The sequence below is a fragment of the Dryobates pubescens genome, chromosome 1 (assembly GCF_014839835.1).
Source record: "Dryobates pubescens isolate bDryPub1 chromosome 1, bDryPub1.pri, whole genome shotgun sequence".
In the NCBI taxonomy this organism is placed as follows: domain Eukaryota; kingdom Metazoa; phylum Chordata; class Aves; order Piciformes; family Picidae; genus Dryobates; species Dryobates pubescens.
In genome coordinates, this window is record NC_071612.1 from 45,987,632 (window position 1) to 46,055,288 (window position 67,657).

The 67,657-nt window shown below is 49.1% G+C and overlaps 6 protein-coding genes across 9 annotated transcripts in view; 2 read left to right on the forward strand and 4 right to left on the reverse strand.

Annotated features, from left to right (window-relative positions):
• Nucleotides 1-23, forward strand: part of YTHDC1 (YTH N6-methyladenosine RNA binding protein C1) — a 21,224-nt gene extending 21,201 nt beyond the window's left edge. The window contains exon 17 of one of the 2 annotated variants that reach the window (XM_009898010.2): nucleotides 1-22. This exon is cut by the window's left edge and continues 713 nt beyond it. The gene's annotated coding sequence lies outside the window, so the exon portion shown is untranslated. The other variant, XM_009898017.2, reaches the window with a different exon arrangement.
• Nucleotides 24-4,969: 4,946 nt separating this feature from the next.
• Nucleotides 4,970-20,306, reverse strand: LOC104298572 (UDP-glucuronosyltransferase 2A2). 2 transcript variants are annotated; one of them, XM_054167333.1, is made up of 6 exons: nucleotides 19,571-20,306; nucleotides 11,559-11,707; nucleotides 9,527-9,658; nucleotides 8,300-8,387; nucleotides 7,271-7,490; nucleotides 4,970-5,276 (listed from the first exon to the last, which is right to left on the reverse strand). In XM_054167333.1, the coding sequence occupies exons 1-6, from the start codon at nucleotides 20,304-20,306 to the stop codon at nucleotides 5,000-5,002; spliced, it is 1,602 nt and encodes a 533-aa protein (XP_054023308.1). In that variant the 3' UTR covers nucleotides 4,970-4,999. The 2 variants fall into 2 exon arrangements, with proteins under 2 accessions (XP_054023308.1, XP_054023224.1); XM_054167249.1 differs by lacking the exon at nucleotides 19,571-20,306 and adding an exon at nucleotides 13,595-14,318.
• A 7,814-nt stretch (nucleotides 20,307-28,120) lies between these two features.
• Nucleotides 28,121-29,828, reverse strand: LOC104297999 (sulfotransferase 1B1). The gene is made up of 7 exons (XM_009898028.2): nucleotides 29,681-29,828; nucleotides 29,328-29,456; nucleotides 29,142-29,239; nucleotides 28,836-28,962; nucleotides 28,653-28,747; nucleotides 28,397-28,577; nucleotides 28,121-28,322 (listed from the first exon to the last, which is right to left on the reverse strand). Exons 1-7 carry the CDS (start codon nucleotides 29,826-29,828, stop codon nucleotides 28,210-28,212), a joined length of 891 nt encoding a protein of 296 aa, XP_009896330.2. The 3' UTR covers nucleotides 28,121-28,209.
• Nucleotides 29,829-30,753: 925 nt separating this feature from the next.
• Nucleotides 30,754-33,322, reverse strand: LOC104298010 (sulfotransferase 1B1). 2 transcript variants are annotated; one of them, XM_009898039.2, is made up of 8 exons: nucleotides 33,153-33,322; nucleotides 32,199-32,347; nucleotides 31,908-32,036; nucleotides 31,692-31,789; nucleotides 31,485-31,611; nucleotides 31,302-31,396; nucleotides 31,046-31,226; nucleotides 30,754-30,971 (listed from the first exon to the last, which is right to left on the reverse strand). In XM_009898039.2, exons 1-8 carry the CDS (start codon nucleotides 33,305-33,307, stop codon nucleotides 30,859-30,861), a joined length of 1,047 nt encoding a protein of 348 aa, XP_009896341.2. In that variant the 5' UTR covers nucleotides 33,308-33,322; the 3' UTR covers nucleotides 30,754-30,858. The 2 variants fall into 2 exon arrangements, with proteins under 2 accessions (XP_009896341.2, XP_054020874.1); XM_054164899.1 differs by having other exon boundaries at nucleotides 32,199-32,350.
• Nucleotides 33,323-34,865: 1,543 nt separating this feature from the next.
• Nucleotides 34,866-38,400, reverse strand: LOC104298021 (sulfotransferase 1 family member D1). The gene is made up of 7 exons (XM_009898050.2): nucleotides 38,173-38,400; nucleotides 37,972-38,097; nucleotides 37,761-37,858; nucleotides 37,537-37,663; nucleotides 37,343-37,437; nucleotides 35,213-35,393; nucleotides 34,866-35,091 (listed from the first exon to the last, which is right to left on the reverse strand). Exons 1-7 carry the CDS (start codon nucleotides 38,315-38,317, stop codon nucleotides 34,979-34,981), a joined length of 885 nt encoding a protein of 294 aa, XP_009896352.1. The 5' UTR covers nucleotides 38,318-38,400; the 3' UTR covers nucleotides 34,866-34,978.
• Nucleotides 38,401-44,061: 5,661 nt separating this feature from the next.
• SH2D4A (SH2 domain containing 4A) lies at nucleotides 44,062-54,415 on the forward strand. Its single transcript, XM_009898061.2, has 9 exons — nucleotides 44,062-44,533; nucleotides 45,294-45,453; nucleotides 46,539-46,698; nucleotides 49,134-49,199; nucleotides 49,606-49,741; nucleotides 50,466-50,682; nucleotides 51,046-51,176; nucleotides 51,651-51,871; nucleotides 53,413-54,415. The coding sequence occupies exons 1-9, from the start codon at nucleotides 44,359-44,361 to the stop codon at nucleotides 53,503-53,505; spliced, it is 1,359 nt and encodes a 452-aa protein (XP_009896363.1). The 5' UTR covers nucleotides 44,062-44,358; the 3' UTR covers nucleotides 53,506-54,415.
• Nucleotides 54,416-67,657: the final 13,242 nt, after the last annotated feature.

Genomic DNA, 67,657 nt, shown 5'->3' on the forward strand with positions numbered 1-67,657 from the left:
TTGTTGTTGTTGTTGTTGTTGTTCCCTTCCGCCCTTCCCCCTGCCTCCCCCCCCGCCGTTTTTTTAACCCTCTCTGTAAAGTCCAGTGTTTTGTTTTGGGTTTTTTTTTTTTTCAGTCTTCAGTAATGAAAGCAATATTAAGAAGACACTCTTGATAGCTAATTTTTAACCTTTTTTTAAAAAAGAAAAAAAAAATTCCTGCCATGTTCAGTAACATTTTTTTGGTCAGTTCTTTTTGTCTGGTCTCCTTCCCAAATGTACACATAGCTTGGAGCGTTCCCGGCCTGCGTGCGTGGAACCAGAGAATCTTGCTGTATTCTACACTGCTACCCTTTTTTTTTTTTTCCTTTTTTTTTTTATTTTTTTTCCTTTTTTTTTTATTTTATTTTTTTTTTTTTTTTTTTTTTTACAAAAATAAATTGGTAATTATTGAAATCATCAAAACTTCAGGTTGGATTTCTTGGTCTTCTGAACTTGCCAGCTGGGACAGATTCTATCTGATAGATCTGTTCTGACGAAGTCAGGATGGCTGAAGCGGGGCTGGAGCTGAACTTGGCAAGGGATGCAGAGAATAACAAGAAATGTTTCTGCAGGAGTCAGCCGGAAAAGGAAGGCCAAAGAAAGGGCATCCCCTGACTGAGCATAATGAGCAAGCTGCTAACAGCAGACCAGCAGGTGGCTGAGGTGCTCAACAGTCCTCACAGGCAGCCTTTCTCACACCTCCCGTATTGATGAACCACAAGACGAGGACCAGGGGAGCAGAGTCCCACTGTAAGAGAACATGTTTGTGACCACCTGAGGAACCTGTACATACGCAAGTCCGTGGGACATGATGGTCCCAGAGTCCTGAGGGAACTGGCTGATAGATTTGCCAAGCCACTCTCTGTGGCTGTTGGAAAGCCCTGGCAGTGAGGTGAAGTCCTTGGAGACTGGAAGAAGGGGAATGTTGCACACATTTTTAGAAAGGGTCAAAAGGAGGATTCTGGGAACTGCCAACCTGCCAGCCTCACCTCTGTGCCTGAGAAGATCGTGGAACAAATCCTAGAAGCTCTGCTAAGGCATGTATAGGACAGGGAGGTGATTCACCAAGGGCAAGTCCTGCTTGACCAACCTAGAGGCCTTCTGTGAAGGAGCAACTTCATCAGTGGTCAAGGGAAGAGCTACAGATGTCATCTATCTGAAGTTCTGTAAGGCCTTTTGGCATGGTTCTTTGACATCTTTCTCTCTACATGGGAGAGATGGGGATTTGATGGGTGGACTGTTTGGTGGATGAGGAATTGGCAGGATGGTCCCATCCAGAGGGTAGTGGTCACTGGCTCAATGTACAGATGGAGACAGGTGACGAGTGGTGTCCTTCAGGGATTCATACTGGGACCAGTGCTGTTTAATATCTTCATTAATGACATAATGGGATTGAGTGTACCCTCAGCAAGTTTGATGACTCCAAGCTGAGTGGTGTGGTCAACAGCCTGCAGGGACAGGGTGTCATTCAGAGGGACCTGGACAGGCTTGAGAAGCGGCTTTGTGTGAACCTTAAGAGGTTCAGCAAGGCCCGGTGTAAGGCTCCTCTGATCTGATGAGACCCCCACTGCAGAACTGTTTGCAGCTTTGGAGTCCTCCACACAGGAAAAAGACAATGGACTTGGAGCAGGTCCACAGAAAGGCCATGGAGATAGAGTGCTGGAGAAGCTTCCAGGGAGATCTTAGTGCAGCCTTTCAGTTCTTAAAGGAAGCCTATGAGAAAGATGGGGACAGACTTCTTAGGGCATGTTGTGAAGGACAAGGGGTGATGTTTTGAAACTAAAGGAGGGAGATTTGGGCTAGATGGAAGGAAGACTTTCTATGTTTAGGGTAGTGGAACACAGGCCCAGGTTACCCAGAGAGGTGGTAGAAGCTTCATCCCTGGAACCATTTCAGGTCGGGTTGGACAGGGCTCTGAGCAACCTGCTCTATTTGGAGATGTCCTTCATGAGTGCATGAGGGTTGGAGCCATAAAAGTCCCTTCCACCCCAAACCAGTCTGCAATTCTGGCAGTTCTAGGTGTTTGTGTTCCACACTAGTTTAAAAATTCTGGTGCTAGGTGAAATTGATCCAAAGCCTGAATTCGGGTAAAGGACTGCTGAAATCACAGGGAATTGCTATTCTGTTTCCACTTAAGAGTTCTGGCAGCTAATCAGAGTTACTCAGGCCTTGCATGTTCAGCTTGGTCAAACCATACTTGAGCTGTTGGTCTACAGCCATGATCATACCTGTCTGCCAGGACTGTGCTAGCCCTTCAAGATCCGGGCTCTCCTCTTGTCTTCTTTGTAGTGGCAGAACTTTGCTTGTTGCTTCTTATCAGTTGGAAATAGTTGAATCTAAACTGTGAAAAAAGTCAGCCTTGCAGTGGAAGCTGTTACATTTGTACAGCAACTGTTCTAGTTCTCAGCACTTGCTTGGGGAGTGCAGCCTCCAGGAATTTCACCACCTTTATTCAGTTTCTTCTCCTACAAGAAATCCAGATGGTAGGTCATGCTTGAAAGACCTCCGTAAGTGCTGTAGCTGTAAGCTGCACTCTAGGCCTGGACATGGTTGAGCAGACACTTGTTTAGATCTGACAATCATCTGGACTCTGGACCTTTTGGTCCACACAGCTGCAGGAAGCATATACACATAGTAAGTGAGGCACTGAACCTTCAGCATGGAAGTGTGGTGGGATTTCTTAAACACTGCAAGATGCTGACAGTGTGTTTGGGTCACTCAGAGCAGCAGGAGTGTTGGATCAGTCTGTCATGTTCCATACACATACTGTGTCTGCTTGGAGAAGTCCCTCACAGGCCCCCTTTCCTCTTTGATAGCCTTCTCTGCTTTATACACAGGGGCTAGAAAAAAGAGGGGGGGTTGCTTGCTTTTTCTTTGTCTTACCAGATAAGACAAAGTAGTCTCCAAGTTACAGAAAGTTGCAGTCGCCTTCTTAAGGGGACTGCACAGCACTTTCTCTGTCTGCCTTTGCTCAGCTGTCCTGTTTCTGTGTCCTTTGTTAGCCCTGTCTGACCAGTGTCTACCTGGTATGCTAGGAAGCCTGCTGACCTTCTGGGAGCCAGACTGGCATCTCAGCAAATCTTGCAGAAACTGGCTGATTTGGGCAATTACAATCATAGCACCATTGTGGTTGGAAAAGCCCTTTAAGATCATCCAGTCCAACCATTCTTGAACTCTCCCAAGACTGGTGCTAAACCATGTCTCTCAGCACCACATCTCTGCCTCTTGGAAACCTCTCCAGGGACAGGAATTCAACTACCCCCCTGTGCAGCCTATGCCAGTCTTTGGAAACCCTCTCAGTCAACAAGCTGCTTCTCATATGCAACGTAAACCTCCCCTAGTGCAACCTGAGGCCATATCCTCTCCTTGTTCCTAGGGAGAATAAACAGCCCCTCAACTCACTCCAGCCTCCTTTCAGGGAGTTGTAGAGAGCAATGAGGTCTCCCCTCAGCCTCGTTTTCTTCAGGCTGAGCATTCCCAGGTCCCTCAGCCACTCCTTAGAGATCCAGCTTGGTAGAGCTGTGCCTGGGGACCCAGCTCTCTGAATAATCACAGCAAAATAGATCAAATGAGATCAAATCTAAATCTCCTACTGCTCTACTTTTTGTTCAATATGAAGATTTAAATATGCATGGGATCCCATTGTGACCACAAGAACAGGGTGCCAGAAGTTACCACAAAAAGAATAGTCTTGTTCTAACCCTTGCTTATTTTGGAAACACTCCACTTGCTAATGTTCTGTTGTGAAGAGAGTTAAGCAGACACTGAGAAACTGAACACCAGTAAGACAATTACTGTAGGACAGGGCATTTTATTGTGTAAACAAGTACAACTCAGCCTGTTCTGTTTGAAAACAGTCCTGCAGCACCCTGAATAGGGCAAGTAGCAGTTAAAACTGGGGCAGGCTCTTTCCTGAATAAGCCAGCACAGCAGAGGAACAACCTTTCCTAGAAGAGGAGGCCTGAAGTAGCATTGTTTTGTGGGCTTTCAGCAGTGGGCGCACCTTGGGCTGTCTCAGGATTGCTGCATTTACCATCACTCTCACCAGAGCCATGAGCAGCATTGTTTTCTCTCCCTATTCAGGCAAGGCAAGTGACTGTTTCTCTATTCCCACATGGAATGCTGCTTTGCAAGGTCCCTCTCTAGATATTTCCTGCCTTCATCAGTGTGGCTTAGAGGAGCAAGTTCCCAACAGAGTTGGTTTTCACACCTCTGCAGGTCTTGCAATTAGAATGGTGGCCTGCACAGGAGGACTTGAGACTGAGGGGGAAAGAAATGCTTCTCAGGAAAGTAATTTCTCTGCATTCTTTAGGACTCAGCTCTCCCCTCAGCCCCCAGACAGTCAGTGCATTTGACAGATGTGATGATACAGGCCTCACCAGCCACCTGCAGCTCTGAGTATTTCATGATCTTGGCCATTCAGATGGACTGTCCAGTGGGGAGAGAACTCTGTCTTACAGGAGAGGCATTTTGGTTAGGAATCATCAAGCCCAGGTGGCATTACAGGAGAGGAGGGAGCCAGGGCGAGGAGACTAGTTGCAGATTCCCACCCACGGGAAGGTTGAATTTATGAAATAATCTCAATGTGAATTTGATAAATTAAAGCAGCAATTACCATTCTAGGGACTGTGTGTGATCAGCTCACAGGTTCCCAAGGGATCAAGAAACTATAATTCTATCTTACTGAGGCCAGAATGAATTTTCTGGCTAAGCCAGCATCTCTGCCCGCCAGCAGCTTTGGAGCATGACCAATTCAACAAGGTGCCTCATGATATGCTCAGCTTTAAAGCATATCATGATGCTGCTCAGCAAGGATGCATTCCTGTGTGGACTACCTGAGGTGATCCTGCTTTTGGCAAGGGGGTTGGACTTGCTGATCTCTGGAGGTCCCTTCCAACCTCTAACATGCTGTGAATGTGTGTAAATGCCTTTCTGAATCAGCCTGGGAAAAGGAAACCTGCTGATGGGCCCAGGATATCTAGTCTGTCTTCCTCTTTGCAACCCTGCCACATTTCCTACAGCAAAACAAGCAGCACTTGGTAAGTAGGAAGACAGTAGTGGCTGTACAGGCAAACAAGAATGCCAGGACATCCAGGCAGTGGTACTGGTACCAGGTGAGGTCGTGAGCAGCTGGTCTCAAGTGCTTTGCTCCTTTGTGGCGCATGACAAATTCAATCCAGAAGACAGCTCTGTCCAGAGGCTTAAGGGGCTGGTCATGGTGTATCTTGGATAACCTCAGGGCGTTTTCCTTATAGCTGGGGGGGAAGAAAGGAACCATGGAGATTTGTCACAGATTCCTGAGACAACCTGCTCAGCCCCTGCCAGTCTTCTTGAGCCAGAAGCAGCCTTGCTTTTATTCACATCAGTGCTATTTAAATACATTTTAAAATGCCTCCCTTTAGTCCCATCTGGATCAAAAGAAATTGTGAATGGTAATAAAGAGAGTCTTTTGCAAAGGAAAAGGACTCCAAATTACTCCAGATACACCTTTTATAAAAAGCCACAGGGAAGCACTTGCAGGGTTTCCTGTTCCACTGTAGTCCAGAGTGATACTTTTGACTGGGAGAGAGTTCATTTTCTTCATGGGAACGTGCATGGGGCTACACTTTGGATGTGTGCTGAGAACAGCGTGGATAGCACGGGGATGTTTTCCTTATTGCTGAGCAGCCCTTACACAGAGGCAAGGCCTTTTCTGTTCCTCAGACCACCCCACCAGCAAGTAGCCTGGAGGGGCACAAGCAGTTTTGAGTGGACAAAGGTGGGACAGCTGACCTCAACTGATCAAAGGGGTATCCCATACCAATAAAACTAAAGCCAGTAAAACTACATTAATGGTTGGGGGCCAAATGCACCAGATTTCACCCAGGTCTTTGGTTGTCTTTCTGTCTGACTGGTTGTCATCCAGTTTGTTATACATTACTTCCCTGACACCTAATTCCCATGGGTATCTCCAGCAACATCAGTCCATTTGTTTCAGGAATTTGCAAGTTCTTCCTTGAACCATAGAATCACAGAAGGGCTCAGGTTGGTAAGGACCTTGGAGATCATCTACTCCAACCCCCCTGCCATGGGCAGGGACTCCTCTCAACTAGACTCAGCTGCTCAAGGCCTTATCCAGCCGGACTTAAACACCCCCAGGGAGTAGGCAGCCACAACCTCCCTGGGCAACCTATTCCAGAGTCTCACCACCCTCCTACTGAAGAACTTCTTCCTAAAATCCAGTCTAACCCTGTTCTCTCTCAGCTTCAAACCATTCCCCCTTGTCCTGTCTCTAGACAGCCTTAAGGAAAGTCCCTCTGCAGCCTTCCTGTAGGATCACAGTATCACAGTATAGATCCCTTCAGGTATTGGAAGGCAGCTCTAAGGCCCCCCAGAGTCTTGTCCTCTCCAGGCTGAACAACCCCAGCCCTCTCAGCCTGTCCTCGCAGCAGAAGTACTCCAGCCCTTAGATCATCTTTGTGGCCTCCTCTGGACTCACTCCAACAACTCTGTCCTTTTTCTGCTGGGGACACCAGAACTGGATGCAGTATTGTGGGTGAGGTCTCAGCAGAGCAGAGGAAAGGGGCAGAATCCCCTCATTTGCCCTGCTGGCCACACTCCTCTTGCTGCAGCCCGGCCCACAGCTGCCTTCTGGGCTGCATGAGGACACTGCTGGCTCGTGGTGACCTTCTCAGCACCCAACACCCCCAGTCTCTTTCTTCAGGTCTGCTCTCAACTCACTGCACCCAGTCTGGGTTTGTGCCTGGGAATACCTGACCTTCACTCTTGACAAGAATCAGTGTTGAAGACTGAGGACTGCTTTACTTCTAGTCCTCCAGTGGTCTTAGCAAGGACTTTCAGCTGCTGGCCTTCCTTACCCTCTGATTCTTGACTGTGAGATAGGGTAGCCTAAGGATACTGGTAACTCAAGGGCAGAGAAAGAATTGTGGCTACAAATGCAGTTAGACATGTGACAATGTCACTCAGAGCCTCCAAAGGATTTATACGAGCAGGAAATTGTCCCAGGAGCTGCCCTGAGTTTTCTGAGAACTACTTTTCTCTGGGATCATGAAATGAAGTGCAAGGAATAGCAGGTGGCTGATCTTCCTGAGAAATTCAGATTCTCAGAAACAAAAGATGGGTTTAATCTGAGCCCCAGACTCCAGCTGGTCAGTATTTTTGGTTTCCAGAAGAGCCAGCAGAATTCCTTGCCTCAGTAGCCCAAGGTTTTAGTGACCTCATCCTACTGTGAGGCAAGAACAGAACTCACGTGGAGTTTGTGATGACCGTATTCAGTGCATCAACGAGGTCCTGTGTGGTCATTGTGCTGAAATCCAGGGCAGCTGCAGCTCCCTTGGCCTTCATGTGAGCAATGTTGTCATGCTGGTCTGCAAACATGGGAATCCCAACCATTGGGACCCCATGGTAGATGGCTTCGTAGATCCCGTTGGTCCCCCCATGAGTAATGAAGGCCTTTGTCAAGGGGTGGCCTGGATCAGGGAAGGAGAGGCAGGTGTAACAGCAGCTGCAGCAGGCTGGTCTCCCTGGAACATGAGCATTGCAAACTACGCAGCCAGGTGAACTGCTAGGGAAGGGAACAGCCCTGACCTCGGGATCAGCGCCAGAGCTTGCATACTTGGCTTTCTCGCACGTTTCTCGTGATGCAATGTGTGAATCACAATGTTACTTGAGGCTACCCCAGAGTTACTTCAGCCCTTGGGATGTTGTGCAGTTCTAGTTTCACCATGGTGTCAGGAAAGACCTCTAAGACCATTGACTCCAACCTTCACCCTAAGACCAGTGTAGCTGTTAAACCATGTCCTGAAGTGCTTCAGCCCTGCTTAGGTGAAGTATTTGGAGGAATGAGCCCTGGAGATTAACTGCAGAGGGCAACTCTAGTTCCAGAGTACACGTCTACTTTCACATTTACAGGGAGGTTCTTAGCCCTTCCAGACAATTGACCAGCCAGCTCTGTAAGACAGAGGCTTTTGCTTCAGAGATCCCTCTTCATAAACTAAGCTCAAGTTCCTGCCTTTCTAAGCCACTGCTCCCCTACTCCCTTCACAGCATGGCTGTGTCTTCTGTGGTTCTTGTACAGTTACTCATTTTAAAATGAAAAGCAGACCAGGAAATTAAGGCTCCAGGAGCAAACCTCAGCTGCCTAAACTGCAAAACTCATTGTAGCCATGAGTGCAAAGTGGTTCTTTTTGCCTGAATTTAGTGGAATTCTGTTTTAGTGGAAAAACAAGGAAATTACTTCTTCAAGGGTGCAATGCATCCCAGATAGAATCAGTCTTACCAAGCAGGTCATTTTGGGGTATCCAGTCATAAATCCTAGTGTTGGAGCCCAGAGCTTCTGGTTTCTTTCCTTTGTACCGCCAGAGGACCTTGAACAAAGGGGGAATAAGATAAGCACAGTACAGGTGAAGTGCCCTTCTCTATTGTGTAGTGCAGAGCTTTATCTTAAACCTACAGCCCTGTGTGCTGTAATTCAAATAGATTTGGCTCCAGTTCAGGTCTTTGATTAGTTGTTACGTGCTTAGCACAAAACCAGTCAGTGAGTTTTGTACTTGGACACTTCCAGCTCCCTTGGCTCAGAGGAGGGGAAATGGCAGCACTGCCCATGAGGTGACTCAGCAGTCTGCCTCTGCAGAGCCCAGCTTTCCAGCTGTGGCACAGCCAGCAGAGATGCAGATAAAAACCAGGCCAGTACAAGTGCAAAAGGCATGCTGAAGGCAAGAGGAGAGACAAAAAACAGAAGCAAGTTAATAATAATAATAAACAACCAGGTTGGAAGAGACCTCCAAGATCATCGTGTCCAACCCCTCAACCAATCCATCCCACCTAAACAACTAACCCACGGCACCAAGCACCCCATCAAGTCTCCTCCTCAACACCTCCAATGATGGCGACTCCACCACCTCCCCAGGCAGCCCATTCCAATGGGCAATCACTCTCTCTGTATAGAACTTTTTCCTAACATCCAACCTAAACCTCCCCTGGTGCAGCCTGGGACTGTGTCCTCTTGTTCTGGTACTGGCTGCCTGGGAGAAGAGACCAACATCCGTCTGTCTACAACTTCCCTTTAGGTAGTTGTAGAGAGCAATAAGGTCACCCCTGAGTCTCCTTTTCTCCAGGCTAAGCAACCCCAGCTCCCTCAGTCTCTCCTCATAGGGCTTGTGTTCCAAACCCTTCACCAACTTTGTTGCCTTCCTCTGGACTCATTCCAGCAAGTCAACATCCTTTCTAAACTGAGGGGCCCAGAACTGGACACAGTACTCAAGGTGTGGCCTAACCAGTGCAGTGTACAGGGGCAGAATGACCGCTCTGCTCCTACTGGTCACACTGTTCCTGATGCAGGCCAGGATGCCATTGGCCCTCTTGGCCACCTGGGCACACTGCAGGCTCACGTTCAGCCTACCATCAACCAGTACCCCCCAGGTCCCTCTCTACCTGGCTGCTCTCCAGCCACTCTGACCCCAGCCTGTAGTGCTGCAAGTTGATTTAGACTTGAAAGGAACTTCACCTTTTGTGGAAGCTGGCTGAGGGCTCTGGCAATCATGTTACTTTTCTCATCAGTTAGGTTGTAGACCATCGACCCCAGAGAGAATACGATGATGCCATGTTCCCCTGAGCTCTGAACAAAGGCTTCCATTTCCTAGGAGGGGCAGAAAACACACCAAGATTAATTACCCAGATTTTTGTGAGCAGGGCACATAACCTTTTTAGCTTATCGGGGAGACGGTCATGGTAGTGTCTGAGCACCCCCCATTGACAGAAGGGCATTACAGAGACAAACCTGGACCCATGTAAAACAAACAGGTTCTCCCCAGGAGGAGCAGGACAGGTTGAGACAGGTGAGAGAAGCTTTCCCTGTCTGAAAGCAAGTCAGGCAGCAGCAATGGATCCTGGCACCAGCATGACAGGGCCAGACCCTGTGACACTTCCCAGCAGTCAGTTGTGGGTTTGGATGTTCCCAGAACATGTACTTTGCTTTTCATAGCTCTGCAGGAAGGGGAAGTGATGAAAACTAACAGGAATTTTCAGCATCCTGATCAGAGACTCATCAAGTCCTTGCTTGTCAGTCAGAGAGTAAGTCACTGTTGGGCAGTCAGTTCTCTGTTTCTTGCAACACATGTTGCTGAACAGAATTTCTGCACATCAGGCCAACAGGTCTTCCTGTTCCTTTTTTCAGTCAGTACCATGTGAAATGGAGCAACATCATCCAAAAGAGAACAGTTATCACCTTCCCCAGCCAGCTGCTGTGAGTGGGAAGAAGGTTCTTTTGGTGGACCAGTGGCAGTGAAGTTATCCTACATCCTCTGAGGCTCTTGCAGGAGCAATAGTCTAGACCAGAGCTTCTCCTGTTGCTATCATCAGTATCTGGGGGTTTCAAATTCCAGCTGAACATTGCCAGTCACAGCAGAGTGTGAGCTGGAGGTGCCAAGTATTTTAATCCCTCTAAGATGCCTTAAACAATGCAGCAACAGCAGAGTTGTTTCTCACTTGTCTCTTTCTGCAAACCTTGAGTCCATTTTGTCTACAGAATTTGCCCTGTCATGGTGCCTTTTGGCAGGAAGTATTTCAGTGTTACCATGGGCTGCAAGACTGTGTCTTAGTGTCAAGTGACAGAAGGAAAGGAAATGGCCTGAAATTGTGCCAGGGGAGGGTTAGGTTGAAGATCAGAAAAAATTTCATTGCTGTAAGTGTGGTCAGGCACTGGAACAGGCTGCCCCAGGAAGCGGTGGAGTCACCATCCCTAGAGGTATTCGATAAATCTGTGAGCATGGCACTTGGGGACATGGTTTAATGGCCATGGTGGTGTAAGGTTGAAGGCTGGGCGTGGTAATCTTGGCGGTCTCTCCTAACTGCAAGAATTTTAGAAGTTAAATGTTACATTTAAGTACCTTGAGGTAGCACCTACTATTTCCCCAACAAGAACTGTATTTGCTCCTGCTGATCTCAGCTCTGCTCTTCTAAGAGAGCAGGCTGTACACGGAGCCCTATACTGAGCCCTCAGATTGCACAAGTACAGACAGCTTGCCAAAGATCCCTGCTGGCAGCAGAGCAGCTACTTTAAGGATGAGCCTTCTCTGAATGTGGCTTGCAGGGTGGAGCAGTGAGAGAAACAGTTTTGAGTTATAGTCTGGGAAGAGAGAAAAAAAAAAACAACTGAGAGAGGATCTTACCAATGTCTATAAATACCTGAAGGGTAGGTGTCAAGAAAGGACCAGGCTCTTTTCAGTGGTGTCCTGTGATAGGACAAGGGACAATGGATACAAACTGGAACCCAGGAAGTTCCGCTTCATCATGAGGAGAAACTTCTTTGATGTGAGGGTGCTGGAGCCCTGGAGCAGGCTTCCTAGAGAGATTGTGGGGTCTCCTTCCCTGGAGACTTTCAAGACCTGTCTGGATGTGTTCCTGTGTGACCTGTTCTCGGTGATCCTGCTCTGGCAGGGGGGTTGGACTGGATGATGTTCAGAGGTCCCTTCCAACCCCTACCATTCTGTGATTCTGCTGGGCACCAGTTGACCAACAGCAGAACAAAGTTGGGGTACCTTTGGTAACGGCTTTGCAGGCTGGCAATGAAGTCCTCCAACGAACTCAAAGTTGGGCAGGAAAGGGCGTGGAAATTCAAAATCCCAGTATGTTCTGATTAACCAGATCTCTGCTTTCCCCATCGTCTCACACAGGGTTGTGGGCCTCCCTAGGGATAAGGTACAAGGGGTTTACAGCATACACAGGAGTGGCCTGCTTCACTGTAGTTTGCAAAGCAGCAGCCTTACCTTTGTCTTCTGCCACTCCCAACCAGTGCAATCTATCAAACCACACACACAATGAATGTGTGGGCCAATCCAGACCCATTCCTTGCCCTGTTCCCTCTTTGGCCATGGCACTTCGCCATGAGCAAAGCGATGCCATCTTTAGAAGGCTTTTGAACCTTCAGGATTAATTTAGAGCAGCACAAGAGTAAATGGGAAGCCTTTAGTTCCCATGATATAGGAGTGCAGTTCTCATATGGCTGGAAGGCTTTGTCACCTGTGCTTGTAATAAAAACTGTGCTTTGGGGAAGAGAATAGAAAATATAGTTCCAAATTAAACACACACACACACACACACACAAAACCCCAACACACACACACAAACCAACCAACCAACAAACCCCCACATTAATGGCAGAGTGGTAATCAGCAGTCGGGGAGCAGGAAAGTTTTAAAACAGTTATGTGACTCGGTTAGTGGCTGCTCAGACTGCAATAACAAACAGGCAAAGTCACTTTGAGTTCTCTTGGGGACCGGCTCAGCTCCTTCTGACACATATTGGAGAAATGTGGCCAAATCCTTAGATGCTTTGAATGTCATTTGCTGCAAAATCCAATGCCTCTAGAAATCCATCTGTAGAAAAAAAAATTCCAGTGCATGAAACTGTTTTATAGCATCCCATCTGGAGCAAAACAAAATTGTATTCTCAAGTACAGGTTGCAAGTTATCTTTGCAGAGTCGAACTGGGGAGTAAAAAGGTTAGAAGTGTTTGGTAAATGGTTGTCCATAGCCAGCTTAATGCAAGCAGGAGCCAAGCAATTAATTAAGCAGTAAGATAAAAATTGTCTGTAGGACACCTTCTTATGTTCCTTGATCAGCATTATAATTGACATCAGATTTGATTTAAGTAAAGAGTAATGACTCTGGCAGGAAGCTACTGGAGTGAAAATAAAGCCTGTTTGACAAGCAGAGTCATGCAAGGTGTGTCTGATGTGACACTGACAAAGAACCAAAGTCCAGGGGAAAGGGAGTGGTTTGCGGAGCACAAAAGCATTCTGAGGAAGTGCTGCCAGAGGTTGAAGGGCAGCAGAGCACGTACCCCTGTGCTTGCTGTTCACTCCTTATCTGCCTAAACTAGCTATTCTGAGATTCAAAGTCCATTGAACTAAAAGGTCTCTTTATGAGACTGTGGTTCAAGCCTGGGTTGTGCTAGCTTGGAACAAAAACCCAATTCCTGTCGTTTAAGGGAGGCTGTTTCAAAGTGAATGGCACCTGAAAGGGAAACCTTCCTAGCGTTGTTGGGGAACTTGAATAGGCAGGGTTGTAAGATGATACCCCCAGGTGATTCATGCAGTGCGAGTAAAGGGTGCTTTCCTGCTCTGCAGTTGTCGAGAGAGGCAGTGTTCCTAGTTACAACAGGGTTAACTCCATCCCCATGCTGTCCATGGAGCTGTCTCCAGTGTCTTACCCTTAGTTAAGGAGTGATTTTGCCCTCCAACTTTATCTGCTACTATCTTAATTGTAGAAATGCCTGTCATCAAGATGAAGAGGCATCGATTGTCCTTTGAAAGCACTACAGGGGGCACAGAGCTCACTGCAAGAGCTCACCAACAGCATCATCAAGGACAAAAATTAGAACTCTGTGCTCTAAAGATGCTCCAGAGGAATGAGAGCAAAACTGCTGTCTGTTACACCAGACCAGACCTAAGAAGGAAAGCACAGCCTCCATGTGACCAGTGTGGAATTACCATCTCTGCAGGCCTTTGGGAAAAGAGTATTTGGAGACAGCAGCACTGAGCACAAGAGGAGGAACCACCCAAGAGCTGCCTTACCTAAGACATTGCTGTAGTACCCATCCCATTCATCTCGCCAAAATGTCAAGAAAAAGAAATCCATGTAAAAGTAAAAGAGGAAGTTCTGTAGCCTTTCCACAAAGGACATCCTGTCTGTCAGCCCCTTTGTGCTAGCAGGCACGTAGGAAGGTGGCGCAGGGAGCCCACCGCACAGCCGCTCCACCACGTTGGCGTCGGAGAAGCGGAAGCTGTAGACAAAAGGGATTGCCAGGAGTTCTGCCACCAGCTCCCCGCCGACAACCAGGGGGTCAGCAATCAGAACATCAAACCTGGCCTGCTGCAGCCTTGCTACCAGCTGCGAGTTCGTCATCAAGGTGTCAAAAGTCTGCTTTGACATATTGGTAAAGACCTCCAGTTCCTCTTTCATCTTCCACATTATCTCCCAGGTGGAGAGATTAGAGGCCTCATTCAACCACAAGTTGAGGAAGTTGTCCATCGCATCATCCAAGTTCTTCTGGGTAAAGGGGACTTGCAGGACCTCAAAGGTGAAAGGGGAAGAGGTATCTTGGTAGTCGATGAGCAGATTGCTTGAGGGCACCAGCACAGTCACTTCATGACCCCTGAGAACAAGCTCTTCCAGCAGCACTTTTATGTTGATCCAGTGACTTCCATCAGTGGGCCAGACCACCACCTTTCCACAAAAGGCAGCACTCCAGCAGCACACCCAGGCCCAGAGCAGCCAGGGAAACCTTGATCCCATCATTTCAGCAGTCAGTGTACAACTCCAATCTGACTGAGCTGGAAACAGGTCACTGCTCCAGTATGCAACACTTTACAGCCAACCAATGAAAGTGAGATCAAGTAGGTGCCAAGGTTGGCAAGAGGGCATGGGTCAGATATAAATCAACTCTCTTGGGGAGACTGGGCAAGCAGTAAATCCCTTTCTGGAGTCTCCTGCAAAGCCACAACTGATCTCAAAATGACAGCAGCTCCTGCTTCTTCTCACCACAAACTGCATTTTGTGGCATGTAAGGACCAGGAGCAGGCAAAACCCCAAAATAAAGCAAAGAAAAATAAGTAATGCAAAAAGAAGAGTTGCCCACCACCAGCCAACCAATGCCCAGCTCAGTCCCTGAGAAACAGTGGTCCTGGCAAACTTGCCTCCCCCAGCTTTTTTTGGCATCATATGGTCTAGAATATGCCATTACTCAGCTGAGGTCAGCTGTCTGGGCTGTGTCCCCTCTTAACTCCTTGTGCACCCTCAGCTTACTGGTGGGGTGGGGTGAGAAGCAGGAAAAGCCTTGTCTGCACAAGGGCTGCTCAGCAGTAACCAAGCATGGTGTGTTCTCCATACTGTTCACAGCTCATAGCCAGTACTTAGCCCCATGCAAGCTACTAGGATAAAGATTAATTCTCTTCCAGTCAAAATCCTCAATTCACACCTCCTTCAGGACTGGGCACACTCCAGACCAGAGCACGTTACCATCTAGGTAGAGACCAACTAAGCTACCACAGCTGACAAAACAGGTATTGCACATGGAGTCTTAAATGCTAAACCTCACATTTAGTATTAAAATAAACAAACTAAGATCAAAGCATCTCTGAGGCTTGCACAACAGATCAGGAAACCACACTTCAGCCATCACAAGGTTTTCTGGTTCCTGCCAAACACAGCAAACAGAAGTAAATACACGGCATGGCACTCTACTTGCAGGATTCCATGTCAGCTGAGCTCTCTTAGCAGAGTGACACCCTGCTAGGCAAACGGAAGCCAAAACACTTAGAATCTCACCTTGAAATAACATCCACTTTATCTGCCCACCAATGCTTTATGTATGTTTCCTCTCTTCACAGAATTACAAAATGTTAGGGATTGGAAGGGACTTGGAAAGATCATCTAATCCAACCCCCCTGCCAGAGCAGAATCACCTATACCAGATCACACAGGAATGCATAATCACTTGGAGGGGAAAAAATGAAGAAAGGAAGAGACAATCAACTTATAAACAAACACAGCTCTCTTCTAACTGGGGCTCAGCTGCTCTCCCAAGTCTTAGAACACCATATATGATGGTGCTGTGTAGCTTCCCAAAAGCCTATTTTCATTTCTGCTTCAAAAGGTTTAACTCTGTACTAGTGTTTGGTGGCTGTAGAATATTATTTTTCTGGTGTTAGTGTTTGCCCTGATTCACAGAGAATGCAGCATCCAGGTGAGACTCCACAACCTCTCTGAGCAGCCTGCTCCAGAACCCTCACAGTAAACCTCAGGAGCATCTTCATTAAGTGAAACTTTCTGGATTCTAGTTTGTGCCTCTTGTCCCCTTGTCCTGTCACTGGGCACTGCTGAAAAGAGCCCAGCCCCTTCCTCTTAACCCCCCCACCCTCTAGATCTTGATAAGCATTGATCAGTTTCCCTCTCAGCCTGCGCTTCTCCAGGCCAAACAGCCCCAGGTGTTTCAGCCCTCCTTCATAAGGTAGATGCTTCAGGCCCTTCAGCATCACTGTAGCCTCCACTCAACTCTTTCCAGCAATTCTCTGTCTCTCTGGAACTGGGGAGCCCAGGACTGGACAGAAGATGTGACTGATGAGCTGTGTCTCAAGTGGCTTCAGCACTGTTTTACCCATACTGGAAGTACCTGGACAGACTTGGCTGTACTAGTGTGGCAGGTCAGGATTAACAGAGAACATCTGTCCTTGCCTGAATTGTTTGCTGTGCCACAGGAATTCTGGCGGAAGGGTGGCGAGTTCAGAGCAGTTGTGCTCCTAATTTGTGCCTTACCCTCTAAGCTCTGGGTATTTACTCCTGTGTGCACAGCAGATGTAATTTCTGGAAGTAAGAGCAACCTTACCTAAAACGTCACTGTAGTACTGATCCCAGCCTCCCCAGAAAAAGCGATGGTACACCACATCCTGTATTGCATAGGTCAAGGTGTTCTTCAGCCTTTCCAGGAAGGACATCCTGTCTGTTAGACAGCTTAGGGTGGCTGGTACATAGGAAGGAGGTGCTGGGAGCATCCCACAGAGCCGCTCCACCGTGTTGCCAATGGAGAACCGGATAGTGTAGATGAAGGGGATGCCCAGCTTCTCAGCAAACAGCTCCCCACTGGGTGCCAGGGGGTCTGCCAAGAGGACATCAAAGTTGGATGCCTTCAGTCTCTCCATCAGTGCCTCATTCTTCACCACTGCATCACAAATCAGTTTGGTTACACTCTCTATCTTGGACATTATTTTACCTATCTCGTAAATACTTCGCCAGACAGGCAGCACTCTCTCCTGGTAAAACCAAAAGTAGAAAGCTTCTTCCAGTATAGTAGCCATCTCCTTCTTGGTCAATGGCACCTCCACCTCTTCAAACTGGAAGGGTGAGGGCTCTGTGGTGTTGAAGATGAGGAAGCATGAAGGCAGCAGCACAGTCACCTCATGGCCCCGGTCCACAAGCTCCTGGAGTATGTACTCCATGTTCAGCCAATGGCTGTTGTCAGCTGGCCAGACCAACACCTTTCCCCCATACCCCCAGCCCAACACAGCCAGCAGCCACAGCACTGTCACCTCCTTCCCAGACATAGTTTCTCTGTGCCAAAGTCCCATGAGTTCACCAAGAGCAGCAGTGCTCCCAGGCTTGGCTGGGCATGCGTGCCCCTGCCTTGCTTCAGAGGGCAGGGAGCTGAGCCAGCTGCCTTGAAATCCTGTCCTGGATAATGGGGAAGAAAGTGACTGGGATCAACTGGCACCATCTGGTGGTAAATAGTTTGCTGCATCTGGAAGATATGCTGCTTCTGGAGCTAAGAGGAGAGCTGTCAGCCTTGAGGTTTCAGTCCAGTGAGGATTGTGTCCTCTTGGTTATCCTGGTCCTGCTGTCTGTCTACCTAGAGTCTATGTGGACACAGTACTTCAGGACATGGTTTAATGGCCATGGTGATATTGGGTTGGTGGTTGGAGTTGATGATCTTAGAGGTCTTTCCCAGCTGAAACAATTCTATGATGATTCTGTGTTCTTCATTTGGTAGGCACCTAGGGTGGTAATCCAGGGCTGCAACTAGAAAGTTGCTTCTCAAAATGTGCGAGACTGCCAGGCAAGAGACTCCCAGTATCCAAGTAAGACTGTCCTCCTGTGAACTTGCCTCTCCCAGCCCATGCATGGCAGGAGGCCAGAGCTGGTCAGTGATGGTGTGGGCTGTCCTGCCTGCCACTAGGTGCCAATTAGGCACTGGAAGTTGAACCAGGAAAATATGTTGAAGGGTTTTATGTATGGTCACCCTTCTGATGTACAGTTAAGAAATAATGCGGATCCTCTTCACTGTGCTAACCCCATCATTGCTGGGCTTCTGCCCAGCAATCTTACACATTTGCTGTGTGGTTTTTTTCCTTCTGTTGCTTTGCAAGGCAAAAGCTCTGAATTTTGTGCTGTTGAGAGCATTCTTTCTAGGACGACAATGAGGGTGACAGAAGCAGCTGGGCTGTGATAAGCTGAAATACCTCATTTGCTGTCCATGTGACAACAGTTTGATGTACTTGTGGAGTCCTGAGGGTATTTGCAGGCTGTGGTATCCTAAGATACTGTTCCAGCCCTGTAAGTGTTCAAGGCCAGGTTGGATGGGGTCTTGAGCAACCTGATCTGTCAGGAGATATCCTTGCCCATGCCAGATGGCTGGAATGAGATGATCTTTAAGGTCCCTTCCAACCCAAACCATTCTATGACTCTGTTATTTGCAAGTGCTCTTTTTCATGTGCTGAAGGTGAGGTTAGTAGAAATGCCATGTTGGTCACAGGTGATTAATACTATGGACTGAGGTGTTGGAGCATGTCCAGAGAAGGACAACAAAGGTGGTGAAGAGTCTGGAGAACAGAGCTGGTGAGGAGCAGCTGAGGGAAGTGGGGGTGTTTAATGTGGAGAAAAAGAGGTTGAGGGGATGCCTCATTGCTCTCTACAGGAGGTTGGAGTGAGGTGGACATTGGTCTCTTTTCCCTAGTATCAGGTGATAGAAGGAGAGGAAATGGCCTGAAATTGTGCCAGGAAAGGTTTAGGGTGGAGATTAGGAACTACTTCTTTGCTGCAAGAGTGGTCAGGGATTGGAACAGTCTGCCCAGGAAGGTGGTGGAGTCACCGTCCCTGGAGGTGTTCAAGAAATGTGTGGACATGGCACCTGGGGACGTGGTTTAATGGTCATGGTAGCCTGAGGTTGAAGGTTGGACTTAATGGTCCTAAAGGGGTTTTCCAACCCAAACAATTCTATGGTTCTATGATTCTATATTTATCTACATATTCACTCAAAACAATCCGGAAGACAAGCCTGCAGAGGCAAGCCTGCTGCTTTCCCTGTTTGCTTATGAGTGGAGGGTATGCTCTAAATAGCACTCATCTGGTGTGGAAGGGGTTGGGTGTGTATGACCACTAGCGTAAATTATGTCTGTAGCACAAAGCCACAATGCACTTCAGCAGTGTTACTGAGGGTGGCAGAGCTGGCTCGTAACTCACCGTCTCACCTCGCCCTGTGATACCCTGCATTAGAACACCTCTGTTCCTGACTGCTTCCTGTGCAAGCAGTCACTGGAGGGGAAAAGGTGCAAGCTGAGCTGCCTTGCTGAGGGCCCTACCTAGTGTGGAAGTTGTTTCAACTTCCATGTTAATGACAGCAAAAGTCAGATCCATCCATTGGGATGGCCTCTGATCCCTGTCCCAAGGCAATGGCATAGCAGCACAGCACCCTGACAGGGAGGGGTGTGTGGAACTGGTGATTTGTTCCCTTTTCCACACAGACATCCAGGTTGGATGATGCCTGGAGCAACCTGGTCTAGCAGGAGGTGTCCCTGCCCATGGCAGGGAGTTGGAACTGGATGATCTTTAAGGTCCCTTCCAACCCAAACCATCCCATGATGCTCTTATGATTCTGTGAATTCTGTGACAGGCCTTCTTGCTGGCCTCTCTCAGGCCTTGGCTTTGCAACCCTGCCAGGTCCCTAGCTCTGCAGGTCATAAGGTGAGAGGCTGCGTAAAGGGAAGTAGCAGAAGGCTTACCTAAGATCTTGCTGTAGTAGCTGTCCCATTGTCCCCAGTAGCTCTGGAAGACATAGTCCTGCAGGTGGTAAGACACCAGGTTTTTCATTCTCTCGCTGAAGGACATGCAGTCTGTGAGCTCGGAGAGCGCTGCAGGCGCGTAGGACGGTGGGGCTGGGATCTTGCCGCAGTGCCTCTCCACGGTGGAGGCTGGGGAGAAGCGCAGTGAGTAGATGAAGGGGATGACCAGCTTGAGAGCCAGGAGGTCCCCACAGAGGGTCACAGGGTCTGACAGCAGCAGGTCATAGCTAGAGCTCTGCAGGTGGGCCATCAGCTCTCGGTTGGCTAGCACTGCATCGCACATCAGCCTGTTCATCTGGTGCCAGTTTTTGGAGAGTTTTCCCAGCTCTTTGTAAAACTGCCAGAAGGTCCAGGTGGTTGGTCTGTTATTCAGCCACAGTGCCACTATGTCCTCAATCAGGTTCTCAATGGTGTCTTTCTTGAAGGGCACATTATAGACCTCAAAGTTTTCTGTGGCTTCAGCCTTGGGTTTAATAAAGAGGGAAGCATTGGAGACCAGGATGGTAACGCTGTGCCCACGGCGGATGAGCTCCTCTATAACTATCTTCACATTCAGCCAGTGGCTGCCTTCTGTTGGCCAGATCAGCACCTTCCCACAGAAGACAGGCCCTAGAAGAGCAACCTGAAAAAGGAGCAGCTGGAGGTATTTCTTAGAGTGGCTAGTTTTTGTGGCCATGGCAGTGTTAAGGGACAGAGAGCCTGGGAATTTTCCCTTCCAGCTGGGAGTGCTGCAACTCTGTCTTGTTTGATGACTCTTTACTAGCATTCAGCAAAAGCAAGAGTTTACTGTTGCACAAACGGGACCTTTAAAACCCACATTTGGTCTCAGGTCTGAAAAGATAGGAAAGAATGTCTGGTGACTTATTTTTCCCTTTCTGCCTTCTACTCTGCTAGCTTCCACCTGAGAAAGCTCCTTTCCCTGGTTAGCAGGGTGGCAACAATCATAGAATCATAGAATCAATAAGGTTGGAAAAGACCTCAAAGATCGTCAAGTCCAACCTGTCACCCAACACCTCATAACTGCTAAACCATGGCACCAAGTGCCACATCCAGTCCCTGCTTGAACACCTCCAAGGATGGTGACTCCACCACCTCCCTGGGCAGCCCATTCCAATGGCAAACAACTCTCTCTGTGAAGAACTTTCTCCTCACCTCAAGCCTAAACTTCCCCTGGCACAGCTTGAGACTGTGTCCTCTTGTTCTGGTGCTAGTTGCCTGGGAGAAGAGACCAACCCCCTCCTGGCTACAACCACCCTTCAGGTAGTTGTAGACAGCAATAAGGTCTCCCCTGAGCCTCCTCTTCTCCAGGCTAAACAATCCCAGCTCTCTCAGCCTCTCCTCGTACGACTTGTGCTCGAGGCCTCTCCCAGTGTCGTTGCCCTTCTCTGGATATATTCAAGTGTCTCAATGTCCTTCTTAAATTGAGAGGCCCAGAACTGGACACAGTACTCAAGGTGTGGCCTAACCAGTGCTGAGTACAGGGGCACAATGACTTCCCTGCTCCTGCTGGCCACACTATTTCTGATGCAGGCCAGATGTCTGTAAAAAGTCCACCTTCAAACTACTCCCTTTGCACAAGAATTTAGTCCTTTTGCAGTTTTGCCTGAGGAATCCTTACTGTGAAACAACAAGGGGTCTCTTCCAACTGTCTGTGAAATAACAGGGGATCTCTTCCAGCTGTGTCATCACTGTATCAGTAAATGCTGGAAGACTTACTGAAAGTATTATCAAATAAGTGGCACTGCTGCCAACCAGCACTGGAGAAACACTGAGATTTGGTAAAGGAGTGACCACATCTGACTTCAGAATGCCTGTTACTTGTGACAGCAAACCTAGCTGTACTTAGAGATGCATTTCTCTTGTTCTCCACCTTTCTTTTCAGAGCAGCACAGGGGATTGCTTATCTGACAGGCAGCAGTGCCACTGCAAGTGCTTGCCTGAAGATATTGCTGGACTCAAGAAAAAAGCCCTGGGCAACACAAGGTGGAAGAATGCCTGTGACAGAACTCACCATAGGCATCCTTAACCCCCTTCAATCCTTCTACAGCCACATCCCTCCTGGTAAATAATGTGAATTGCTGGCAGTCATGCCCCAGCTCCTGGGGAGAGCTGCTGCATCTTCAGGCTTCACCATTAACTCACCTTGATGCATCTTTACAGAGGAAGAAACTGCAAGTGAGCCATTCCCCTGGATGCCAGCTCTGAGCCTCAAAGAGCTCATTGCCCTGCTCCCACAAACTACCAATGCCAGAGGCAGGGCAAGGAAGGAGAGGCCACAGGGTATGTTTCAGTGGCTAACTTTAAAGCAGCATCCTTTCTCAGGGTGAGGTGTGGCAAGTGCTGTTGCTTCCCTTGCTGAGAAAAGGCAGCCAGTCCTTCATTTAGGTGATAGCAATGCCAATAAGGTCATTTGTTCTGATTTATGACAGGTGGTTTCCAACTGCTCCCAGGGAGCTCTTCACATGGAGCTCATTACTACTCTCTGGGGCACATCACCAGTAGCCTGATTGTGTTGTAGCCTTCATTCAAGAGTCTAAACATGGGGCTTGGGCTCTCTTTGCCCTTAAAGGTTGTTCTCAAATCAAACCCCACATCTTCTGTGGCAGCTCTCACTTGGAAGGTCAGCACTTGAACATAAGGCACTACATCCTGGAAGAAGCTCTTGTCCACCAGGAGCCAGAATAACATCTAAACCTCCTGCACAGGATAGGGTCAATCAAACACAGCCTGGGGGATGGATGCCATGCAGCAGAAAGCTCTTACCTGGTTGAGTCTTCCAATGCACACAAGCAGTGTGCTCAGAGCTGTGAGGTACAGCTCGCTACATCAGTTTGCTTCTGTGCCTTGCTGCTCACCTCCTCAGTGCCTGGGCTGCTCTGGTGGGGCTGGGTGCTGAGCAGAAGGAGCTTAAGTAAGCTACCCTCTGAACTGGGCTTTCCAAAAGGGGCAGGTAATACAACCTGGGATGCTCACCACAAGGCTTGTGTTGAGGGATTACCTGTTGCTTTGTTGTGCTCCAGTCATTTATTTAACAGCTGAGCTGGCCTTCCCAATGGCTGGGGTACATTACAATGTTATTACAGATTTTCTGTAGCTCAGAAACACAGTGTTTGACTGAGGGAAAGATTTTTTTTTCACTCCCTGTAGGGTCCCAGCTGGTTAAACACAATTATTTGTTAAGCAACAGGCTTGTTTATAAACTGCCTGCAAAAGCAAAGAGAAAATATTGTGGTTTATTCACAGTGTCTTTCAAATATTGGTGTGTTACCTGTGCTGGGTGTGTGGCCCTTGATGCTGGAGATCTAGGCAGTTATTTGTGACCTGGCAATACAGGAATCTCAAATAAGTACCTCCATAGTTTTTAAATATTGCCCATAACGTTCAGCACAACTTTTCCTAAACCTTCAGAATTGAAGGCAATTTTGACAGCATCTTTCAACACCAATTTGTCCTTACAGCTCCTATGATCTCTCCATAGACCTTGGTGCTCAGGATAGTATGTTTTTCCAAGCTAATTTGGCTTATTTGGGCAAGTGCTGTAAGAAAAATCTAAAGCAGCTATTGAAAGGCCATATTCACGAGGGCTAGGGCAGATGGGAACTTGAGTTTCATTTCTAGCCCCTCCATAATTTCTCCATAAGCAAATGAGAGCTATGCCAGGGAAACCAGAGGGTTACATAGGTCTGGTTTCCATGGCCAGCCTCGAAAGACACTACTCAGATTCCTTGTAATGCAGAGAAAACAAACACTTTGAGAGGATTAAAAGACAAAATCCAGAAAATGAGAGAAGAGTAGGGCTGAAGAGAATAGCTGGTGTTAAGTGTCCGTGTTTCACACGTCTAGCATTACTAAGTAGCAGGGCTGCAGACACTGATGCAATCTCCAGCCTTGTTAAATAACAGCAGGCTTTGTGGGGTGAAGGCCAGTTATGCAAGAGTTATGCAACACAAAGCAGTGTTTTCCACATACGGGTCCCTTCAGCGCTTTGCCGAAGGGGGGTTATGCCAGACAGGCCGCCTTTATTTCTGCAAAACACTGCTGCCAGCCAGCACCTCACAAATCCAGTGCTCGGGGGAGAAAAAGAAGGCTTGTGCCCAGAGCAGCACTAAATGAACTCCTTTCTCTTATTGCAACAAAACAGCTTCTCGATGAAAAGCAGACTTGAAAGTCCTGACCATAATTTTTCTGCAGGAGTTGGGAGGGGAAGGCTGGATGGGGAAAATGTCAAGGCTGGCTTGTCCCTGAGCACAGAGAAAGGTGAGGGGATTGATCAGTAAAGGCTCTGCCCCCTTGGAGTCCCCAGGGGTAGTAAGAGAACTCCAGCAAAACTTCATGTGCTGAAACAGCCTTACCACTGATTACCTTTCTCAGCTGAATTCTACCTTTCACAGAGTCACAGAATGGTAGGGATTGGAACAGACCTCCAGAGATCATCAAGTCCAACCTCCCTGCTACAGTAGGATCACCCAGGGCAGGCCACACAGGAATACATGCAGGCAGGTTCTGAAAGTCTCAAGAGAAGATTCCACAACCTCTCTGGGCAGTCTGCTCCAGGGCTCTGGCACCATCACACCAAAGACGTTTGTTGAGGTGGAACTTCCTCAGTTCCACTGTGAGCCCATTGCCCCTTGTCCTATCACAGGACACCACTGAGAAGAGCCAGGCCCCTTGTTCTTGACACCCACCCTTCAGATATTTCTAGACATTGGTAAGATCCTCTGTCAGTCTTATTGTCTCCAGGCTAAACAGCCCCAGGTCTCTCAGCCTTTCCTCATCAGTCAGACGTTCCAGTCCCTCATCCTTGTAGCCTGCCTCGGACTCTCTCCAGTATATCTCTGTCCCTCTTGAACTGGAGAGCCCAGAACTGGACACAGTACTCAAGATTAGGTCTCACTAGGACAGAGTAGAGGGGGAGGAGAGCCTCCTTGTATGACTTTACACAGCTACCTTGCAGCTGTGGGACAAAACCCCCACAGACTACCTTTATAACCTTTAACTTATAATCCTAGAATCACATAATTGTTTTGGCTGGAAAGGCCCTTTCAGATTATTCAGTCCAACCATTCTCCTCTTGTGCTGCAGCTTGCAGGGAAGGCAGGGGTTGCTGTTCCTCTGCTGCTGCAGGTTTGGAGCTGATCCTTTGCAGCTCAGTTTGGGATGCAGAGGGGAGCACCTCACCTGCTGCTGCCTGGAGTGTGGAGGATTGCCTCTGCAGCCCTGCTGGGATGCAAATAGAGGCACTCCCTCTTCTCCCAGGAAATCATATCAGGAAGATTGGGCTTGGCCTTTACTTTGTGACTGGAAGTCATGACAATTTATCCCCAGGGCTATTTCACCAGGATAGGGTTGTCTTCCCTCCTCTTTGCTCTGCAGGCAGGAGTGGAGTTTTAGCTGGGGCTGCTATATCCTGCATCTGAGATGTTTTGAGGCTGGAGGAGTGGTAGGGAGGAATGTTCTCTGCTTTGGATGTCATCATCTTGGGTGTCCAGATTTATGCAGGGAGTGTGCCACTTACTGTAAGCATCAAGGACTTAGAGCTCCTTCCTCTAAGCCAGCAGGGAAACCCTTCTGTGGGGTTCACTCCCTGTCTCCTCCTCTAGGTGTCTGCATTTGGCTGAGAGGAGGAAGGCTTCTCCATCCTCACTGAGGCTTTCATCTGCCATGGGTCCACCTTGGCATTGACAAGCAGTAGGAAGAGATGCACTGCCTTCATATCAAGTGATTCAAAGTCCTGGTTTTACAAGAGTGTTTACAAGGGAGCTGCACCCAGCCTGCCCTGATTTGCTAGATAGTGCTTTTGAGGGCAAAGTTACTTCTGCAACCTCTTTTCTGGCCTCCAAAACAGATGCTTCTTTCTTTTCAGGGGTCTTAGCGATTTGGGTGTACACAAAACTTCTACAGTACAGCATCATAGCCTCCCCTAGCTGCTTGTATTGCATCTCTCCACAGAGAATCACAGAATGGTAGGGGCTAGAAGGCACCTCTGAAGGTCATGAAGTTCATCCCCCCCTGCTAAAGCAGGGTCACCTAGGGCAAGTCACACAGGAACACATCCAGGCAATAAGCACTGTATCTACAGCAGTGAGGGCAGGTGCTCTCAGGCTTGCTCTTTGACTCCAGGGACTAAAAAGGTAAACACAAAAAAAGCTGCTTCTTATGGAGTGCAGTCAAAGAAAGCACTTCTTGGAGTGTTTGATGGGCAGTGAAGGAAAGCGCCTCTTGACGTGTTTGATGCCCCTGTACATATCACAGGAGCTGCTATCTGAATTATGGAGAGGAAAGAGGCATTGTTAGAGAGTCATAAGACCAGATGTCCTTTGTGGAAACAGAAAACAAAGCTGTATGCTTCCACACAAATGGGAACATCTAAGGAGCAAAGCAGGAGCAATTGGAAGGCCTGGCTATGTACTCAAGCAGCAACAAACAGGCATGTGAGTGATCTAGGGAGGGAAGAAAATGCCTGAATCAAACTGCAGCAGAACAAATTGTTGACTTTAACAGAGGAGCAGTCTTTGGCAAGAGCAGCAGGGACAAAACACATGCTGGTGCTGCTGGGTCACAACAGCAGGAGTCAGAATAAAAGGAAATCCCTATAGCAAGATGTCAGGATGTCAAGGGGCTGAGAGATAAAGCAGCAGAGGAAATACAGCACCTGAATAGACTCAGATGCCTTCAGCCTGAAAATACAGAGCTGGGGAAGGCTGTTATGAGGAAAACCTGTAGAGTCCCAAAGGATGGGTTAGATCAGTGTGGATGAATTGCCAGTAGGCTCTCAGTGCAGGAAGTGAGGGACTTCAAAAAACCCAACAAAACAACACCAAAGCCTAACAACAAGAAAAAACAACCCACATGCAAAATACAAAGACAAAGAAAAGAAAAAAAGGCAAGTTATGGGGCTATGGGATTTGGTGGGTATCACTGAAGTCAAAGTTTCAAAGGCAGGTTTCCCCCCAGACAGGGGAAAGCACACCTGGATCAGGAGCTACTTTCCTACACAGCATCTTCTCTGTCTGACCGAAGTGTCTGAAGCCACTGGTCACCTATTCCTGCCTGTTCTGGCATTTCTGGCTTGATTTGGAGTGTACTGGGAGTGCAGTGTGAGGGGACAATGAGATTCAGAGCCTGCCACATTGTTCTGTAACAAATCACCATGACCATGCGATAGACAAACTGCATCACACAACACAGAGAAGCTCCCAGCACCTGAGAGAACCAAAAACCATCTGCAATTATTTTTTATGACTTCAAGTAACACTTCTTTTCTAATGAGGGATCACAGTTCTGGCTCTTCTCTCTTTCTCCTCATCTTCTCCTCACTCATCCAGGTAGGTAAGACCTATCTCTGATGTGGCACCTGCTCCACTTTGCTTGGATTTGTGGTGCCTGATTGCCAGATTCCAAGGATTTTGCTGAACAATGGTGTTTAACTCCATTTTACTGCCTGTGTTCCTGGACAGGTCCCATCTGACCATGTCTCATCCCTGGAGCACAGCAGACTTGGCTTATACCCCATAGCTCCTGTATCAGCCCTGGGTTGTGCCTGGCTGCATCCCTGTCACTTTCCCTGTCTCCCAGGTCCTCAGATGTTTTTTAACCTCTTGGTCTATTTCACCCATTCCTGAGAAAAAATAAATAAATCACACCTTCTGAGATGCTCCAGGTTGCAGGCAAGATTTTCTTGTACCAAACAGCATGGGCAGGAGAGGACAGCATCTGAGGGACCAGGATCCAATAACCATCTACCTCAAAATTTCCTTTCCTTGGATGAGTGCAACACAAACCCAGCTGTTTTAAATGCACCAACATCGTGCAGGTCAGGCACTGGAATAGGCTGCCTAGGGAGGTGTTGGAGTCACCATCTCTGGAAGCATTCAAAACCCATATGGCCATGGCACTTTGGGGCATGGTTTAGTGGGCATGGTGGGGTTGGGTTGACTTAGTGATCTTACAGGTCCTTTCCTTAATGATTTTATGTGCCATGGAGTTGCAGTCTGTCCTTTAACTGTGGATTTCCTGACCATGATGGGAGGGAGATGAGCCATGGAAACTCTTTCCTCTGCCCTATTGGGGCCCAGCCATACCTGACAGGCAATGTGGTTGTGCGCAGACTGGCACAGCCTAACAGCATCCTGCCTCGGGGGAAGAACAGCACAAAAACTACCAGAATTATCTATCAGCAAGGGAATTTCTGAGGCAGGAGGTGGAGGGTGCAGGGTGAGGCCTGGCCATGGTAGCTATGTGCATCTGGAGGCTGCTAACAATTTTTATTCATACTGCACCACATGCTGGCATTTTTATTTCCCAAAAAGTGAGCTGCAGAGGCATCTCCTGCACCTGTCCTGGGCAGACAGTGTGGAACTGGGACAACACAGGGTGGGAGGAAACTCTGCAGTGCCTTGTAGCAAAGCAGGACCCTTCACATGAGTGTGCATTGAGGAATAAGATGCAGAAATAAAACTTCATTTTCACAAAAGTCCTTCCAGCATAGGGAGACCAGTGAGATACAGGAAAGCTGTGACAGTGCTGGGGCTGGAGGGGACTGGTGGGGGTGTGCTGGGGGGACACGCCACACCACAGACTCAGATCTGGGTGCGGAAGCGCAGGTCGGTGCCTGACATCTTCTGTGCGTAGTCCTGGTCGAAGCGCTCGCTCTGGGCCACTGTGAAGTGGTTCTTCCAGTCTCCAGTGGTGCCTGGGGCCAAGCAAGATGGGGCTCAGCAGGGGGCAGGGCGGTTGATGCTCTGGGAGCCCCCCAGAGCTACTCACCTTTGCGCATGAAGGGGGAGACACGCTGGTCCATGATGTGGGAGGGCACCATGGTGTAGTTGGTGGTGGGGTTGTCCCGCATGGCCTCGAAGGAGGTGTGCCGCGTGATGGCATCCAGCACTGCCTCTGGCAGGTGCTGCCCCAGGAACTGGGCCACCTTGGCAACCTCCCGGCGGAGGTCCTGTGGGACATAAGCTGCTGTTCACCCCTCCTGCTATCCCCCAATCCCTCACCACCCTCCACCTTGCTCCCTCACCTCCTTCAAGTCCTCATAGAAGAGGTAAAGGATAGGATGATCCTTCCTCCGCTCCCAGTAGTCCTTGACATGGTCATACCAGGAGCCATATGCCACTGCATGGAGAAGGTGGACAAGAGTGTCAGTGCAGGGGCTGGAGGAGGGTTAAAGTGTGGCCCCCCATGCAGGGGTGCCCTATCCCACCTCTGCCAGCCATGAACTTCTCCAGGTACTCAGCCCATGTTCCAGGGTGCTGCTGGAACTTGTTCATCAGGTCAAAGTGGTAGAAGGAGACAGCCACATCCTTGGCATTGCGCCCCACGTAGATCATCTGCAGAGGAGCCATGTGGTATGAGGGACACCCCAAGGGCCCCCAGAGAGGGGAGACACTCCAGCTCCTAGGGCTCCCAACACCAGGCAGGATGCTGGAAAAAGCAGTGGGGGATCCTGCCTCAGGGGAACAGGGGGGCTGCAATGCCCCCTGAGCTAGAGGTGGGGGTTGAGGGTTACCTTGCAGCGGTTTTCCCAGAAGGATTTGGGCAGGATGTGTGCAGGCAGGTGAGTCTTCACCACACGGGGAGAGGGCATGGTGGCCAGCAAGTCTGTCCCTGGGTGACCCCAAAGCACGTCCCTAGCGGGTCCTCAGCAGAGTCACCCCCATGGGGTGCCCATAGCCAAGGCCTCACACCCCACTACCTGCCGGCATCTCCCCAGGTGCAGCGAACTCCAGCATGGGCACTCTCTTGGTGATAGCATCCCGCTTGCACTTGTCAGGGTCACCGCCTTGCAGGATCATGTCCACAATCTCACAGACCCAGGTGGTGCCTGAGGAAAGCAATCCACCATAGGGTGGTCAGGGTGGTGCTGGGGAACTCAGCACCGACAATCCCCTGGACCTTGACTAGGCCCATGGGGGTGAAAGGAAATCCCACACAGCTCTGTCCCAACTACCCTAAATGTGCTGTGACTCCCCCAGGCAGCTGGTCCCAGCTGTACATTCTGCTGGCCCACCCAGCAGCACCATGTCTGGTGGGCTCAGGGATGCTCACCAGATTTGGGGAAGGTGACGACCACGATGTCCTCAGGGCGGCTCTGGAAGGTGTCAATCCGCTCCCAGCCATGGGCGAAGGCATTGACTATGGGGACACCGTGCACCATGTGACACGGCTGCCGCAGGTAGGTTTCTGCATCGGCCATCCTGCTGTGGACAAGGACACCTGCAGGGGTCTGGTCTGTGCAGGGGGAGCCCCCTCAACCTCTCATGGCCCCTGCCGGCCCTGGCACTGTTCCTGTCCAAGGAGCACCAGTGCCACTGCCAGCAGCGGGATCACAGGTCACTACAGCCCTGCCGCTGTGCCTGCTGTCGGGAATGGGGGTGCCCTCTGTGGGAGTGGGAGTGCACCCTGCACTTTAGTGAGGGCTGGGGGTGCCTGCAGGGTCCCACATCACCTAGGTCACTCACCTCTTCCCCTGCCTCAGCAACCGAGGGGAGCGGGGAACCAAGTCCTTGGGTTTATCAGAGACATCCCCAGCCCAGGGGAAGGCTTAGGGGTGCTGGCTGCAACCCCGAAGTATTCTAACCCCACCGTCCTGGACCCCGCAGCCCCGAGGGGTGAGGGTGAGGCACCCGCCGAGCACCCCGCAGCACCCAGCTCACCTAACGCCCTGCTGCTCTGTGCCAGGAGGGTGTTCCAGAGGGTGACCACACCGGAGAGTGTCAGAGGCAGAAAAGCGGCAGCTGTGGGGCCCCGCGGCCGTTCTTCAAGGGAGGAGAAGAGGCAGGGCGATAGCAGCGATGTTTGCCAGCGCTGCAGCTGCCGGGAGGGAGGAGCAAGTGCAGGGAGAAGTCGGTGCCCGTTGACCTCCCCGCTCCCCACCCACAGGTCCCAGCCCCTGTCACCTCACGTGGGAACAGGGAGGCCACCTCCTCGTACCCCCAACTGGCACCTTCCCTGCACACAGCTTTGCAGAAATCTTCTGCAGTCCCCCAAGCTGCCAGAGACAATCTCTGTGCCGAGCAGCCAAGGGGATGTGGGGTGGTGCCAGCTTGTCCCCAAGCCAAGGAGGGACCAGTAGCCCCAAGGGATGGTGGGATTGGGCTCAGAGCAGGTGCAGGGCAGTAAGCATCCAAGGGCAGGGGATCAGCAAAAACATTTTATTTCTCTCCAGAGTGGTGGTAGTGCCATTGTCACAGGTTGGATTTGGGGGGGTGTCCTGTAGAGCTTCCTCAGATCTGGGTGCGGAAGCGCAGGTCGGTGCCTGACATCTTCTGTGCGTAGTCCTGGTCGAAGCGCTCGCTCTGGGCCACTGTGAAGTGGTTCTTCCAGTCTCCAGTGGTGCCTGGGGCCAAGCAAGATGGGGCTCAGCAGGGGGCAGGGCGGTTGATGCTCTGGGAGCCCCCCAGAGCTACTCACCTTTGCGCATGAAGGGGGAGACACGCTGGTCCATGATGTGGGAGGGCACCATGGTGTAGTTGGTGGTGGGGTTGTCCCGCATGGCCTCGAAGGAGGTGTGCCGCGTGATGGCATCCAGCACTGCCTCTGGCAGGTGCTGCCCCAGGAACTGGGCCACCTTGGCAACCTCCCGGCGGAGGTCCTGTGGGACATAAGCTGCTGTTCACCCCTCCTGCTATCCCCCAATCCCTCACCACCCTCCACCTTGCTCCCTCACCTCCTTCAAGTCCTCATAGAAGAGGTAAAGGATAGGATGATCCTTCCTCCGCTCCCAGTAGTCCTTGACATGGTCATACCAGGAGCCATATGCCACTGCATGGAGAAGGTGGACAAGAGTGTCAGTGCAGGGGCTGGAGGAGGGTTAAAGTGTGGCCCCCCATGCAGGGGTGCCCTATCCCACCTCTGCCAGCCATGAACTCCTCCAGGTACTCAGCCCACGTCCCAGGGTGTGGGTGAAGTTGGTTCATCAGGTCAAAGTGGTAGAAGGAGACAGCCACATCCTTGGCATTGCGCCCCACGTAGATCATCTGTGGAGAGCTGAGTGACATAAAGTCCTGGTGGGGCAAGTCCCTGCCTTGTCTCTGCTGGGTCCCTTCAGGCCTGTTACCTTACAGCGGTTTTCCCAGAAGGACTTGGGCAAGATGCAAGCTGGGATGTGGGTCTTGATGATGCGAGGAGATGCCATGGCCTTCAGCTGCTCTGTGCCTTTAAGCAGATTTCCTCCAGGAGTGCTCCCACTGCCAGATGGATGCCCCTCCCCCAAACCACGCCTGCCCCCCACCCAGCACCTGCCGCCCCTTGCCACCCCTTGCCACCCTGCTACCTGCTGGCAGCTTCCCAGGGGCAGCAAACTCCAACATGGGCACCCGGTTGACGATGGCATCCTGCTTGCATTTTTCACAGTCGCCGCCTTTCAGGATCATGTCCACGATCTCGCTAACCCAGGTGGTGCCTGATGAGAGGCTGGGTGTCCAGCTGACACCATCCAGACTGCAGCTCCATCGTGAGCACCAAAGGTGCACCCTCCACCATGTCCTGGGTGCCAGACCAGAGGCAGCAGGCTGCTGCCTCCCTTCCTGAGCATGGCTCCTCTCCAGTGCTCAGGGATACTCACCAGATTTGGGGAAGGTGACCACCACAATGTCCTCAGGGCGGCTCTGGAAGGTGTCAATCCGCTCCCAGTCACGGGCAAAGGCGCTGACCATGGGGATGCCATGCACCGTGTGCCAGGGCTGCCGCAGGTAGGTGTCCGGATCAGCCATCCTGCTGGGAATGGGGAGGGACACACTGTGGTGGTAGCTGGCAGCAGGGAGTATCAAGTTGCACCAGGGGAGGTTTAGGTTGAGTATTAGAAGGAACTTCTTGACTGAAAGGGTTCTCAAAGACTGGCACAGGCTGCCCAGAGAGGTGGTTGAACCTCCAACCCTGGAGGTGTTTCAAAGAGGCAGAGACGTGGTGCTGAGGGCCATGGTTCAGTACCAACCTTGGTAGAGTTAGAGAATGGTTAGACTGGATGATCTGAAAGGGCTTTTCCAACTAAAGCTCTGTTCTACGACCATGAGGCCACCTCATTGTCCCCTGGGTTCCCCTAAATCCTTGTTGAGCCCAGCCATCTCGTTCCTGCTGGCATCCCAGGAGATGGCTCCTGCCTCTCACTGGGATTTTGGAGGCTTCCTGGTGGTGCAGGGAACAGGAATGGTCACAGCCAGACCCGAAGGGTCCTCAGGTCAGCACTGTCAGTGGGCAGCTGCCCATACCAAGCTGTCAGCCAGTTCCTGAGGGGCAGAAACCCGGGCGGGCTTTGCAGGCTGGGCTTCAGGCTGTCTGACCCAGCCTGCCTCCCGGCTTTTCTCGCCCTGCTGGCACGGGGCAGCCCTGCTTTGTGGGGAGGCTACCTGAGGGTTTGAAGGCGATGGGTGCAGGGATCTGGGACTCGCACGCTTCTCTGGCCTGCGGGGAACCCGAGCCCCTCCGAGCCCTCCACAACTCACCCCACCCTCCACTCCCCGCCCTACAGCCCCTCCGCAGACGGGTCGGGGGCAGCCCGGGGCCGGGCTCGGACCGTTACCTGCTGCTCGGTCCGGAGCCGTGGCCGGTATCAAAGAGCGCTTCCAGCCTGACCCCGGGACCGGGGCGGGATTTGTTGTGTTCCCTCCCCGCGGAAAAGATGGAGGCACCGGCTGGGGGAAGCCCCTGGGAGTGCAGGGTACCGGGGAGGGGCATCGCTAGGGAAGGGACCAGGAGCCGGCCGGTCCCGGGGCTGCAGAGGGAAGAGACGAGCGGGGATGGGGACGCAGGACATGCTGGGACAGTTCCCAGGCACCTGTCATGAGCTGGGCGGTGTTCAGCACCCCCCCCGGAAAGCACACAGATGGAATAGGGAGGAAATCGCAGCTTCCTCCTCCCGCCCTGAACACGGGGGATATCCCAATCCACATTCCCGGGTGGGGAGGAACATCACCCTGTCCCCACTGAGTGTCACCCCTACACATGTCCCCAGCTCCTTGCAGCAGCGTGAGGCTTGCTAGTGGGATGTGGGGGTCAGGCTTTCGTTGCAGGGTTGCAAAGCATGGGTGCAGCTGGTGACTTTTCAGGGATAATGGTTTGAAGGCGCCACTGGTGATAATGCTCCTCCCCACCCACCCCAACAGATGAACAGGAGCCAGGAGGGCAGGAGAGGTGGCAGCCAGCCTGGGAGAGCTATGTTACAGAATTATAGTTATTTTGGCTGGAAAAGACTTCTAGCATCTTTGAGCATGACCGTCAACCTAACATCAACATGGCCATTAGAACATGTCCCCAGGTGCTGTGTCCACATGTTTTTTTTAACACCTCCAGGGGACTCCACCACCTCCCTGGGCAGCCTGTTCCAATGCCTGACCACTCTTGCAGCAAAGACTTTTTTCCTAATCTCCAACCTAAACCTCCTTGACTTGGCCCCAGGACCAAGGTCTCAGTGATGGGGGACATGGCATGTTAGATACTGGGGTGTTTTGCAGTCAAGGACATGCTCTCCCTGCCTGTCCATCCACCAGCAAAACTGGATGTGTGTGCAAACCCTTCCTCAGGAGCAGGGGAAGTCTGGAGATCACCATCAGCATTGAAATAAAGGTGTGGGAAGGACTTATTCCCATGGGAGAGCTCCTGGTTTTGAGGAGTCAAATCCAAGCTGCATCTCTTTGGGGATAAGACAACCTCCCTGCCAAAAGGCTGCAGTCTTGGAAACTCAAGAACAGGATGGAAATGGGATGTAACTGAGGAATTTGGGGGTCCAAAGCACACCATTGCCCCTCAGTGGGTTGGGAATCCAGGCAGTCCAGAGCAAAGGCTCAGTGCAGCTGGATCAGAGGTTACAGAGTTCCCCACCAGTCAAGGACAGCAGTGTTGCCAGAGAGGTGTTGTCCTTCACCTTTGTTCTGCAAAGCATGAGCTGGGGAGCCCCACCTGGGCCAGGGAGCCTGGGGCAAGCCTGGCCACCACCCGCTTTGTCAAGAAACCTGCCACAACCTGCAGGCAGGAGCTGTGCTGCAGCAGTTGGTTTGCCATCCCCTTGGGTTTTTTCCATTCTTTTCTGACCTTTGCTCCCTCCAGAAGCCTTGGTAGGGCGGGCCTGGGGCAGTGCAAGGTGTCAGGGGTCAGCAGTGGGTTTTGGGAGGATGCTTGCGCTGGCAATGCCCAACCACCACTGGCTAAAGATCCACTGCCTGCTCAGCACAGGAGTGCCTCTGGCTGCTGCCCAGGATTTGGACACCTCAAAGACACTGGTTTGCCTGGCAGTTATTGAGTTTATTGCATGGGGAAAAACAAAATCACTGTGAGGACACTCTGTCCAGACCCACCCTTGCTGCTGGGTGAATGAGAAGCGAAGATCTCCCAGGAAGGGGTATGAGCTCCTCACACCTCCATCTGGAAGCAGAGGTCAGAGCCTGCCATTTGCTCCTGGTAGTGCTTGTCGAAGCACTCGTTCTGGGCCACGGTGAAGTAGTTCTTCCAGTCCCCAGAGATCCCTGGGGGTGAGAAAGCAAGAGGGACAAATCCTGATGCTCCCTAAATGTTTGCCACAGATGGGGACTGTCAAAGAGCCCAGGGAGAGCCCTCCCAAGCCCTCCACCACTGACTGAACCCCACCTTTCCGGAGGAAGGGGGAGAGGCTGTGGTCCATCAAGGCAGCGGGCATGGTCTCGTAGTTTGCTGCAGGGTTCTTCTTCATCTGCTGGAAGGAGGTGTGGTGGAGGATCTTCTCCATTGTCTCCTTCGACACCACCTTGCCCAGAAACTGCAGGATCTTCTCCACCTCCCGCTGCGGGTCCTATGGGATCACAGGATCAGAGGATGTTAGGGGTTGGAAGAGACCTCTGGAGGTCTTCGAGTCCAACCCCCCTGCCAGAGCAGGACCATAGAATCTAGTGTAGGTCACACAGGAATGCTTCCAGATGGCTCTTGAAAGTTTCCAGAGAAGGAGACTCCACAACCCCTCTGGGGAGCCTGTTCCAGTGCTCTGTGACCCTTACAGTAAAGTTCTTCCTCATGCTGAGGTGGAACTTCCTGTGATGTAGTTTACAACCATTGCCCTTTGTCCTATCTCAGGGCACAAGTGAGAAGAGGCTGTCCCTTCCTCCCTCACACCCAGCCCTCATATATTTATATATATTAGATTCCCTCTCAGTCTTCTCCTCTCCAGACTAAAAAGCCCCAGGTCTCTGCCTTTCCTAAGGCACATGCTCCAGTCCCTTAATCACCCTCGTAGCCTTTCATTGGACTCACGCAAGTAGATCCCTGTCCCTCTTGAACTGGGGAGCCCAGAACTGAATGCAATATTCCAGGTGTGGCCTCACTAGGGCAGAATAGAGCTGGGAGGAGAACTTCCCTCCATCTGCTGGACACACTCCTTTTAATACACCCCAGGATACCATTTGCCCTCTTGGCCACAAGGGCACTTTGCTGTCCCATGGATAGCTTGTTGTCCACCAGGACTCCCAGGTCCTTCTCCACGGGGCTGCTCTCCAGCAGATCACCTCCTAACCTGCACTGGTGCAGTTTATTATTCCCTCCCAGGTGCAGGACTCTGCACTTATCCTTGTTGAACCTCATTAGGTTCCTCATTAGGTTCTGCCAGTGTGCCCAGGCAGCCAAGAGGGCCAATGGCATCCTGGCCTGCATCAGGAACAGTGTGGCCAGCAGGAGCAGGGAGGTCATTCTGCCCTTGTACACTGCACTGGTTAGGCCACACCTCAAGTCCTGTGTCCAGTTCTGGGCCCCTCAGTTTAGGAAGGATGTTGACTTGCTGGAACGAGTCCAGAGAAGGGCAACGAAGTTGGTGAGGGGTTTGGAACACAAGCCCTATGAGGAGAGACTGAGGGAGCTGGGGTTGCTTAGCCTGGAGAAAAGGAAACTCAGGGGTGACCTTATTGCTGTCTACAACTACCTTAAGGGAGGTTGTAGACAGGCAGAGGTTGGTCTGTTCTCCCAGGCAACCAGCACCAGAACAAGAGGACACAGTCTCAAGCTGTGCCACGGGAGGTTTAGGCTGGAGGTTAGGAGGAAGTTCTACACAGAGAGAGTGATTGCCCATTGGAATGGGCTGCCTGAGGAGGTGGTGGAGTCACCATCATTGGTGGTGTTCAGGAGGAGACTTGATGGGGTGCTTGGTTGCATGGTTTAGTTGATTAGGTGGTGTTGGATGATAGGTTGGACACGATGATCGTGAAGGTCTCTTCCAACCTGGTCTATTCTATTCTATTCTATTCTATTCTATTCTATTCTATTCTATTCTATTCTATTCTATTCTATTCTCTCTGCCCAGCTCTCCAGTCTGTCCAGGTCTCACTGAATGGCCACACAGCCTTCAGATGTATCAGCCAAGCCTCCCAGTTTGGTATCATCATCAAACTTGCTGAAAATGTCGTTGATAAAGGTGTTGAACAGGAACAGACCCAGCACTGATCCCTGGGGGACTCCATTACTTACAGCTCTCCAGCTGGACTTGGCACTCTTGATCACCACTCTTTGCACTCTATTGTGTAACCAGTTCCTAATCTACCTCACTGTTCTTCTATCCCACACTTCCTGAGCTTGCTCACAAGGATGGTATGGGAAACAGTGTCCAAAGCCTTGCTAAGGTCAAGGTAGACTACATCCACTGTTCTCCCTGCATCTACCCACTCAGTTACGGCATCATAGAACTCTATCAGGGGAGGCTGTGAGAAAGGCTGGGGAGAGGGGGGAACTGTGACACCTTCCCCTCCATTCCACTCTCACCTTCTTCATGTCCTCATAGAAGAGGTAGAGGATTGGCTTCTCCCGCTTCTTCTCCCACCAGTCACGCACATGCTCATACCAGGACCCATAGGCAACTGTCAGATGTGGTCAAGGGGTTAGCCAAAACACGCGGTGGAGGAGGAGACCCTCCCCACCAGTGTTCTGAGGTAGGCACCCTGGGGTTCAGCCCTCACCTTTGCCAGCCATGAAATTCTCCAGGAACTCACTCAGTGTGCCAGGGTCAGGGTGTATCTTGGCCATCTGGTAGAAGTAGTAGTAGGAGATGACAACATCCTTGGGGTTGCGAGCCACATAGATGACCTAGGGACAGCCAATGGTGTGGTTGGGGGTGTGCAGAGTGGTGCCCCCTCCCTGCCACCTGGAGAGGGAGAGAGGTTGCAGGCCTCTGCTGTGTTACCTTGCAGTTGTTTTCCCAGAAGGAGGATGGGAGGAGCCGAACAGGGAGATGGGTCTTCACCAGCCGTGGGGATGGGGTTTTCTCCAGCTGCTCCACACCTGTAGGACAGGATGCCTGTTCTGGGACTGATGTGAGGCTCAGTACCCTGACCCCCACCCCTGCTCAGGCCCCTCCTCAACCAACCCAAGGGGGCAGCTGGGCTGGGACTCACCACTTGGCCCCCCAGGGACTTTCATTTCCAGGAAGGGCACCCGATTGTAGATAGCATCACGTTGGCACTTCTTCTCATCACCGTCCTGGTAGATCATGTCCAGGATCTCACTTGCCCATGTTGTGCCTGCAGCACAGGGACAGTGTTTGCAAAACCTGGCATCACCCTATATCCCCTGCACCCTTATTCAGGGCCACTCACCTGATTTGGGGTAGGTGGAGATGAGCAGGTCATCTGGCCGGGCTTGGAACGTCTCCACCTGTGGCCACCCCTCAATGAAAGACTCGTAGAAGGGCATGCCGTGGAGGCTGCTCAGCTCCTTCCTGATTACATTTTCCACCCCCATGGCCAAGGGCTGTGTGGCTCTTGTTTATTCTCTTGCTGGACAGCTGCTCCAACCTCAGGACCTGCCGGCTCCCGTGGCAGTGCCGCTCCGGGTCAGGCGAAGTCCACCCCGGATCACGTGAGGGGAGGTGTTGCCAGCGCTGGGGTGTCCGTGCCAGGGACATCTGCCGCTGGCCGAACACTAGCTACAACCCGTGAGAAGCCAGGAATGGGGCCTGCCGTCATCTCTGCTCCTGCTTCTGCCCCTGCGTCAGACCCTTTAGCAAGTGTAAGGGGGTTTTGGAGCCGCAGGGGCAGCTCCGTCACCGGGGCCATCCCCATCCCGTCAGTGCCGGTCGGCTCTCCCAGGAGCCTTGGCACTTCCACCCTTGCAGGACCCAGCCAATCACTGGCAAGGGACGGGCAGGTGGAGCCTTTTGACAGGTAGGCAGATAGCAAGCAGGCCGGCAGGGCGAGCGGTGGCGCGGTGGGGTCAGGGCGGGAGGGATGCGGCACAGCTGGGGGCCCGGTGGGTCGTGCCACAAGGGTATCACCGGTACCAGGAAGAAAAGGAGGGGTGCAATGCCGCCGTGTGGCCGCCAGGGGGAGCCACCGCATGTGCTCTGCGGCCCCGAGGCTGCAAACGCTCTCCCGCGGACGGGAAGGCAGGATCGGCGGGAAGCAGCGTCCCGGGTCTCGGGTCTCTAAGCCACCGAAGGCCCTGCCGGGCTCGGGGTCTGTGCTGGAGCTGTTTCCTTGCCATGCTCGGCTTCTGCCGAGGCTGCTCCTGATGCTGCTCCCGCGTCTTCGCACCCGGACCAGAACGGTCACTGGCGTCCCAGGCATGCTTTGGACCAGAGCTGGGGCGAGAGTCCCGTTGTGCGAACAGCCAGCTGTAGCTGTGCCTATTCCTGTCTCCCTGGGGTCCTCCGGTCAAGGGTTGGCTGCAGCTAGTGGGCAGGAACCTGGGGTGACAACAGGCTGGCCTCAGAGCTCTGGGATGGGGCTGGAGAAGAGGAACATTGAGATGCTGGAGTGTGTTCAGAGAAGAGCAGCAAAGCTGGTGAAGGGTCTGGAGAACAGGTCTGATGAGAAGCTGAGGGACCTGGGAGTGTTCAGCCTAGAGAAGAGTGTCTCTACTGGAAGGAGGTTGGAGCAAGGAGAGTGTTGAGGGCCATGGTTTAGCACCAGCCTTGGTAGAGTTAGGGAATGGTTGGACTTGATGATCTTAAAGCTCTTTTCTAACCAAAATGATTCTGTCATTCTACCTTCAGGTCCCACCTGCACAGCCCTTATGCCTGCCAGAACTGAGAGGCTCAGAGATGCTCCTGGCCCAACACTTCTCATTTGCCCTGTGGCTTCTAGTGCATCAGTTACAGAACAACTATGGGCTTAGAAGAATGAATAACTACATGGAAAACATAAATGGCAACTTCATGTGCCTAGTGCCACTTGTAATGACTTCCCTCTTGCAAGAATAGTCTTTTCCCTGGTAAAGCTGTCAAATGCAATCAGCAGATACCAACACTGCAGCTTGTGTTTCAAGAAATATCCCAAAGCTTGTCACTCAAAGCTGTTCAAAACCTGCAAACAGACTAAATTAGGTCTCAAGGTTAGAAAAAAATGTGTCTTGCCCAACAAAGGGCAATGGTTTTAGGACAAGGAGCAATGGTTTTAAACTAGAAGAGGGTGGACTTAGGTTGGACATCAGGAGGAAGCTCTTCACAGTGAGGGTGGTGAAATACTGGAACAGATTGCCCAGGGATATAGTTGAGGTCCCATCCCTGGAAATGTTCAAGGTCAAACTTGATGGGGCTCTGAGCAACCTGATAAAGTTGGAGATGTCCCTGCTCGTTGCAGGGGGACTGGACAAGATGGCCTTTGAGAGGCCATTCCAACCCAGCACTTTCTGTAATTTATCATGGCTGGGCCTGGTTGGGTAGCTGATCCCTCTCCCTTTTCACCATGCTGACCTTTTAATATATAATTCCCTAGTGAATTTTGGTAGGGGAAGATGATGTCTAGGTCATTGAAAGTAGAGCTATGTGACCTTAAACCATGTTTGAGTAACTGCCGCTGTGTCAAATTCTGTGTCCTTATTGCCATCCCCATCCACTTGTGCCTGCTATAAGGTAACCAAAACACTCAGGGACCTATAGGGCAAGTCACTTCAGCTATAGGTAATTCCAAGGTAGTTCATGTTACGGTGACTTTGTTGGGCTTGTTCTTTCAGGGGTTATATGTCAGCCTTATACAGAATCTGTTTATGCTAAATAAGCTACAAACAGGTCTGTTTGTGAGAGCCAGACTTAACGCAGTCACATTTCCTTTCTGTTATGACTGAACCAGGAGTTTTCCTTCCATATGAAACAAAACAAACAAACAAAGAAAGGTAGGCTGAAGCAAAAATAAACAGGAAAAAAAAAGAGGAGTGAATCACTCCTCTATTTAGAACAGGATGAGCATTAAAAAAAAAACCCAAACAAAACAGAAAACACCAACCAACAAAGACCATAAAAAACCAAAATCCAGATGGATATTTTGGTCATAACTTTGCTGATGCAGCTGCCAGCACAGATGTTTTCTGACAGTGACAGTTAACCCATGAAGGCTTATGCACTGCAAGCACAGTTTGGGAAGTGATTGCCTTTGGCTGCACTGATTTGAGGTGGGTTTGGTAATTCTGCTTTGCTTTAGCTTCCACAAAGTAGTGGGAGACATGGGGAAGGAAACACCTCTTAACCACCCCAGCTTTGCTTACTGCAAATTTTAATTCATTGGCACAAACCACACTGGGACATGTCCAATACCTTCTGTGCAGCCAGAGGGTGAGGAGGAAGGCTGACATGATGCAGAGGTGGATTCAAGCTGCTCATTGATGTATGAAGAGGCAGGGTGCAGCTCTCAAGCTCATATTCAGCACTCCCAGCTGGTTCCTGCCAGCCAGAACTGCACACAACCTCTGCTCAGCTGTAGCAAGGACATCCTTACAGGATGGAGTTGGCTGTCGTCTTTTCCAAGCACCCCCCTGGCTAGTGAACTGCAATTGTCCTGAAGAGTTTCTGAGTAAAATGTCTTCCTGCTGATACAGAGCCAGAAAACAGAGCCTAGCCACCCTGGCCTTTCTATCTCCCCCCAGGCAGGATATAGAGTAGCCTCTGTTTAACAAAGCTACTTGGCATTTGGCCCACACAAACCACAAATGATACTTTCTCACCTGAAGGGCATAAAAGGGTTTCACCTAACCACAGGCCACAAGTCTCTTTTGTTAAAAGTCCCTGCAATTTTAGGCATCATGATTCATTTCTGACAGCTTGTGGAAGGCACCTCTGCTACACCATCAAGCTCAGACCGTGCCCAGAGCTACCATCCACTTCAGCTGATGTTTCAGATCCATAAAGAATTGAGCCCTATTGATTTCTCCAAATAAAACCCACCTTGGGCTCAGATAAGGAGAATCTCATATCCCAAATGATCAAAGCAACATCAAGTACCTTCTGAAGACATCAGTTTACCCCCAAATTTGTATCCTTCATAATGTCCTGTGTTGAACTTATCACTAAAACCACAAGTTTTGCATGGATGGGTTGCATGGATGGTTAGAGGTGCTCTTCTCACACCCTGATCTGTTTGCAGATCTTCTGCTTCGCAAAGCGCTTTTGGAGCACGAGGCAGTGAAACTTAGACAGCAATCCTCCAGCAGTGTCCCTCAGTTCTGCAGTTTAACAGACAGATCAGGTACTCCAAGTGCTGAGGGACTGCTCACCAACACCCTCTCCACAAAACGCTCTGTCCTCTACAGGTACCACCCTCCTCTACGGCTTAAGGACAGACCAAGCCCCTTTTTGCTGCTGAGCTGGAATGATTCTGCTGTCAAGGAATACTCACAAAACTTTTCCCAGATGAGACCACCACCCAAACAAAAAAAGAAAAGGAAAAAGAAAAAAGAGCCTCTTTCATTTTTTTTAATCAAGAAAGGCATTTGGTTAAAAGGAAAAAAAAAAGACAATGCAGATTTGGAACAGCATCTGCATACTTCTGGAAATAAGTTAACATTTTTAACAGGGAAAATATAAAGTAACCAGAGAAACAAAACAGAAATAAGAGGGCTCACCCCCAACTCGTGGTTACTCCATGTTCCAAAACTCCTGTTCGTGGCTTCTGGTGCAGCTAATGCCATGCTGGAACTCTGACCATACTTTGAGGTCCTTGAGTAGCTCTTTGTTTCCCTCCTTACAGTTCCTCCTGTTGTTCCGAGCTCCTTTCAAGCTCTAACTGCTGAGTGTGCATGGGGAATTCACTGCACTGAGCTTCTGGACATCTTTATCTCCAGCAGTTTTAGGGCAAGCCATGTTCAGAAGTGGGGGGATGCCTCCCTAATGCGGGTGCAGGGTTGAGATGGGGGAAAAGGGACCAATGCAGCAAATATTATCTTGCCAGTCTGACTTTATGAAGAGTGCTCTCGTGCTGCTCCATTCCAATTAATTAAACATGCTCTGTGTGTGCTCCTTGAAAAGTTCCAGTATTGTGCACACTATCTTGTCCTCCACTTGCTGCTTTGATTTTTTAAAGATCATTTTATTTTGTCTGGCAGAAGCCAAGCAGTCATGCTCTGAAGCTGAAGGTGCCCCCAGCCCTTTTCTTCCAACAACTGGATCTCTAGGGATTCAGCCCCTGTCCTGTAAGATGGTTAATTGATTTGACTGAATGATTTAATATATACTCCCACATCAGCCTGGCACAGATCCTTCTGCCATATCTGTGTCTTTCGTGCCTTCACATTGCTATCGCACCAGCCCCTTCCTCCTACCTGCTCTGCTATGTCCTAGCCGGACAGGATTTGTGCAGAAGCAGCATACAAATAATCCCACTAGCTCCTCCCCACAGCCTGGTGGCAACATTTCTCAAGACTATGCCCAGAAAGCTCCTTCCCCCCAGCCTGATGGCAACATTTCTCACGACTATGCCCAGAAAGCCCCTGCCACCTCTAGCCAGCCAGCCACTCTCTTCCGCTGTTGAAATTCATGCACGGCTGTTAGCCTGCTTGTGTCATCAAAAGTGCTGCCAACCAATCTCTTGATGTCCCTGAGTTTATACAGAAAGATAAGAAAAAGAGTTGGTTTCAAGGTCCAAATTTCTATTTTCTCATTTGGCATTTTTCCAAGCTCCAGGAGAGCTCCCAGGTTTAAAGTGAACCCCACACTATAAATGTAAACCCACAGGCACAAAGCTGCGTCGCTGTGTGGGTGTTTGTACCTTGCTGGCATGCACCACACACGAGTCAGCATCCTGGGCAGGAACAGGGGTGCTCCTTCTCCCCATCCTCTTCATCCTGTCGGACAGGGATGTCCCATGACAGGCTCACCACGTGGGCAAGGTGCATCAGAAAGATGTGTCAGACCAGGATCTGTCTTCAGTTCCTTATCTGCTGACCATCCAAGTTGTCATTCCAGCTGCACTACTTGCACTCCCTTGACTTGCCATGGGGCTGCCTTTGCTGGATGGGAATACACCAGAATTCCCACTGCCACCTCAAAAGCAGAGCTGAAAGTCCTCCCCACCTTTCTTTGGTGAAAGGAGGCAGGCTGGGCTTTTGATCATCAAAGTTTTCCTCTTTGGAAGGAGGAGGAACCGTCTAGTCATGGGTTCATTGATTCCCTGCCCAGCAGGAATGTTTGCTTGGGCCCAGCCAAGCCACACCTCTGATGACTGTAACAGGCAGCACTGGCTCTCTTTTGATATCCTATCAACTGGGTTTATCAGAGTATCAACACAACCTCCCCACTCCAGGGCTCCCTGCAGAGTGGGCAGGGGCTGAGTGGGTGCTGAGCTCACCTCTTGTTTCAAGGAATCTTAACAGCAGGTTTTAAGCTACTTATTTACTTTTTTGGTCTATACAGGAAGTCTGAGCTAAAAAAAAGAACAGAAGTATAATTACTCTGGCACGCCTGCATTCCTGCTCCAGGCTCAGGCAGGGGAGGGACTCTTTCTTGTTGGAGCCAGGAAGAGGATCTGATCCTTGGAGATCATCACCACAAACGTGTGTAACTGAAACCTGCAGCCATGCTGAAACAGATATTATCAGACATGTACATCGATCCTGACCTGCTGGCAGAACTCAGCGAGGAGCAGAAGCAGATCCTCTTCTTTAAGATGAGGCAGGAACAGATCAGACGATGGGAGGAAAGAGAAGCTGCTGCGGACAAGGCTTCAGCAAAGAAACCGCTACAGAGGAAAGGTGAGTGTCTGCCTGGTGGCTGCTTTTCTCCCCCTGGCAAAGATCTGGCTATGTCAGCTGCTCCCTAGAAATAAGAAGCAATGTGTCCTTAGAGTCATTTCTTCTCCCAGGGGCATATCAAGTTGTATTTCCAAAGCTACCCCAGCTATGACAGGGTATTTTTGGCCAGGCACACAATGGCTTACTCCCTGGCCCAGACATGCTGTCTTGAGCAAATTGCTCAACTGCCCTAGCTGGGAAGACAGGGCTTACTTGCCCCCAGGAGATGCATCTCATTAAGTTTCCCACTAAATGAGGCCTCTGAATCTGTCTGTAAAATAAACATGGGCTTGAACATCTGTCCTGGGGCGCCGGATCTGCGGGAGGGTTCCTGTAGTGCCTTTAAACCTGCAGCTCCCTTGCCAGGACTATGCAGCATGCCAGGAAGGTAGCACTGTTCTCCCATCTCTCCCTCACATGCTGTTTGCAGATAGTTCACCCTCACATAGTTTGGGGAGGGCAGTAGCAAGGAATTCAAGCAAGAAAGGAAATAGTGGTGAGTTTTCTCCCTTGCCCTCAGATGCAGAAATGCCTTCTTACCTGAGCTGGCTTCAGCACTGTGAAACAAACTGGGAGGTGTGCATGGTATCCCAGCCAAACTGTCCCCACATGTGGCACCTTTGGGAGAGGCTCTGCTGTTGTTAGTTGCCAGGAGGGCACAGTGGTGGGGTACGGAGCTGCCAAGCAAGCAGCCTTTCCCAAAGAGCTGCTTCCTTTTCAGCCAACGGGAAGAGGGTGACATGGAAGCTCGGCGCCGACAACGACGTCTGGGTGTGGGTGATGGGTGAGCATCCTGCAGATAAATCGTACGCGGCCATCTGCGAAGAGATCCAAGCACAGAGGGCAAAGCGGTTAGCAAGGGAGCAAGGCAAAGGCAGCAGGTAAGCACCCTTCATCGGGGGGACCGCATGGGCAAGCATGGTGGAGAAGGCATTTCTAGGGACCTAGAGGCTGGAGTCTTCTCTGTAGGGGCTTTGGTTACCAGTGTTGCACTGGACTTCTAGGCGAAAGGTACAGGCAAAGGCTGGCTTTCTGTGAGCACACACAGTCATAGAATCCTTTGGGTTGGAAAAGGCCTTCGAGATCATCGAGACCAACCAGTATCTAGCTCTACCAAGCCTGGTGCTGCACCATGACTCTTAGGACTACATGTCTGCCTCTTTCAAACACCTCTAGGAGTGGGGATTCAACCACCTCACTGGGCAGCCTGTCCTGATATTTGAGAACCCTTTTAGTCAAGGAGTTTCTTTTAGTGTTCAACCTAAACCTCCCCTGGTGCAACTTGAGGCCATTTCCTCTTGTCCTATCACTTGTCCCTAGGGAGAAGAGACCACCTGCCTCACTGCAACCTCCCTTCAGGGAGGTGCAGAGAGCAATGATGTCTCCCCACAGTATCCTTTTCTCCACTCTAAACAACCCCAAGTCCCTCGGCCACTCCTCACCAGACCTTTTCTCCAGACTCTTCACCAGCTTCTTTGCCCACATCTTTCTGGACATGCTCCATCACCTGGAACATTCATGGGATTGTTGTGACCTAAGTGACCCATCACTCAGCCTTGTTGAATCTCATACACTTGACCTCAGCCCATTAGCCCAGCCTGTCAATGCTGGCAGAGACCAGCTCCAGCCTGAAGCTTGCCCCAGCTCACGGAGTCTCCCACGCTGTGGCTCCTGCACAGTACCCTCTGCAGCCCACAGGAAATGCTAACTCTGTTAGGGCAGCAGGTGAGGTGTTTGAGTTGCACTGACTCACCAACAGGTGCCCTTATACAGCAGGAGGCTGCTACTCACCACAAGTCATTAATTTAACCATTCTACCTAACTGGTTTGGAGATATGATAGCTGCCTTTGTGCACATCACTTGATCCCATCACTGCTCTGCTCGTGTGCCGCTTCCTCACAAGATGCACAGAGAGCAGAAAGTGAATCCCTTGGGTTCCTAAGTCCTCTCTTGCTTGCATTCCAGAGAGACTGACTCTTCTGTAACATGGTCTCTGCATCCACAACCAGGAGCCCTGGGTGAGACAGATCTTCATGGGAAGAAAGGATGTGCAGTGGAGGAAAAGAAGGAAAGTGGGAGAAAAACTGCTGCTGCTCTACCAGGGAAAAGCCAGGAGCCTGCAAAGGTAGTTTTCCTTCTTTTCTTGGAAATGTACTTTAGGATGTAGGAAGTGCAGAAAATCCTGATTGCTGGAAGTAGAAATTTGAAGAAGAAAAAAAGGTAGTGAACTGTTAAGGCTTTTCTCCTGTAGCCAGAGAGGAAGCCATGCTGTTACATCTTTCCTTAGCGTGGGGGAGGTCCCAGTGCTGGTCTCAGCTGGGATAGATCTGCTCTGTACTGGTGGATTACTTACTCTGGATTCCTTTGCTTCTACTCTCCATGGGTAAAGCAAGGGTCACAGTACTTACCCTCCTGTTTTGTGGCTGGTTTGGATGGCTTTTGGGGCAAAACTGGGGAGGCTATTGTAGGATCTGTACATCCAAGGTCACAGCCCTCAAGCAAGTCATTTACTTGTAGAAAAGAGTAGGTGAAGATATTTTTTCCAGCATCCTCTGACATGCATATATTATGGTTTGGTGTGGGTTTTTTTTTTTTTTTTATTTTCTTTTTGTTTGAGGTTTGTTGGTTTGGTTTGGGCTTGTTTTGTTTTGTTTTTCTTTTCTTCTAAAATAGCTAAGAAACACCTTATGGCCTTGAGAAGAACAGGACAGCTCCAAATGCAGAAGTGCTGTGGTGGTTCAAGAGGAAAATAATTTTCCCCAGCAGTTAATACATTTCTACTTTAGAACTGGCTACAAAAAGCTATTTGCAGAGAAAAGATGAGTTAAATGCAACCCATGCAACCTAAGCTGAACAGAAGGACCAGAGCAATTTAATGGGAGAAGTCCAGTCTCATTCAGCAGCTTTCAAGCAGCCTTTTGCTGCTAACATGTGCAAGTGCCTATTCTCTTATTACACAGCCACTCCATATTGCAGCATAAAATAACTCAATAACTGAAAGCTGGGGTTTGGCAACGTGCCTCTCCCACTACTACCAAAATACTGAGGGGAATTTGGAGTGGCTGTCTTCTTTATTAGAAGCCTCTGAGTCACACAGTGTTTTTCTTAGCACTGTTTGCTAAAGTTGAGCAACTGCATAGGACATTGTTTATTTTTTTTTTCCCAAAGGAAGCTATTAGTCACAGCCAACAAGAAGGGGAAAAAAAAAAGGTAACTTCCCCCACACCTGCAACCCCAAAATGCCACCTCCACCCAAAAGATATCAACCCCCCTTTCAAAATCTTGTGCATGGAGATAGATGGGGGTTGTATACTTCACTTTCATTTTCTGTCATTATATTAATACTAATTTCCCCCAGGTTTCTGGGGCTTTTGCTATTAGAAGGAAGGACCCACACCAAAGACTCCTCTTGCGTTTTCTAGGCCTGGAGAGGGGCTTGGTCTCACCTCCCTTTAGTGAAAGCTGAAGTAGATTCTCAGATCTAGTTCCCATTGAACCGGAATGGTTCAGGCATTGAGCTTGCCTGCTGCAGGGCAGGGGGCTGAGCTAAGCAAACAGTCTGATGCACACACTTTTGAAGTTCCTAGTTTCCTGTCAAGGAGAGGGAAACTGGAAAGCTGTGTTCATATTAAATATTAGCCAGGTAAGTGATGGAGATAAAACAAAGTGTGCCCTTGGTGAGCAATGTAGAACAGTTAGCACATTCCTCACTGTGCCAGGAGGGCATTCTGGGTCCACTGGGGAGCTGGGTGGGTGTTTGCTCAAAGACAAGTCTAACTTCACCTTCAAAGGCTGGTCTCAACTAGTGGCTGCTGGCAGGGTAGCTAGACTGGTTTGCAGGGAAGAGCAAACATGAGACATGCAGTTTGACAAGAAGGGGTTTGTAGCACCTCTGCCACAGCAGCAAACAAGCACAGGCAGGTAAAGCTATGGGTGGCAGGTTCTGCAGGGGCCTGCTTCAGAGGGAGGGAGGGAAGGGACTGCTTCCTGGGAGCACTTGGGAACATCGCTTAGCAAACCAAGGCATGCTTATGACAGTCCTGGCACTCCTGAATTCTCTCCCTGTGTCACATTAGGCCTAATATAGGCCTAACAGGCCTTTACAACTCCCTGAAAGGAGGTTGCAGTGAGGTGAAGGTTGAGCTCTTCTCACTAGGAAGAAGAAGAAATGGCCTCAGATTGTACCGGGACAGGTTTAGGTTGGATCTTAGAAGACAATTCTTCACTGAAAAGGGTCTCAAACACTAGAAAGGGCTCCCCACCCCTGGAGGTATTTCAAAGAGGCAGAGATGTGGTGCTGAGAGATATGGTTTAGTACCAGACTTGGTAGAGTCAGAGAATGGTTGGGCTCAATGATCTTAAAGGTTTTTTCTAACCAAGCCAATTCTATGGTTCTATGATTCTAATATGATTTATTTGTCAGAAAAGGCTGGGGAAACTTTTTAACATTAGTGTAACATCACTGCTTCTGCATTGAACACCTATTGCTCCAAAAAAAGAGCAATGATCCTAATACTACATTTATTTCCCACCACTTTTTTCCTCTTTTCTTCCTCCCAGAGGGAAACCAGAGATGTTCACCAGATGCTGGCAGACTGCCACATGAGGAAGTGTGGCCTCCAACAGGTAAGTGGTAACATAGGATAATCCTAGCACCTTGAGTAGGGCCCAGATTTTATCCTAAAGTCTTAGGCCTCAGAGCCTCATCTGACCTAAGAATGTTCTTACCACTTGGACTGGTTTTATCCAGCATTGTCATACTCCTCACATAAGATGTGATGATTTGGAGATGACACAAGGCAGGCCAGGCTGTCAGAGTGGGGAGCAGCACAGAGAGATGTTCCTGATGATTTCTGGTAGACTGTTTTCCCTTGCTTCTTCTGGTGTCAGCTGCAGTAAAGACAGAGGGTCTCTGTTGTTGAAATTGCAGAGATTCACAACAACAAATGGAGTTCTCAGTATTTCAAGACTGGCTAAAAATCAGGGTTACAAGTAGCCTGGGACAAAGATGAACATACTGTTTCTTCCATAGATGAAGGAAGCACACAGGAGAAATTCAGAAGAGACCACAGCCACCCAGGAGGCAATACCACAGAGCCACCCTAGCTTGGAGAGACAGAGCACATTGCAGAAATCAGATGAGAATGAGCCTGAATGGCAGGAATCCTGTAAGATCTTAGGATGACCTTTTCCTAAGGGGGTTGAGAAATCCTAGGGCTCTATGGGGTCATCTCAATCATCCCATCACACTGGAACTGAACACTGAATGGAGAGTACTACCAAGAAATAAAGCACTGCATCATCAGAAATATTTCTGGATCCACAAAGCATTGAGACTAGAGCTGGGAAGGGAAATGGAAATATTTTTCTTATATATACTAGATTAAACCAAGCAACAAATAGAACTATGTGAGTAGTAGCCAGAATAGCTAATTTTAAACGGTAACGGTTTCAGCAAGACTCCCTCTCACTCTCAAAAAATGATCAGCACTTTCAAATCCATCACAGGACTCATTTGGGATAATTTCAACAGCTTTTATTCCATACACCCTCCCACCATGCCAGCTCACACAAAGGGCACTAGAGAAATCCATGGCTGAAGCAGGAGTCACCATCTGGAACAAAACCAAGTAGTCCATAAGTGCAAAGGGACCTGGTGCCCAGAAAGAAGGCAGATTTTAATCTCTTGAAGGAATAAAACCTGGGCCCTGTTAAACAGCAGGTGCCCAACAGTGATGGGAAATGTGTCACAAATGGTCTCACAATTAAGTGCATCTTGCACCTTGTGAAAAGGGTTGTTCTTCCACTTTGTCATCAGGGAGACAGCCAAAGGGCAGCAAGCTTACAGCTAGCCTGCTTGTTCGCTCCTGTAGGACTCCTTTTCTGTTCCAGTGCAGAAATCCAGGGCAGCAGATGAGAAGAGACGCTCCCTTGCACGACAAGCCAGGGATGACTACAAGAGGCTTTCACTGCAGGGCATCCACAAAGGGAAGCAGGCAGATATTTCCAAGGGTGCCACAGCAGGAGATCGGCGACCACTCCAGTATCCGCCTCTGCCCCCCAAACCTAAACTTCTACCTCCTGCAACCGCAAACGGGAGAGCGATTAGGTAAGGAAACCCTTGTGCACTGTGGTGGGGAGAAGGGAAATGCTGCTGCTCTCACATGGTTTGGTTGAGGTGGGAAGGGAGGACACACCCTGCAGGGAGAAATACAGAACCTAGGCTATATGCCAGCCTAGGTTGTGCTGAAGCTTATTTGTTCACCCCTGGATGGCAAGGGGTTTATTCAGTAGAGTCTCCTAAGCCAAGATTACCTACATCCTCTGTGCCAGGTGTCCACTGAAAACCACATACTATTTCTGACAGCTTCTGTTTAAGGCTGGTCTTAACATCCTGAACAAGAGGCAAGTCCTGTCAAAGACTCAAAAGCTGTTGTTTGAACTTGGTGCATAAACCAATCTTTTCTAAAAGGAAAGAGGGAATCCAGAGGACCATTTCCAGTTCCACTGAAGAAAGTATCATCAAGTGGTTCAAAGAGGAGCAGTTCCCTCTGCGAGCTGGCTACCAGAAAACCACAGACACAATAGCACCTTGGTTCCATGGTGAGTATTTTCTTCCCTGGTCCAGTTCATTCTACCACCACAGCTGCTGCCACAGGCTGGCCCCAGGAGCTTTTCAAACATGGCAAACTTTTCCATTGCAAATATATAAATTCCTTCAGCATTGTGACAAAGGGCAAGCTAAAACGTTAGAACAGGAGCACAGCCTGTGCCTCTGTGCCACCCCTGCCTCCCTGTACTGGATGCATGGTCACCCTGGTAATTGTTTGGACCAGGGTGAGAGAGATTTGACCACATCTTATCCCACTCATCTTGGCTCCAGCTCATTCTCCCTCCATATGTGCTCATCATCCATCACCTTTCTGTCACCATGATCCCGCCCATCTGCCTTGCTCCAGACACCCCTTCAATCTGAGACTGCAGCAACAAAAGCAGTAAAGCAGATTTCTTGTGAGAACAGTTCCTTCCAGTCATACACAAATGCTTTTCTCCCCTTTGTGTTTTGGTTTTGAACAGGAATCCTAACCTCTAAGAAAGCAGAGGAGCTTCTGAGTAAAAGAGTGCCAGGGACTTTTCTGGTCCGGGTCAGTGAGAAGATCAAAGGCTATGTGCTCTCTTATCGGTCTGTGGAAGGGTGTAAACACTTCCTCATTGATGCCTCCAGCGAGTCCTACAGCTTTCTTGGAGTGGACCAGCTGCAACATTCAACTCTGGCCGACCTTGTAGACTACCACAAGGTAAACATCTAGCAATGCAATCATTAACTGCTTAATTGCCTCAGGGCACTTCAAAATAAGACATAATTGCTTTGGTTGTTTTAAAGTGGGTACTCAGACCCATTTTTGATGCTGTTGGACATCCTGTATGCTGCTCCAGGAGGGTATACCAGCCTAATGGGTACGTCTCAGGCAACCTGACACATCTCAGATATCTTAGGCTTCACTCACCCGCCCCCTCAAGTGTGCAGAGTACCTTGCACACTCTTTAGTAGAAATGCTGATAAGGTGAGAGATGACAGCATACTCATGTAGACCTTTTTGTGGTTTTTTAAATTAGTCTCTCCATGGTTGTGCAGTTCCTGCAAAATTGGGTAAGCAGAAAATCCTGCTTGCCTCCACCTCAGCATGAAAGAGAGCAAGGTGCCTTTATCTTTAACAAAGCAGGCAAGTTATGATACTGAACAAAGATAAAAAATAGAAGGGAAGGAAGAAGGTTGGCAGGTCCTTGCAATGGTAACAGCAGTGTTCACTGGCACCAACTCCAGTTACATGAACTCCCAGGAGGGCCAGATGGATTGTTCATTCCTTTACCGTTAGATCAGCCCAGGGACAGGACAATCATTTTGTCATAGAATTGTGGAATGGTTTGGTTTGGAAGGGACCTTAAAGATCATCTAGACCTGCTACTAGACTAGGTTGCTCAAGGCCCCTTCCAACCTGGCTTTGAACACTTTCAGGCTTGGAGCCTCCACAATTTCTCTGGGCAACCTGTTCTAGTGCCTCACCACCCTCATGGGGAAGAATTTCTTCCTAATGTCCAATTTCAATCCAGTTTCTTCCGGTTTGAAGCCATTGCCCCTTGCCCTGTTGCTACTGTCTTTGTAAAAAGTCCCTCTCCAGCTGTGCTGCAGGCCCCTCTCAATGCTGATTTAAAATCTATGTGTCTTTTAAAAAGTGCTGAGTCTGACACATGGCTGAACAAAACTGGACATGAATAAAATATCTGTGTTCATTTGCTATATGGAGCTCTACCTGGATTTGGTTCTCCAGGGGCTCCACAGCTGAGGCTGAAATTGTTGAAAGCAGGAGCTATCTGGTTGTTTATACCAGAGCTAGGAGATTTAAAATCTGGCTGTGCTTATCTCAAAGAGAGAGCCATGCCCATAGCCTGCAAAAAATCCTTCAGACCACCTGTGGGGTGAACCCTCTCTGCTGAAGTGCTCTGGAAAGTTCTGCTCACCACCCATCAGGTGGCCATGGAAGAAGGCAGGTTCTTTCACTCCTGCAGCTGCTGCTAGGATGGAGGGCAAGATGGGAAGCAGAGACTGTGCCATAAGGGAATTCCATTGTTGGAACAGGAAACTGCCTGAGCAGAGGGCATGTGCTCATTCCAGAATCCACCCTTGTCCAGGGGTCAGCCATGTGGGTCCTTCCCAGGGCAGTGTGGATGAACAAGTCCACACCATAACAGAAGCAGAAAGACTGCTGTCCACCCTGTAATGTTGTGATAGGTAGGGTCTGTTTGAAAGGTGGTGTTTAATCGTGCCCTCTATCAACAGGAGGAACCCATCACTTCTTTGGGGAAGGAGATGTTGCTTTACCCTTGTGGCCAAGAGGACCAACAACCAGATTACATCTCTCTCTTTGAGTGAACCTCCCGGACTCCCCATGCAACACAACGCTTGTATTCACCATGACTGAATTTCAAACTAGAGCTGCTGATGCTTACCTGAAATGGTTGCTCTAAGTGCCTCTATTTGATATTCCTCTCAACAAAGCAGTGGGAGAATAAGCACTGTTGTGGGATTGTGGCATCACCCGAGTTAAGGGATGCAGCAGCCCAGCAAGCTTGCAAAGCACCTGATGTATCCCACACAGAGAAGTGAATGAGGTGACAAAGTCATCAGTGGAATGGGGAAATACTGCCATGCATTTCCATTGCGGGTTTCAGGTATCCTGAGGGACTTCTGTACTCAAGCTGCTGTTTTGTTCTTGAATACAAAGTTGTATGCCATCTGGGAAATAATTATCTACAGTTTAGTGAGATCATACCACAAAACCACGTGGAGAGATGAGAGAGATGAGATCATATTACAAAACAATGTGGAAAGATGAATCAGGCTTGAGGTAGTAATTTGCATAATGTGACACTTACTCCTGTAAAATGCTGTGACCCTGGAATCAAGGATGTTCAATCCAAATATCCAGCCCTTGGTGCCTTTCAGTGAAAGGTGTTCTCTGTGAAAATGTGTTTTCGTGAAACTTAGCCTCTGAATACATATCCCTACTCTTTTAACCCCTGTTTAAATCCCACACTGCCCTTTCTTCAGAGAGAGGGATTCATCTTTTGAAAGGGCAAGAAGAAGGGCTACAGGAGCATGTACAGAAGACTACAACATGCACAAAGACTACAAAAAATGCGTGCAGCAGCATGGATATCAGTATTAGTGCAGTTTGCAGGAGTGCTTGCCAGTAAAGAGTGCTGCTTTCCAAATGGAGCTATTTATTGCAAGTTTGTGTCCAGGTTACTGAGATGCATCTGGTGTAAACTTTAACATAAACCTTGTTCCTTCAACATAACATTCTGTCTGTTTCTGTTACACTGCTCTTTAAAGACATAATTCAGAATACTGGAGGAGAGGCAGGATAAAATCACAGAACAAATTAATCCTCACCCAGATTCCCTCATCTTGTGGCAGGTGACAAACTGCCCAGCTCACAGTTGTGGTGTGAATCTGCTACCAGTTTTTTGGTGACATGATCCTTGAATCACAGAATAGTGGGGGGTTGGATGGGACCTCCAGAGATCATCCAGTCCCATCCCCCTGCCAGAGAAGGATCACCTAGGGCAGGTCACACAGGAAAGTCTCCAGAAGAAGAGACTCCACAGCCTGTCTGGGCAGCCTGCTCCAGGTCTCCAGCGCCCTCACACCAAAGTCTTTCCTCATGTTGAGGTGGAACTTCCTGGGTTCCAGTTTGTGTACCCTGCCCCTTGTCCTATCACAGGGCACCACTGAAAAGAGCTTGGCCCCTTCTTGACCCCTTCCCTCAGCAGCTGCTCACAAGACCTGTTCTCTAGACCCTGTTCTCCCTTATTCCCTCTTTATCAACTGTTTCTTTTGAAAAACGAGGCCACTGTCAACAAATTCTTCCTAATCTCCAGTCTCAATCTGCCCTTCTCAAGCTTCAATCCATTCTCTCTCATCCTATCACTACAAGACCTTGTAAAAAGTATCTCCCCAGCTTTCTTCTAGCCCTCTTTACATACTGGAAGGCTCCTCTAAGGTCTCATGAGAGTCTTCTCCTCTTCAGGCTGAACAGCCCCAACTCCCTCAGCCTGTCCCCATAGGGCAGATGCTCCAACCCTCTGATCAGCTTCAGGTGATGCTTCAGGCTTAATTTAACCTGGGTGGTGTGGTACCTGCTTTTTAAAAACAGATGGCTTGCTGCCTGGGGAAATGTGGTGCTGCAGAGAGGAACACTCTTCAGGAATGGGCTTGGGACCTCTTTGTAGAGTCCTATCTTCACTTACTAGCTTGGAATATTTTGGGGGCCTCCAGGAAGACTCAGTGATGCTGAAGAAAGGGTGGTCTGCCCTGTAATTTAGCACAAAAATAGACCATGGTGATAAGCCTTGTTTGCTGAAATTGAAGGGCAGTTGCTCTGAGTTTGTGTCCTGCTCTCTGGATTTGATTTGTCAGGTAAGAGAAATGGCTGACTGGAGCAAAGCGTAAGGACTCCATGAGGATCTAGCTGGGAAGGGCAGGTGGGAAGGCGATCCTGTTGGGGTCAGGATCTTGCTGAGACAAGAGATTACAAAGAGGGGACAGCACCAGAGGTGCAGGATGCACGGGGCACAGAGCTGGGAATTGGAACGGCCGGAGGGCGGTGCCCGGCTCCGGGGGCAGACTGAAGCCAAGCCTGAAGCCCCGGTGAATTGGGTGGGCTTGGAGGATTGCTCTCGAAGGGGTCCTTGGGCAGAGCTCGGGCTGTTAGAGATCCGGGCGGGCACCTCAGAGGGCTTTGGCAGGATTCGTGAAGGGAAAGAGCTGAGGCACGTTAGAGGAAGCAGGTGAGCTTTGTCAGGGGAGAGCTGGAGAAGCCTCGTGGGGAACTTTCTTGTCATTAAAATCTGAGGTGCTCTCCTAGAAGTGACGCTTTGGAGGAGAAAGTTGAGCAGATCTACAGAGGGAAAAAAGAAAACTCTGGAGGAAAAACCTGAGGTAACTAAGAGGACACAGTAGTGATGTTTAGGAGGGGAAAATCTGAGGAAAAAAGAAAACTCTGGAGGAAAAAACTGAGGTAACTAAGAGGACACAGTAGTGATGTTTAGGAGGGGAAAATCTGAGGAAAAAAGAAAACTCTGGAGGAAAAAACTGAGGTAACTAAGAGGACACAGTAGTGACGTTTAGGAGGGGAAAATCTGAGGTGGTCTATAGAGGATAAAATGAAGATACAGGAGGAAAAAGCTATAGTGATTTGGGCGAGGGAGCAGAGCTGACATCACATAGAGGGCAAATGTGAGGTAATCCATAGGGAAGAAGATGAAGGGTTTGGAGGGGAAGTATGCAGCAAACAAGACAGGACATAGGTGACACTGCAGAGGCAAAAGCTGAGGTAAATAAGACACTATGGAGGGAAACTGAGGTAATCTCTAAGGGATAGAATTAAGATATTGGACAGAAAACCTGAGCTTGTGTGGGAGAGAGAGAGATGTGACATGGCAGGGAAGAGATGAGGTAAAATGTTGGGGGAAAAGGTGTTTTGGAGGGAAGCCCTGAAGTGATTTGGGGGGGGCGGAGGTGACATTTTGGAGGGAAAACATCCAGAGGGGAGAACGTGAACATTTCGGAGGGAAAATGTGACAAAATCTACAGGGAACAGACTTGACATGGAAAATCTGAGGTCATCTACAGGAGGCCACAATGAAGATTTCTAGAGGGAAAACCTAAGGCTATTTCACAGGGACAGAGGTTACATATGGGAGGGAAGACCTGAGGTAAAAGGGCAGGGACAGAGCTGGTGTTCTGGAGGGAAATGGTGAGGTGTGTGCAGAGGTCACATTGTACAGAGAATTGCAAAGAGAATCTATAGGGGAGACCATGAAAATTTTGGAAATAAGAGCTGAGGTAATTTAAAGGGGAGAGAAACAATATTTTGAATGGAAAAGTTAACTTAGTGATTTAGGGGTCATGAAGAGACTTGGAGGAAAAACTTGAGATACAGCAGAGGTGAAAGAGGTGAAATTTCAAGGGAAAAGATCAGGTAATATGGAGGAAAGTAGATCTAAAATAGAGAATTAAAAATAATACTGAAAACTGAGGTGACTTTTTGAGACAAATGGTGAAGCCCTTTATGGGAAACAAAGTGCACTGCATGTTGGTTACACAGAAAACACGCAATTAAGCATGGAGGTCATGGAGTATGAATTTCTCAACATGTACATGCTAGTGAGAATGAAGAGTGTCCTATTTGGCCACTCCTTTACATGCCCAGCTTAATTTGTTGCCAGGGCCTGCCTTGCAGCCCATCTCCAGCCCCAGCCAGAAGTCTGTCGCACACAGCTTACGTGAGACAATCTGCCTTACCTAAGTGGGGGTGCCTGCGGGTGAGCAGCTGGTCAGGTGGTGCCCCTGGGGAGCTCCCTGCAGGGCTGTAGGGATCCCTCTTTCCCTCAGGCAGGGAGGAATTGGCACTATCAAGGCCTAACTCTGTCCTCCTTCCTTGGCAGCACCTGGCACAGAAGGAAGAAGGGACCTGCTGTGGAACAGCGAGTCAAGAGACATCGAGGCAGCTAGAAGAGGAGCAGCATCAGGCTGAAGAACAGGACATGAGAAAGGTGCCTCCCTCTCAATTTGGCTGTGGTATCACAAGATCTTTGCCAGCACTGTTAGGGTCTGGAGAGTGGCCACCCTGTAAACAGGGCCATGTGCTGCCATTGCCCGGCAGGAGGGTCAAGGAGGGACCCCCCTGTAAGCAGGGGGGTATGTCTGGCCCTGGCCTTTCAGATGCTCTGGCATCCCAGGCGCTTGGCAATGCCAGCAGTGGCTCCAGCCCCCTGTAAGCAGGGTCATGCAGCCTCTCTGGCTGCTGCTTTGCATGCTCAGCTCCATTTGCCCAGGGCATTGGCCTCAGCACCACTCTCCAGTCTCGACTGTAAGTCTGGAGAGTGTGGCAAACCCTGTAAGGATACCAGCTAGCCTTTTTGTACCTGTGGGAAACAGAAGAACAAAAAAGAAATAAACATCAAGTTTGCTTGACTGAGGATACGAATTTTATCCATCTTGCCAAATACCAGGTTTTGTGCAGTACTGACTTTGCTAAGATGCCCTCTGGCCCCCTTCCCTGCAAACAAGATGTGTTTTGGAGATGACAGGCGACCCTGAGTCTGTCATATGTGGAGTACTTGCCAAATGAAGAATAGCAGGCCAAAAGCTTTTGCCACTTACTGGCTTACATGGGGATGGCAACATACACCCACAGCTAGCAGTTTGAAAAGCATGTGCCTAGGGGCATCCCCCTGAAAAGGGTCCTTGTAGCACTGAATGCTTGAGATGCCTGGAAAGTCTTGAAGGGGATTAAGAGACATTAAAGTGTGAGGTGTTCCAGCAGAGAAAAAGCTCTCCTTTTTGTCTAGCTATTGAAGAACTTTATTAATATATATGTCTAAAACTCTTTTAAATTATGTGCTCTGTATCTCTTCTCATATAAAGGCTTCTAGAGTGGGTATGTATGTATGTTGAGGGTTTTTTATTTGTTGTTTGTTTATTTTAATTTAAATAGGAAAAAAAGGAGCAGAGCCAAGCCCCACACAGAGGGGCGGATGCCCGGTCAGTGCTGCTACCTTGTGTTTAACTGTTGGCACTGCAGCTCAGCACGTGTGCCGCCCGTCAGCCCCTCGGTGCCGCTGCCTTGTCCCTAAAAGCCCTGAATGCTTGAAACGCCTGAAAATTCTCGGCGGGGTGGGAGGGGAGGAGGGAGGGAGAGATTAAAACTTATTTAAACTTGTAGGTGTTATTGTGAGGAATTAAATAGACAGAAATCTCTTATTTTTATGTAGATATTCATTTATAGGTTAAAAAAAAAAAAATTGCAAAATAAAAAGCCTGTATCTGCTGTATTATAGAAAGGATTTTGTAAGATCAAAACCCGTACTGCAACGGGGCCAGCACCTCCTTAGCAAGTTGGCATGTGCACCATAGAACCTCTTGGGAGGTGAGGAGATAGTTCTCACAGAGAGAGTTGTTAGCTATTGGAATGGGCTGCCCAGGGAGGTGGTGGAGTCACCGTCCCTGGAGGTGTTCAAGAGGGGATTGGACGTGGCACTTGGTGCCATGGTTTAGTAGTCATGAGGTCTTGGGTGACAGGTTGGACTCGATGCTTGAGGTTTTCTTCCAACCTTATTGATTCTATGATTCTGGTTTGGGAGCAGAGGAGTCTCGGATAGTTGGAGGAGCGGTGCCTGGCAGGGCTCTGAGCAGCTCCGGGTGCCTGCAAGCTGCCATCCTCTCAGGGCTGGGGCAGGCGGGGGAAGGAGGAAACCTCACACATTCAATGAGGAGGGGTTCGTTTGTTTTCTCTTTTACACAAGGATTCAGCAAATCAATTGATCAGATGAGGTGGATCTGTGACACATTTTAGAACAACTTATGTAAGTAATGGACTTTGAAGTTGCTTCATATATAGCTTCGTTTTAGTTTTAAAAGGGAGGGAAGTCAAAACAGCTGTCTGCTCTTCCTGTGTTACATAGTAAGTCTAAGTAGGTATTTCGTGCAGCCTGGAGACTGTAGCTAAGAGTAACTAGAGAACTAAGCCTAAGCAGTCTAATATCTAAGTAGGTTTCTAAAATGCCCATAAAATGCAAGGATTTAAAGCCTTGATCTCTAAGTATCTCCCTCTCCCAGATAGAGAAACACTTTCAAAAGCCCCCACTTCTCCTTTTCCCATCGCCATTTTTGGCCCGTTGCCCCAAACGGGCACTTCTCTCCTGCAGGCATTGGTACGGCCCCGAGGGTCGCTACGGCACTGGAGCTGCGCGTTGCCATAGACGCTCCGGTGCCTAGTGCTGTCGCTCTCAGTGCTGCCGCTGTGTGGCCATGGGCTGGCACTGCTCGCACCCCTGTGCAAATTGCGGTGCTTGCGTTCGGAAAAGGCAGGTTCCTTCCCAAGCCGTTTTGCGGATTTGGGTTGAGTCTGGCCAGACAAGACGCACCAGGTTTTTAATATTTGGGCTTGTTTCCCAGTATTGCCCAGAGCCTCTCGGTGACCCCCAGTATTAGACAGTCCCTCCTAAAGACTTATGGCCTGTCTTCTAATTTCCCTGCTTACGTATGTGTCACAATAAACATTTTGTGCACTGAAATAGAAATATAGGGAAGTACAGATTGGAATGGAATTATCTTTTTTTTTTTTTCTTGTTTTCCTCTTGGAAGTGGAAGAACGAGTCAAAGGTTTAAAGGAAAGGACTGGAACTGAGGAAATCTAAGATCAATCCATACCTATCTATAATACACTGAAAAAATTAGTATATATTTGCAGACCTTCACCTACCCCTTCTTCCATCTTCCTGCTTCTGATGGGAGGGCCATCTGTGGCCCATGGATGCATCTCAGATGAAGAACTCTGTAATTTGCAGGAAGCAGAAGTTCTGCTCCACTCTCTGCAACTGCACCAAGGCCTTGCCCAAGTTGCAGATTTGTATCACAGTATCACCAAGGTTGGAAGAGACCTCAAAGATCATCGAGTCCAACCTGTCTCCACAGACTTCGTGACTAGACCATGGCACCAAGTGCCACATCCAATCCCCTCTTGAACACCTCCAGGGATGCTGACTCCACCACCTCCCCAGGCAGCCCATTCCAATGGCGAATGATTCTCTCGGTGAAGAACTTTCTCCTCACCTCCAGCCTAAACTTCCCCTGGCACAGCTTGAGACTGTGTCCCCTTGTTCTGGTGCTGGTTACTAGAGAGAAGAGACCAACCCCTTCCTGGCTACAACCACCCTTCAGGTAGTTGTAGAGAGCAATGAGGTCACCCCTGAGCCTCCTCCTCTCCAGGCTAAACAATCCCAGCTCCCTCAGCTTCTCCTCATAGGGCTTGTGCTCAAGGCCTCTCACCAGCCTTGTTGCCCTTCTCTGGACATGCTCAAGTGTCTCAATGCCCTTCTTAAACTGAGGGGCCCAGAACTGGACACAGTACTCAAGGTGTGGCCTAACCAAGGCAGAGTACAGGGGCAAAATGACTTCCCTGCTCCTGCTGGCCACACTATTCCTAATACAGGCCAGGATGCCATTGGCCCTCTTGGCCGCCTGGGCACACTGCTGGCTCATGTTTAGGCAGCTGTCAATCAGCACCCCCAGGTCCCTCTCTATTTGGCAGCTCTCCAGCCACTCTGACCCCAGCCTGTAGCTCTGCATGGGGTTGTTGTGGCCAAAGTGCAGCACCCGGCACTTGGATTTGTTGAATGCCACCCTGTTGGACTCTGCCCATCTGTCCGGTCGGTCAAGGTCCCTCTGCACAGCCCTTCTGCCCTCCAGCAGATCAACATCTGCTCCCAACTTGGTGTTGCTGTCTGCCCACTCAAGTTCAAGCCTGAGACCCTGACCTTGCCTGCAAGATCACCAGAAGAAAGTAAACTCATACTGGATCTGGAAAATCACTTTTCCCTTTGAAAGTGTGACATGGAAGAGCTCTCTTGATGTACTGTGAATATGCTAACCAAACAGAAGCATCATGAAAGAGGAGCAGCCTGTGCAGCTGCCTTTCATTGGTGCAGTGACATGTAGAGTAAAAACTCCAGATATCCAACAATGAAGCAGAGGTAAAGCTGTTTCTTTCTTCCATGAATATCAAACAAGATGCAACCTCTGAAGAGTTTTGGCAAGATCTTTCACTCTAGAATTTTAATTATTATTTTTTTAAGTGGAGGTATTGGCAAAATGCACTTGAACTGTTCAACTCAAATTCAGCCATGTATTTATTTCTGTAACAAGATTGGTTGCCATTTGTTAACTAAAAATGCCCTAGGTGATTCTTGGTGTAGATCAGTGCAACCCCACTGATGTTTCAGGAGTTCGTTTCAGGAAAGAGGAGTCTTGCTTATTGGGCTCCCTCCATAGCTACTACAGAGTTGTGGTTTCTGAACTATTGCACAGGAGACTAGGCAAGTAATTCCTTCAAGCTGCTATTGTGAGTTTTTCTTGTGACATCCAAGCCTGTTTAATAATATTCCCCCTAATAGCTAACTTTCAGAGACACCATGTCTGGAATTCACCAACTAAACCTGCTGAAAAGCCAAATACAAAGACACTTTTTCTGTGTTCCATAGCTGCTTCCCTTTCCAGCACTTCAGCCTCTAAGAACAGAGTAAATATTTTCAATAGTTGGAGTTGAGACAACTACCAGTAAAACCCACTTGAACTTCCAGTAAAGACCATTTCAAGTGACAGATGAAGCTTTAAATTATTCTTATTTTATCTGTACCAACTGTTCTTAGCCTACCATCAGGTAGAGCTTGTGCTGATATCTTTGATGACTTCTCAGAAAGCAGAGTAAAGCTTTACAAGTGGCATGGTAATTTAAAAGTGCAGAATGAATTGATGTTAATGGCTTGCTTCTTTGTAGCAATAACTCTTCATTTTCACTCTATTATTTATTTTCTTTTACCTAGACTCCAAACACTGCGAGGTGTCACCTCTGATAACAAACATTGCACTCTGATAGTCACTTGGTAACAGTCACCACCTGCCAGAAGAGACTGACTCTTTCTGGGAGCTAGACAACAGTGTCCCACAAGTTCACAGGGAGAAAATCAAGAAGAGAGGGCATCAAAACTGAAAACAAGTCGAAAAAGAAGTATGCTGTACAAGTGTCATCTGATAATTCCAGACTGATGAATTCCCTGGGAATTCCTGCCCCTAGGAACTCAACTTGCAGATGTGAATGTCTCCCCATTCTTGTATTAGCTCATCTGCTAGAGAAAACCCAAGAGACCCAAAAGCCAACAACAGTAAAAGCCATCGTGGCTATTTGCAAGGCTGGTTAGGGGTTTGTTGGGAAGGGAAAGTTTTGTGCCATGCTTTTATTGTGAGAGAGGAGTGAATTCTGCTTTAGGTGAAATCACTGCTGTACTTACAGCAGAACCAAAAGCTAGGTGCCCTACATGGTCCTGCTTTCGCAGGGGAGTTGGACCTGGTGATCTCTGGAGGTCCCTTCCAGCCCCTAACATTTTGTGATTCTGTGACTTTGTTAGTTTTTTTTTCTTTCTGTTGTATATGGTTCATCTTTCTGCTGGTAAAAATTGCATTGCCAGAAGAACCCTGGGCTCTCAGCTCTCCACAATTCTTCAAGCATCCTAATGTCCGTGCAAAGGAAAGCCCTGGGCAATCCAGCAGCTCTGGATGGCTGTCAGTCATAGAAGGCAGATATGTGCCAGGCGGAGCAGGCAGGACAGAGCTGAGGACATCCATCTGAGCTGGCTGGTCCAGGGAGTGGATGAAGCCTGAGATGTTGCTGAGCAGAAAAAAAAAGAAAAGGCAAGATTTTGCAGCAACTGAATTTTTAAAAATATAAATAATCATTTTCAGTCAATAGTGATAGGATTAAGGTGGATGGTGTCTTTACAAATGATGACTCCTTGTTGTATTGGAGCAGAACCACCAGACACAGGGTCTGTCAGAAGTGCTTTTGGCCCAGGAGAAGCCTTGGTGCTTGTCTCCTTCAGCAGTGACCCTGCACAGCTTTGCAGCCTGAGAGCAGTAGAAGCCGGAGCTCTTGGGAGAGGCACGGGAGAATGTGTCTCGAATTCCTCTAGATGGCACAGCACCTTGACAAATGTGGGAATGAACCTGCTGTCAGCAGATGGCTCGCTTTTCCGGTTTAATTGTGGTAAATTGTTCTAATTCCACCGTGAAGCTGGAGCTCCTTCTTAAGGCAAAAGGGGCTTTTATGACCAAAGCCCTGCATCCTCTATCAGCCTCTCAGGACACAGGGGCTTTGTGCTGTCTGCTCTAAGAAGTCATGCAGAGATGGGGTACATCCCACTGGTGGTTCTGCACTGTGGAAAAGCTGAATGAGGAAAATTTGAGTTGTGCTTGATTCTTGTTATTCTGCAGCGTGCAGAGATTTTTCTACTTTTAGAACAAGTAACTGTATGCTCAGGATTCAGCAGTGAGCTGCTATTCAGACAAGTTCTTTGCTCTCCAATACAGCTTTCATGAAGCCACTAAGTGCCATTGGTGTCCTATAACAGTAGCCCTGTGAGGGAGCTACCTGGTGGTTCCTACAGAGCTACAAGCCAGGTTGCTCCTTGAGTTACTATAGGAAAGCTGTCAGACCAAGCACATCCATCTTGCAGTAACACAACGTTTCCAGTGCCAAATGCACTTGCAGTGCTTTGCTCACCTTGTGAGTCTCATCTCTTTTTTCTGAAGCTACTGTTTCACTTTTAGGAGTGGACCACATATTTCTTCAAGTCTCACCTTCCTACAACATACATCCTTTTGGTGAGGACAGAAGAGTGGCAGGTTTTTAACCTCATCTGAGGACAGATTCTGCTGCCAGAATTTCTTGGTTTTATTTCTAACTCTGGTTGACACCTGTATCACTCCACCCCACTGAGCAAGCAACTTTTTTCATCTCCCAGAAAAGTCCCAGGGAGGGACTGGTCCTAATTAAACGATAAGCAATGTTTTATTTATTCCCAGCAAACTTCCCACTAGGGTCTCTGCCTCCCCAAATATTTTATTTGTGGTTAAAACCACAGTAGTCCAGGGCAAAGGGCCTAAGCCATACTGTAAATGGACTAAGTGATATGCACAATGATACAGAGCACGGGAGACTTACAGAAAGCTGAGCAAACTGAGATACACCCCACAGGGGAATGTACATTTCCCTTGACCACACAGCGCTCATCAAAAGATAATGAATATGCAAATCACTTTTGACATGCAGGGAAAGTTGCAGGCCCAGATTGCAGCAGCTGTACTGGAGCAACATTTTCCCCCCCAAAGTCACCTTGGCTGCTTTGCTGGGCTGAGCGCCTGTGGCAATACAAATGAGCAAACTGCTGGTCACCAAGGCCACTGCAGCTCCTCACCACACCAAATGTTATAGATCATTTCTAGCACCCCATGCTTGAAGCACATGGGGGATCTTAACACAGAGTATTTTTAGATGTGGTGTTTCTCAAGACATGATTGATCTGGAATCAAACCCAAGCACAAGTTGTTAATTGGGGATTGTGCTGGCTTCCTTGCGAGTGGCAGCTTGTTAAGGTAGAGAGACTGCTTATGTGAGAGCTGAAGTGCGAACCAAGATCATCTTGCTGATTGTTTCTAGTTTACACTGGTCAGTTAATTTGCACTAGATGTGCTGCTCTACAGTTATAAAGAAAATAAAGAAACATGCTAGGCAGGAGGAGTCGTGTAACTAACCAGAGTCTGTCTGCTTTCAGTGGTTGCAGTGTTTGAAGACTACAAAGTTTAGCGTACACAGTCCTCCTTTTGGGTCAAAACTGTGCTTCCATTTGTGCTTACAGTTTGTAACTTAGAGTCATGCCTTTCCCTGTGTGGCCTACCGCTGTCTAGTTGTGTAGAGCTGCATCTGCTGCAGCTCTTTTCCTTACATCACAGATAATGAGAGTATGGCTATTGGTAATCAGTAAGCAGCTATGGACTGTCATTCCAGGCACTGTCTGTTTTAAATCTTGTAGAGGGAGATTTTGCACAAAACGAGTCATTGAAGCTCGCTCCTTCTGTGTGCTCTGCAGCCACCAAAGTCACTGCTCTTTGATCTCCTTTCTCAGTGTGTTGAAAAATAAAAACCGGGAACATCTCTGCACCAGGGCTTCCAGCAAAACTGCACCAGCCTTAGCAACATCAAAGGTTTTCAGGGAAAAGCATGTGTGTTTGGCAAAGTGCAACGATGCCACCCTCCTGTTGTGTATGCCCCTGCTTTCTGTGCACTACCCCCAGCAGTTCTGGGAAGCCAGGAACAGCACGGCTTCACTCGCACGCTTTGTTTTGCATCTGGAATTGCCCAGGCTGCATGCACGAGGCCAGTCTATGGCTCTGGAGAGCTTATTAAAAGGGACTCGGGGATTTAAAAACAACACTTCTGTCAGGAAGCTTTCCACCTGTTATTGCCATAAGTGACAGCTCGCATCACCTGGGCAGGCCAGCATACACTGCAGCATCCGCGTCATGGGCTCAATCAGCCCATGTCAGGCTCTGGTGATTGAACAGATGGTTTTCAAACCTCATTTGTCCCTACTTGCTAGTCTTCTACAATGCACAGCTCGTACAGATCACGCAGCCAGGGCTCAGTGGCTTCATTCAGAAAGGAGCTAAGCACAGCAACACAGCAGTGTCCCCCTTCTGCTGCTACACTGAAGGCAGTAGGCATCAAGAGAGCACTGTACCTGGCAGGGCAAAGTCACTAATGCTGTGTACCTGGCAGGGCTAAGTCATTAATGTATGTAAATGTAGCAGCAGAAAGGAAAACGAGGTGGACAGATGTGTGATGCTTTGGCATAACTTTGGCTAGAAAGGAAAGAAAGTGCTACTAAAGGCTGCTGGAAAGGTTGCACACCAGCAAAGTGACTGGAACAGGAAATGTCTGTGTTTTGTGTTGCCTTGTTCTTGCCTGGTCTTTAGCTGTAGCATAATAAAATTGATGAATAAACATAACTCTGTCCCATTGCACATTTATAGTTTAAATCCTGTGCTAATCCTAGCAGTACAGCCTATTGTACCTGAAAGCAAAGGAGGAAAAAAACCCCAACCCTGGCTCCTAGCTAAACAAGTCCTTCCTCTGGAAAGGTAATTAACAGCTGGTCTCCATGGAGGCTTTATCACAAAATCAATAGTAGTCAGTTCTGATTTCCCTTGTTCTTCTTTACTTTCTGCTGCTTTCACTGTTTATAAAAATGCTTGTGGGTTTGGCTGTTGGACTGTCATTGGAAAAATGAGGCTAAGAGGGTTGTGTCAGCTGAATAGCAGCTCACTGCATTAAATCAGGTAAGTTTGCTTTGTAGAGAGATTTTGGCAAATCTTTATTTCAGGATTTTGTTCTACCTTCATTTCCCTGAGCTTTCTGTTACAAGCTGCCAATTTTATCTTCTGTGTGCCACTAGAAAAACCATACAAACATTATCACTTTCTGTTGATTTTTAACCTCAATAATACAATATAAGACACTTTTTTTCAAAGACCACGGTGAAAGCAGCTGCCCTTAAGCATAAAACCAGTGGCAAAGTGGAAGATGGAGAGGTTTCTATAGTTGTGCTCCCTCTAGGATCATCTGGAAAGGCTTTAGAAATCTGGAATGGCTTTAAAAGAAATCATAAATAATGAAAGCTAGTAATCACACAGTTAAATGTACAAATTTTATCGAAAAGGAAAGGAACAGATGGACATTTATTGAAATAAGGATATTCTCGTAAGAGAGGAATTGCACAAGAAAGCTGACAGTTTGTCTGTTAAATGGGCAGTTAAACCAGACCAAGTGGTCCTCTAAAAGTCTTACCATGGGTGACACAAAAGTGGGCCTGATGTGGAAATCACCGGATGAGTTTCTCTGGCTGGTGATATGAAGGGGGTTGGATTAGATGCACACAGTGTTTTTCTGCTGATCCTAATCACACGACCATTTTAAGCGTCTAGCTGCCTGGTATGGTCCGCATGGCTTGTAGCTCTCTTTTCATCGGTCTTCTGAGAAGAAAGGGCTCTTTCTCAGATAGCTTGCACCAAGTCCACAGAGGACTTAGAAATTAAGTCTGATTTCCCATGCTTTTCTAGATCAGCT

Bases quoted from the DNA above. Each gene is read 5' to 3' on its own strand.
- LOC104298572 (XM_054167333.1), bottom strand. From the start codon at position 20,306: ATGGCCACAAAAACTAGCCACTCTAAGAAATACCTCCAGCTGCTCCTT. The intron at 11,708-19,570 runs GTAAGCCTTCTG...CCTTATCCCTAG, and splicing joins CTACTACAGCAAGATCTTAG to GGAGGCCCACAACCCTGTGT. The intron at 8,388-9,526 runs GTGAAGTTCCTT...CCTTTGTTCAAG, and splicing joins TCAGCCAGCTTCCACAAAAG to GTCCTCTGGCGGTACAAAGG.
- LOC104297999 (XM_009898028.2), bottom strand. From the start codon at position 29,828: ATGGCCGATGCAGAAACCTACCTGCGGCAGCCGTGTCACATGGTGCAC. The intron at 28,748-28,835 runs GTGGGATAGGGC...TTCTCCATGCAG, and splicing joins GAAGTTCATGGCTGGCAGAG to TGGCATATGGCTCCTGGTAT. The intron at 28,578-28,652 runs GTGAGGGAGCAA...TATGTCCCACAG, and splicing joins TCTATGAGGACTTGAAGGAG to GACCTCCGCCGGGAGGTTGC.
- LOC104298010 (XM_054164899.1), bottom strand. From the start codon at position 33,307: ATGCCCCTCCCCGGTACCCTGCACTCCCAGGGGCTTCCCCCAGCCGGT. The intron at 32,037-32,198 runs GTGAGTATCCCT...GCCTCTCATCAG, and splicing joins GGTCACCTTCCCCAAATCTG to GCACCACCTGGGTTAGCGAG. The intron at 31,790-31,907 runs GTAGCAGGGTGG...ATCTGCTTAAAG, and splicing joins CCCTGGGAAGCTGCCAGCAG to GCACAGAGCAGCTGAAGGCC.
- LOC104298021 (XM_009898050.2), bottom strand. From the start codon at position 38,317: ATGGGGGTGGAAAATGTAATCAGGAAGGAGCTGAGCAGCCTCCACGGC. The intron at 37,664-37,760 runs GTAACACAGCAG...GGCTGTCCCTAG, and splicing joins TCTGGGAAAACAACTGCAAG to GTCATCTATGTGGCTCGCAA. The intron at 35,394-37,342 runs GTGAGAGTGGAA...GTGATCCCATAG, and splicing joins TCTATGAGGACATGAAGAAG to GACCCGCAGCGGGAGGTGGA.
- SH2D4A (XM_009898061.2), top strand. From the start codon at position 44,359: ATGCTGAAACAGATATTATCAGACATGTACATCGATCCTGACCTGCTG. The intron at 44,534-45,293 runs GTGAGTGTCTGC...CTTCCTTTTCAG, and splicing joins GAAACCGCTACAGAGGAAAG to CCAACGGGAAGAGGGTGACA. The intron at 49,742-50,465 runs GTAAGATCTTAG...TTTCTGTTCCAG, and splicing joins GCCTGAATGGCAGGAATCCT to TGCAGAAATCCAGGGCAGCA.